This window comes from Vombatus ursinus, unplaced genomic scaffold (assembly GCF_900497805.2).
Source record: "Vombatus ursinus unplaced genomic scaffold, bare-nosed wombat genome assembly UNPS02014832.1, whole genome shotgun sequence".
Lineage (NCBI taxonomy): Eukaryota > Metazoa > Chordata > Mammalia > Diprotodontia > Vombatidae > Vombatus > Vombatus ursinus.
In genome coordinates this window covers 45,612,791-45,684,879 of record NW_020954610.1, presented here as the reverse complement: position 1 = coordinate 45,684,879, position 72,089 = coordinate 45,612,791, and the positions used below count along the sequence as shown (strand labels likewise).

Genomic DNA, 72,089 nt, shown 5'->3' with positions numbered 1-72,089 from the left:
GTATCTACATCACTGAAATGTGCAAGGACAAGTTTATGGTTATGAAATGCTCAGAGAGAAGAGGACTGTGGTTGTCCCAAATATTCTTAGTTCTTAAGAATAAGAACCCAGTAGATTCTTACAAGCATTGTTTTAAATTCTGAATTCCTGACCCCAGAGCCCTAGGATCCTATTGATGGAGGTGGGAGTGGAAATCCTGACTCTCAGTCTCGGATTCTTATCCAGACCCACCCACAACTTCTTCAGGGAGAGCAACCACCTCAGACTTGTGCCCTGTTGCTAAGAAATATTTGACAGTGCTTAAGTCCCAGCAGGCAGCTGAGCTGATTGTGCATTTGACCTGCCTGTGCGTTCCTGGGAAGAAATGGAGAAAACGTGATTCCTCAGTGTATGTTGTCTCAGCAGGTGATTACAATGGTATCCAAAAGCAAAGAGAGCTTCCTTCCACTTACTCAGAGATGCAGACTTTGAATTATGTTGCTGACCCCAAAACCAGAGAAATGTCTTCTCTAAGATGGGAAAAAAATATTTATTTTTTGTAAATTATATAATTCCTTAAAGTTGGATAAAACCAAGTTTTTCTTGGGTATCTTTTTGTAATGAATACACTGGAAACGTGAACATTTGCAAATAATTTGCAGTAAAAAAAAATTCAATTTTTTGTTTTGAAATGATTGTCCCCATTTCTTAAAAGCTCCAGCAATAATCCCATACACATCCTTAAATCATGTTAAGGTGTTAATGTGCCTTGTATTGGTTCACATGAACTGGAACTGTCATGAATAGGATACTGGGAGGAAGCAGGGAGTGGGGAAAGCAATTGAGGATGAAAAGAAGGCAGCTGATGGACAGGTGGAAAGGACACAAAATGATCGGTTAATTTCAGTTAACTTGTACCATTGTACCCAGGCTGCTGATGGTCTGGCCTTTGGGTTGTGAAGCTTTGATTTGAAAATGCCAAATTTGGGATTACATATTTGAAGTATTATAAAAACCAGAACATGGCCCTGGATAGCCTAAAATGTGGTTCAAATGTTGAACAGTCATTGTGAACTTCTCCTGGCATTGAGCCAGGAGAAATCTCAGGATCTAGGGGAAAGTTGAATCAGCGTTGTGAGGATGAGACAGAATGTATCATTAAGTCCTGGTTCCGAATGCTACAACCATGGAAATTAGAGCCTGTGAGGACAGAAGGAAAACTGCAGATGTTCACTTGTCTAGATAAGTGCTTCGATTTATTGTGTAAGTGCTTATCATAGAGCCTGGCACATAGTAGATGCTTAATAAATGTTTATTGACTGGCTGTAAGAGCTCCTAAATGCTCCAGCAGCTAGATAGCACAGTAGGTGGAATGTTGGACCTGGAATCAAGAAGACCTGAGTTCAGATCCTGTCTCACATACTAACTGTAAGACCCTGGGCAAGTCATTTAACTTCTGTCTGCCTCAGTTTTCTAAAAAATGGAAATAATAATAGCACTCACCTCCCAGGGTTGTTGTGAGGGTGAAATGAGATAGCATTTGTAAGAGTTTAATCATAAACCTCAAAGCACTATATAAATGCTAGCTATTATCATTATTATTATTATTAGTGCAAGAGGTACATAACAGTACTTTCTTATCCAGACATATCCACAACTTCCTTGTGCCCTATTGCTAAGAAATGTTTGACAGTGTTTAACTTCCAGCAGGTAGCTGAGCTGATTGTGCATTTGGCAGTGCTATGTGTTCCTGGAAAGAAATGGAGAAAACATGATTTCTCATTATATATTGTTTCAGATGAAGATTACATTGATATCCAAAAGCAAAGCAAGCTTTCTTTCAATTACTTAGAGATGCAGACTTTGAATTATGTTTCTGACTCCAAAACCTGAGAAGTATCTTCTCTAAGATGGGGAAAAAATATTTATTTTTTGAGAGATACAGTTTGAGCAAAGGATACTCAAGGTGTGCAAGAGAAATACTAGGAACCAAGCTTACATTTTGAGCTTTCTGGGTTTTACAAGTTCATTTTTTCAGTAAACAAGTATTCTTTCACTGAACACCTGCTTTATATCCAACCCTATACTGGGCACTGTGGAGGAAATGCAAAAGGAGATATCACAACCCTGTTATCAAACGACTCACAGTCTAGCTGTGGGGACAAGGTCTTTTCATGTGAAGAGTAAAATGATGCAAGTTAACATTGCAGAATAGATCACTAAGCAAAATATGGTTAAGCGCCATGCAAGTGAGACAAATGGCCTTTCCCATTGTTAACTTGGGTTTTCTTTATGTTGACAGAAGGAAAACAGCTTATTCTGGAGGGAAATTCTATTCTGGACATGGAGTTCCATTGGCTTCTTTCCCTGTAGGGCCATGGTTTGAATCCATTAGCACCACCGTGAACAGGGTTGCCCAGCTCTGGAGCATGGCCCTGCACACGTCTGGCCTGACGCTGCTAGTTAGCAGCTTCAGTCAAAAGCTTTGTCTGAGAGAAGCTCTTGGCATCTTCTAAGTGGCCCCTGAGAAGTTCGCCAAAAGCACAGTTAACTGCTTTCTTTTTATTCCTACTCTTAGCAGACAATTTGTATGTATCTCAGAAGAAAGATAAGGGAATATTGCTAGACCCGGACGCCTATTTTCCAAAATGACATTGCTTACTTAAATGGGTAGGAGTGAGATGAGTCAGGGTATTATGACTCTCACAAACCCTATAGACCGAAAAAACAAAATGGCCTGGGAGGCCTAGAATACAACTCCTTCCCCGCCCAGGGAGACCCATTTCTTTTCTTTTCTTTTCTTTTCTTATCTCTTTTTTATTAATTTATTTTGATTTGTCAACAATTATTTCCATAAACTTTTGAGTTTTAAGATTTTCTCCCCCTTCCTCCCCAAGACTGCACACAATCTGATATAGGCTATACATACACATTCCTGTTAAACATATTTTCACATTTGTGACGTTGTGAGGAAGAATTAGAACCAATAGGAGGAAACACCAGAAAGAGACAACAAAACAAAACAGAAGAAAAAAAAATAGCAAGTAGTAGGCTTCGATCTGCATTCAAACTCCATAGTTCTTTTCTTTGGATTTTTCTTTTTTTTGGAGACCCATTTCTTAAAGGAAAGAAAGCTTCAGTGTTACTGTGATGAATTCAGTTATGAATACTGAGAGGTCAGAAATGGCCTGAGAAATACAAAATGGAGCCAATCCCCATATTAGTTTAGCAAAATGAGATAATGGTAGGTGAGATTGCAGAGGGTCTGAAGGGTATTCCTGTGAGAAAACAGCAAGGAGTCCAGTGTTGCTGGATCATAGATTGGGGGCGGGGGGGTGAGGGGAGAAGTGTAAGAAGCTTGGAAAGGTAGGAAGAGACCAAGTTATGAAGGCCTTTAAAAGTCATTTTAAAAAAAGATTTTACATTTGATCCTGAAGATAATAGGATGCCACTGCCGTTTATTAAGTAAAGGAGATGACATGGCCAGATCTGCACCTTGGGAAGATCAATTTGATAGCAGAATGGGAAGTGGACTGAAGTGAGGAGACACATGAGGCAGGCAGGAAGATCAACTGGAAAGCTATTGCAATAGTTCAAGTATGAGATGATGAAGGCCTGTGTCAAATTGTTGGTGGTGTCAGAGGAGAGAAGGGGACATAGGTGAAGAATATTAAGAAGGTAAAATTGAAAGGACTTGGCAATAGATTGGATATAGTGAGAGAGTGAGGAGTTAAGGATGATAACTTGATTATAAGCCTGGGTGACTAGAAAGATGGCAGTGTTCTTGAGTAATGGGAACATTAGGAAGAGGGTGGTGGTGGTGTTAAAGTGAATAAGTTCAGTCTTGGACGTACTGAATTTAAAATGTCTATGTATATCTGATCTGAGATATCCAGTAGACAGATTTGAGGTTGGAGGTCAGGAGAGAGGTGGGGGTTGGATTAAGTAGATCTGGGAATCATCAATAACTGAATCCATGGAAACTGATGAGATCATCAAGGGGAATAATATAAAAGGAGAAGAGAAAAGAGTCCAGAAAGTTGAGATCATTGGTAACTTTGGAGAGAACAGTTTTGGTTGAATGATGAGGTCAGAGGTCTATAGAAATAGGAGAATGAGAGAGAGAAAAAGGAAGTGGAGGAACCTATTATATAGACAACCTTTCCAAGGAGTTCAGCCATAAAATGAGGAAAGATATGAGATGATAGCAAGGATGGCCATATCAATGGAAGGATTTTTGAGGATGGGAGAGACATGAATGTTTATAGGCAACAGGGACATAACCAGTAGATGGGAAGGGACTAGTGATAGGGATGATAGAGGGGGCATCTTCTGTTGGAGAAGATGGGATGGAATGGGATTTTCTTTTACAAATTTTTTTTAACATTTTCATTTAAAGTTTTGAGTTCCAAATGCTCTCCCTCCTTCCCTTCCCCTCTCCCTGAGACAGTAAGCAATCAGATATAGGTTATATGTGTGCAATTTTGTAAAACATTTCCATATTAGTCATTTTGTACAAGAAGACTTGAAAAAAAACTGAAAGAAAGTGAAAAACAGTAAGCTTCAGTCTGTATTCAAACAGTATCAGTTCTTTCTCTGGAGGCAGATAGTATGCTTCATCATTAGTCCTTTGGGATTGCCTTGGGTTATTGTACTTCTGAGAATAGCTAAGTCATTCATAGTTCTTCATCGAATGATATTGCCGTGACTGTGTACAACGTTCTCTGGGTTCTGCATGTAGGAATGGGATTACTTTTGCACGTTGAGGAATTAGTTTTGATACGGAGAAAGGCCCCCTCTTCATGTGAGACAAGGGTGAAAGGGGGGATAATGGCAGAAGAAGTCTGGGTGAAATGAGGTGAGAATGAGCTCCAAAGAGGGAGCTCTTGGCAAATGGCCTCACTTTCTGTGATGAAATAGGAGGCAAGGTTCTCACCTAATAGAGAGAGTGGAGGGGAAACCATTGAGGGACTTGATGAGGGATGAAAGGGCTTGGAGAAGGCATTGTATGAGTGAGATAATGAATCAGTTACAGAGATGGGAAAAAGGATTTTCTTGCCTCAGTTAGAACCCGTTTGAGCTTGTGTTGTTAAATTGTAGTGGACTCAGCATAGTTTTGTTTTTTTGTTTTTTCCTCCAGCTTCCTGCAGCAGCACATGAAAAGGAACAAAGGCATTGGAGGAGGATGGGAGTATGCTAAGGCTAGGCAGGACAAGATCAATGATAGGATTAGGGGGCAAGGGACTGGAGAGAGGGGGATTATGTAAAGTTAAAGTGATTCACCATGGTGTCAAGATGGAGAAGAGGCAAGAATGTAACCAATGTATGGACAGTGGCCAGGAAAAGAGGATGAAGAACAGAGTCAAGGATTATAAGGACAAGGAAAAGATAGAATGACAGAAGACTATTATTAGATAAGGGAATTTTAGAATTCATAAATATGGAAATGGAATGCTTTTGGGTAATGGCATGCCATTTATGATTAAGGGTATAACTCTTTAGCAGAGATGAAGTGCGGAATAGGTCTTGAGAAATAGGTAGGTTGAGGAACTAGTAAGTTAAAGTTTTGTAGTATGAGGAAATGAATAGGAGAGGAGAGAAAGACTAAGCCAAGGGCTCAATTTATTAAGGGAGGGTACTAGACCAGAGGGGTCAAACATGAGGCCCTATGGTGCAGGTAGCCTACAATACCCCCCAGATTAAAATGTAATTGGGAAATTTTAACAAAGTAAAAATACAGCAAAACATAGATAATGGTACATTTTAAAACTAAGTCAATTTGCAGCCTACAGGGATCCTTAATGTACTGATTAATGGCCCCCTTTTCAATTAGAGATTGACACACCTGGCCTAAAGGTCAGGAGATGAGAGCTACCAGAATCTGGATTGAATGAATCTCAAAGAGAGAGTTTGTAGCCCTTTCAGAAAGCATCCCCTTGAGTGAGGGGGATAGGAATAAGAGAGTGGGCACAAGGCATGAGAAGTGTACAGTGGCATCTAGGATTTTAGTATTATTGGGAGGGGTAGGGTAAGGTAAGTAAGTTAACCTTTGAGGAATGAGCTCAGGGAGATTATCTCATCCCCAGGGGGCCAGACAGTTGGTGTGGAGTTGGAGCAAGGTGAAGAGTATTCAGCAGATGAAAGAGGAGATCTGGGCAAGGACCCTCTTTCCAGGGGCAAGGGAGATGTGCTCATCTTAACCAAAGGGCTACATCTTATAGCACAGAAGCTGTAAGCAAACCTCTGGTGGTTAGAGAGAACTACATGAGGTTGAGAATCCCACTTTACATAACGCAGGCTTTCTCCTACGTAAGGGGAGTAGTGGGGTGGGGTGAATAATTATACCTCACCTTTAATGTAGTAGATTATAATATAATTTTAGATAAATTATCAGATTAAGGATTTCAGAGTACTTAGATTCAAATACTTGATCCACTAATTATTACCTGTGTCCCTTTGGTCAAGTTGCCAGAATCCTCTGGGTCTTTGTAGTAATAATAATATTATTATTATTAACTAATAATAACTAATATTTCTATGAGGCAGCTAGGTGGCTCAGTGGATAGAGTGCCAGGCCTGGAGTTAGGAAGACTTATCTTCCTGAGTCCAAGTCTGGCCTCAGACACTAACTGTGTGACCCTGGGCAAGTCACTTAACCCTGTTTGCCTCTGTTTCCTCATCTGTAAAATGAGCTGGAGAAGGAAATGGAAAACCACTCCAGTACCTTTGCCAAGAAAACCCCAAATGGGGTCATGAAGACTCAGATGTGACTGAAAAATAAAACATTTTTATAGTGCTTACTATGTTCCAGGCACAGTGCTAAGTTCTTTACAATTATTATCTCATTTGATCCTCACAACAACCCTGGCAGGTGGGCAGGTACTGTTATTATGCCCCTTTTACAGATGAGGAAACTGAGGCAAACAGAGGTTAAGTGACTTGCTCAAGAACACACAGCTAGTAAGGGTCTGAGGCTGGATTTGAACTAAGGTTTTCCTGACTCCATGCCTGGTGTTCTTAGTGCCACCTAGCTGTTCTGTAAGTGTAGCATACCAGGGATGTTTAATCTCTGCCTTAACTTTAAAGGATTTCTAAAGAAGACTGACATTGCTATTTGCTCCTAGAAAACTCATGTAGCAGATTCAATTACTCATAGACTGGGTCAATCAATTAGCCAACATTTATTAAGCACCCATTTATTAAGCCAGGTCCTGTGCTAGGCACTGGATCACTCACTTCAACCCACCACCACTCACTTGTGAGTAGAACTTGCCAGGTAAACAGTTTTGGTGATTTTGTTTCATTGAATCTTTTCCAGAATATATTGCAAAGCTAAACACTGGATTATCTTTCCCACCTCTCCCTTTCCTTGGTTCTGATCATTGAGAGCTGATGGAATATTTGTAATGGAAATAATAGGGAGCCTCCCCCCTGCCCTCCTCCCACGTGAAAAGACCAATTATCCAATTACTGAACTGCTCTCCTCCATGAAAGCACTCGTTTGAGAACATGTTGGTAGATAAAGCAAACACATACTCCTTTTCTGAGGTTTGGTTAGTCAGGGCAGGAAACTTTATTTTCTTAAATCTTCTAGGATAGAAGTATAAACTGAAACACAATTTATGAATTTTCTAATTGGGTGGTCAGAGGTCTACTATTAATAGGAAAGAATGGAGCTTGGTCTTTAGCCACAAGCTATAAACTGAAACAAGCTTTGGCAGAGAGGAACCTGAGGAAGGAGCTGTACTTACTTCTGATAGGTATTCAGGGAACTTGGGAGGACCTAATGTACTTGTTTATCTTCTAGGAAGACAGGCTTCTTTTGGGGAGGTAATGGGGACTTAGCTTGGGTTTCTCGTATGGTGAGTTCCAAGAAGAAATTCTCTCCGGAGGGAGTTGTGTCTCTAAGGCACAATCAACTGTATGCCAGCATTCCGGTAGGCACTTTCAGAACGTGGTCATAGTGGAGCCTGGAGGAGTCACAGTTTTTCTGAGTTAAAGTTAAAAATCCCTGACTCAATTCAATAGACACTTATTAAGTGCCTACTATGTAAACTGAGGGGTTAGACACCAGAGCTATAAAGAGGAGGGGATATAACTTATGTAAAACAGGAAGACCCAAGATCAAAAACCATCCCTTACACTTACTAAGGAAGTCACCATTGTTGTTATTCAGTCATTGAGTCCTATCCAACTTTTTGTGACCCCATGGACCATAGCATGCTAGGCCCTTCTATCCTTCACTATCTCTCAAAGTCTGTCCAAGTTGATGTTCGTTGTTTCAGTGACACTGTCTATCCATCTCGTCCTCTGCCATCCCCTTTTCCTTTTGCTTTCAATCTTTCCCTACGTCAGAGTCTTTTCCAAAGAGTCAAAGCTCATATAATGTAGCACGTATATAATGCTTTAAGGTTTGCAAAGCACTTTACCAATATCTCATAGCAACTTAAGGTTTGCAAAGTCCTCCATAAACAAAGTCTCATTGGAACCTCTCTCAGCCTCAATTTCCAAATGAAGATAATACCACCCGTAGTACAAACTTTATAGGGTTTTGAAGCGCAAATAAGATTATGTAAAGCCTTTTGTTCTTATTAGGCTAGGTAAAAGCAAAGGGGAATTAATTTTTATTTTCAGGCTGGCCTGGTTCATTTTATAGATTGCCCTATGATTATATATTATAAATTCAAACAAAAAGTAAGCACCTCGAGGGCAAAGGTTATGTGTCTCCTTCCTCATTAGTCTTTTCTGTTCACCCGTAGGACCTACTAAGGAGGTCTACACACAGGATGCTCAGACAATGCAGTTGCCTTTTGGGAGATGAGTGAATTCTGTTACTTCAAGGCCTGCTGTGCCCATATTATGTGTTTCAGAGGAAGGACTGGCAAGAATTCAGTTCAGGCCAAGCTTATAGCTATGGTTCTAGAATAGAGTTTATTAAAATGCAATGGGCCTCTCCAATAACTTTGAACAAATGTTGGAGGGCAGGGAAGGAGAGAGGATCTTTCAACAGGGGTCATCTTCTGCAATCTATCACTGCGTGCAGTCTGTGAATGATGATTAACTCTGTTCAGTTTGTAAACAGGCCCTTTGCATCTGTCCGAAGCTCATTCTGAGGATTCCCTGTGGCTATGGATATGGAGTCAGGAACAGGATTTCAGATTTTGGAGCAGGTCCTTAGACAGACACAGGAGCTTTGGGCCTACGTTGTAAGCAAGCAGAAGGGACCTACCTTGTGACTGAGGGTGGTCATTAAACACCCCTTTATCTGTCTTCCACCCACTGCAAACACACTCACATATTTTTCTTTATCAGAAGAATTTCAGATTTCAAAACTGTCAAAGACCAAGAATGTGGCCAAATTATTTCTGTATTTATTAATGGTCTTTTCTTCAATCAATCAGACATTTATTGAGCACTTGCAGCATGCTGGCCACTGGGAGTTACAAAGATGAAAAATGAAACAGTCTAGGAGCTTTCATTCTCTTGGGAGAGACAGCATGTAAATATAGACAGTATATATGAAATTGTGTACATAGGTAGTTTGGGTGGAGAAGGACACTAACAGCTGGAAGGGATCAGGAAAAGCTTTCTTTTGAAGGTGACCTAAGCTGAGTTTTGAAGAGAATGAGGGATTCTAAGAGGTGGGGTGTAGGAGGAGAGACAGGAGATGGAGTGATGTATGTGAGGATCAGCAAGAAGGCCAGTCTAGCTTTCACCTGTGGCATAGTTAGAAGGAGCTCTCCACTGGATGTCAGGAGACCTGGGTTCTAATTCTGGTTCTCCATCAGTTTGTATGCTCCTTAAGGACAAGGGTTGTCTTTTACCTCTTTTTGTGTCCCCAGCACAGTGCCTGGCACATAGTAGGTGCTTAATAAATGTTTATTGATTGATTGCTCCAGCCACTTACTATTTGACCTGGGACCAAATCACTTGACCCCTCTAAACCTCAATTGCCTTATCTTTAAAATGGGGATGAATTCCATACTTATCTCAAAGCAAAAGGCTAGACCAGATGAGCTTTTGAGATTCCTTCCAAATCTTTTGTGCCAGTGGTACTGAGACTCCAGGGTTATCTAGCTTGGGCCTAAATTCATGCTTTTCATACCCAATACCCTGGGTATGAAACAATAACCTGTTTCCCACCCCCAAACAGCTTAATGGCTCCTCCTCCTCTACCTGTCTGTACTACAGGTTTGTTTTTTTCTTTTTTCTTATCAAGGTTAAGCGACTTGCCCAGGGTCACACAGCTTGTAAGTATCAAGTGTCTGAGGTCAGACTTGAACTCAGGTCCTCCTGACTCCAAGGCTGGAGCTCTATCTACTGTGCCACCTAGCCGCCTCATGCACTACAGGTTTTCTCTTTGATCTGAGTACTCCTGTTGAAGCTGGCCAGGCAGATCTGAGAATGAAGGTCCTGAGATGGACTGACTCCATCATTACTCAGATTTCCTCATTAGAGTGCTCATTGAAGACATCAATTTAATTCAATAAACATTTATTAAGCACTTAGTAAGTGTCAGATCAAGGCTAATTCTCACAGGGAGCTAGGAAACAAGATTGAGTCCTTGGAATAGAAATGGAAAAAAAAAAGGCAAATCTACTCAATTCTATAAAGCAAAGAGATCAGGCCTTTCCTTCTTTCTCTCCCTCTCCCACCACCTGCATAAAGCCTGATTTCCTAATAACGTCTATTGACATTGGGCAGCTAAATGGTGCAAGAGGATCAAGTCAGGAAGACAAATTTAAATCCTGCTTCAGACACTCTAGCTAGCTGGGTGTCCCTGGGCAAATCACACAGCCTCACTTTCCTCCTTTGTAAAATGGGGATAATAATAGCTCCTACCTCACAGGATTGTTGCAGGGATCAAATGAGATAATGTATGTAAAGTGCTTTGCAAACCTTAAAGGGCTATATAAATGCTAGCTATTATTAACATCCTCCCTCTCTCCTCCTCAGCTAGTCTGGGGATGATGTTTATTTTGCACCTAAATCCATACTTGCTAGATGTTTACTTCTGTTGAACTGGACCTTCCCTTTGTAGCTTGATGATAGACAGTAGACCAGTGGTTAAGGGATGATTGCCCTGGCCCTGTCCTGCCAACAATTCCGACCTGGAGGGAATTATGGGAGGTTAGCAACGTTTCTGCTGGTGGTCTGGCCTTCAAGGAAGATAGAAGGTGTGCAGGGACTGGAACCCTAAATAAAATCTCTTTGGAAAAGAAGTCACCTTAGTCAGCATATTGAGGCCGAAAATGAAGACCTAGGGAAAGCCTGTCTTCTGGAGCAGGAGTTTCCAGGGCTGTGTTAGGAGCCTTCACTTAGTAGCTGGGTGGATTTGTCTGATTTGATAGAATGAGTGCAAGCTCTGGCCAGTAACCTCAACACTCAGTCTTTCCATGGAAGAGGGCCAAGGGTTGCTGATCCCATTATTAGGAAAGCATCCAAGGAGGTCTGGAAAGAAGGTATGACAAGAAAGAGAAGAGGAAGGAGAAATTCCATGGAACTCATTCCTTGAGCTTAGGCCTGCCTACCAGTAGGGAAGATGCTTTTCTCTAAGGGCTCTCCAAAGGTTAAAGACACCTCCCTAATGTTAGAGGTAAGAATAGGGACTATGGGACATATGTGTAGGTCGATACACAGAATTTCAAAGTGCAACAGAATTTCACAGTGCACAGGTACCTCGGGTCATCTAGTCCAATCTAGAAAACAACAATAGTGAAATATGCCCAACAAAGTTGGTATCTGACCTCTTCTTTAAAACCTCCAGTTTTAAAGTCTCCAGATTCCATGGGGAATCCATGACCTTATCAAAATGGTTCATTCCACTTTTATTTTCTTACTCCAGACTCTTACACTTTCCCATACAGTGATGATGGGATGAGACATATGAGTGGATTTTCCACAGTTCTACTTTTCAGAAGACCAGAACACTCCATGGGGTTCACCTTGGGTGGTCACAAACTTTCAGATTATAAACTTTTTGTTTTGATACCCTGATTAGTCACCAAACTTGGGCAGATTCTAAATTCTGTGCTTAGTATCTAACCAGAGAAAGCATGGGTTAACTCTCTGGAGGTCCCCATGTCTCATTCTCCCCAGGTCTGTTGGAGAACATTGCCTAGTACAGTCACCTGGCCCAAGAAAAGTAAGTGATTGCCACCAGGACAAATTACATCCCAATTTAGGGGACTGAGAGCTTCTAACTTGACCCAGCTCCTGACTGTCTGGACTTTGCCACCTTCTTCCCAGCTCCACCTCAGCAGTCTTTACCCAATAGCATCCTCTGATTGGAACTTCCCTGTAAGGAAGTACCCACTCCAGCCATTCTCACTTCTAACCTGCTCAGCTTCTGCCCACTGCGGGACCATCGTCCTCTCCCTCCTTTTCAGCTCCCTTTTATGTATTGTTTTTCTTCATTAGAAGTTCAATTCCTTAAGGGCAAGGAGTGTCTTCCTTTGAGACAGTAGCAGATACAGTCAGGAAGATGAGTTCAAATTCAGCCTCAGACACTTTTTGGTTGTGTGACTCTGGGCAAATCACTTAATCTCTGTGTGCCTCAGTTTCCTCATCTATAAAATGGGGATAATAATAGTACTTACTTCCTAGGGTTGTTGTGAGGATCACAAATGAAAATATTTGTAAAGTGCCTTGCACATAATAGGCACTATGTAAATGCTGGCTATTACTATTATTAAATAAGATAATATTTGTAAACCTCAAAGTGCCTTGTAAATGCTAACTATTATTATTTTTCTTTATTTGTATTCCCAAATATTAATAAATGCTTTATCTAATCTAATCTAGAAGCATGTTCTTAGGACCTTCCACAAATACAATCTGAGACTGGATTTGGATTCTAGTCTTCCTAACTCCAGGAATGGCAATGTATCTATTACTCCACCAAGTTGAGAAGTGGCAAAAACGAGCCCACTCTCTCCCTAGTGACTTTCATTCAGGTTATGTTTAGATAGAAATGCTATTTAAACAAAAAAAAAAAAAAAATCTCTGACCCTGGATGATCTAGTCAATTCCCAAGTAATTTAACTGTAGGAAACTTGACCCACCATCAGTAGGGCAGGTGCAGTGACTCGTGTTTTCATTAATGGGAATGATGTGTACTGAACCATAAATACTTTTTCATCCTTGGTGTCCCAGGACATGTATTTGTAAGACTGTCTAATGTAAAAGCCTGTGTGGTCTTTGGCCACAGAACAGAGTTAAGGCTCCCACACAGTGATGGGCCCCACAACTTGACCTCTTTAGCACTGGGTTCCAGCTAGCTGATGGTCTAAACTGACTTTTTAAAAATAATATTTTTATTGATTTTTTTTTTGGTTTTTAGATCACTTTCATGTCTGAAAATATATTTTCCTCCTCTCCTATGCACTGAACCATCCTTTGTAAAAAATATTTTGGTTGGTTGTCTTTTGTTCTTGAAGAGGACCAAAATGACATCACTATGTTAGGGGTCAAGGTACAGTCTGTCTGACTGTAGCCGATCAGATTGGAGCATGGAGGGCTCTACCACAAGTCTGGCACAAAAAATATTTTTTAAAAAGGGGAAAAAAGCAGTTCAGCAAAACAAATCAAAGCATCAACTGTCTGACAGTATGTACATTATTAGTAATAATAGCTAGCATTTATAGAGTGCTTTGAGGTTAGCAAAGTTCTTTGTATATCTTATCTCATTTGATCTTCACTACAACCCTGAGGTAGATACCCATTTTACGGATGAGGAAACTGAAACTGAGAAAGGTTGAGTGACTTACCCAGAGTTAAATGGCTAGGAAGTATCTGAGGCAGGGTTCCAACTCAGAAACTTCCTGACTCCAAGCCTTGCACTTGGATTGTTTATTATCCACTATATGACACCTACTTATAAGTCCCCACCTTTTTAAAGAGACAGAGTTGCCTTTTCTCAACTCTCTTAAGGACTTTTAAGGACTTAACTTGCACGTGATGGCATAGGTAAACTGAGTCTTGTAAAATCCTCTCATTTGCCGTGTTGATTCTCGTGTGAACCCAGAAAACCACAGTCATCCTCAGCTTTTTTTTTTCCCCTTGGAGTGGGATGGGGAGGGAAGATGTTATACTTGTTTCTATATTTTTGGTGTCAGGTATTGGATTCCTTCATATGCTCCACCCCCAACCCGTTCTTTGATGCCTGGGTCTAGGAAGCCACACACTTCTTCCAACCTCTAGAAGCAGCTATGAGCACAGGAAAGGGTTTAGTTGACTAAAGGAAGAACTGTCATCTTGCCTAGTCAACCAGGAATTCAGCCTTTGTCTCCAGGTAGGTCTGGGAGGAACCAAGCGAAGAATTTGTTGGCTTCAAATAAAATAATTGCCATCTGCTAAAGATCAAAGGAAAATAGATATAGAGCTAAAAGGGACCTTAGAGGCCGTATAGTCAGATTTCCTCTTTTTACAGATGAGGAAACAATCCCAGAGAGGTGAAGAGACTTCTGCTTAAATAGTAAGTGGAAGAGGAGAGATTTAAATGTTTCATTCAGGATAGGATAAGTTATGCTCTTAAGGTATGCCCTCAGGTTTGCCTCCCTTTTTCAGCAACTACATTTAAATCTAGCCTCTCAGTCCTCCACCATTACCTGTGAGACCTTGGGCAATTCATTTCCCTTTTCTAGGCCTTGGTGTTCCCATTTGTAAAATGAAGGGATTGGAAGAGCTGATCCAGCTCCAATATTTTCTGGTTCTTTTCTTCAGTTGAAGTCCTGAGCATTTGATTTTCACACCTTTCAGATAAGCTGGCATGTTTGGTTTGCCTGCACTTGGCTACCTGAGACAGAGGAGGTCTTCTGAATACCTGGTAGAATCACTGGGATGCAGAAATCCACAGTCTTTAGGTGGAGATGAGGCTGCCTAAGCACAGCAAAGAACACAACTGTGAAGGCAAGGCTATTCTCCAGAAGTTCCAAAATGGTCTCTAGTCACCTATGTGACCCAAAAGGGGAAGTTTTTGATTAGTCCTGTGGTGGGTGTTTTTTTTCCCCATGCGTCTGCACTAGCTTAATACATATAGACCCTTTAAGTAGCTAGTCCCAAGTGGAGGCTATTGGTAATAACTAGGTGAATGTAGTCAGTGCATTTGTACTGGACACAGCAAATTTGGGGGATTGAAGAACCCCCGTGTTTTCCATATTTAAGAAAACCTGCACCAACACTGGAATCAATCTCATTTCATCTCTCCTGGGACTGTGGGAGACAGAAGGCAGTGGAAGCAGATCTTGGGAATTTTGTTCCAGATCTGAGTAACTAAACTCACTAGTGGTAAAGATGAGATAAAGGTTTACATGCCTTTTGTCCCAATAAAAGCCCTTCAAGAGGGACCACCTATGCAGGGAAGATGCTGACTCTGTGACCCATTCAAGGAGGGAGAAGTGTGGGCTTTGTGCCACATGGGCTGACTCAGGGCACACTCCCAACAAATGAAAACATTAATTAATAACACTTATAATTTCTACTGTATCAGTTTTACAATTTAATTGATGTTATACTGTATTAATTTTTATAGTTGACATAGTATCTGCTTAAAGCCACCTTTCTATGGCCTTGAGTTAAGCTCAGGAATTTAGCTTTCCCTCTAACTTAGTTTAATAGTATAATTAAAAGAAAGGTTGCTATTGCTTATACCACTAGACCCTGTTTGATTTCTTTAAGCCCCAACAAGTTAACTTGGTGGCATCCCCCAAAAGATGTCATCTATCCTTGTACAATTAGGGGAGATTTTATCTCCTCCAAGGGGACAGCAAGTCTGGTAGTTTTGATCTCCTAGCAAAGATTATAAGAGGCAGATTTAGGTCCCATAAAACAGTGAATATTCCTTAATTGTCAGACAAGCATGTGATAACCTCACCTGAATGCCAGCCTGCTTTTTTTTTCAGCATAGCCAATTGTAATCTTCCACAACTGCTGAGACCCCCTTTTTTCTAGTGTGTCAATAAAGAAGGTCCCCCCTTCTCACTGGGGTCACTGGCTTTACTGAGGTGGCCAGTCTGATCTACTTTGTTACTGTTAATGTCACTGTTAATAAACTGATCTTGCTTGAAGTATGTACCTCAGTCTAACTTTATTGAATTTACTTGGGATACCATTTAGTTCCCATAGTGGAGCTAGAAGCAGCTCTTTCCTTTTTCCCAAAATCTTCTTAGTTTTCCCTCAGCAGTGTGTATATGTGGATGTCCCTCTCCTTCCCCCAAACAACTTCATGACTTATCCCCTTGGGGTCAGTCCAAGGACAGAGGAAAGACAGGTTAGAGCTAACCACTGTGGCCTTTCAAATCCACCTACAGCAGGGCCTGAAAAGAGAGGGGCATAACAGTTTGGGTTCATTAAAAAGAAACAATTTGCAGGAAGGTGCACACATAGTTAGGACACTATAGGAAAAAGCAGAAGAGTGATTGATAAAGTTGGACAAAGTCTGACTCAGGAGGGGAAACTAAAGAAACAAAACAAAACAAAAATGCCACCTCTACTGTCTTTCTTGATTCTTCATGTTGGAAATTTGTGTTTGAGTGTGTACCTTTCATATTTTGAGAACTTGGCACAAAGCACTTGGGGTTAGATGAACTGAGTTCAAATTCTGCCATTGCTGTTTGACCTTACGTTAGCTTCTTTATTTTTGTGGACCTGTTTCTTCAGATATAAAATGAGGGGACTGATCTAGATGATCTTTGAGGTCATCTAGTTCTGATATTGTATGAGTCTATGTATCTGCCATCTTAATCCAAGTTCAGTTTTTTTGTCTCTGAAGTGATGACATGGAAGTGTGTCATCTATCAGGCTGAGGGCATTTATATTGCTTCTTGTCCTTTTGGAATGTGATTCTCACACCTTTCAGGACACTTTCAGGACAGACTGGCGCTGTCTGTCCACACTTGGCTACCTGAGACAGGGGATCCTTTGAGTACTTGCAATATAGAAACTACAATCCCCGGGCTGAGGTGACGATGTCTGAACACAGCAAAGAACATAACTGTGAAATCAGATTTGTTCCCCTCTTCAGAATGATTTCTAGTCACAGTTAGGTGGCTCAGTGGATAAGAGTGCTGGGCTTGGAGCCAGGAAGACCAAGGTTCAAATCAAACCTTAGACACATACTGCCCTGTAACCTTGAGCAATTCACTTAACACTAATTGCCTCAGTTTTCTCATTTGTAAAATGAGCTGGGAAAGGAAATGGCAAACCAGTATCTTTGCCAAGAAAACCCCAAATGGGGTCAAGAAGAGTTGGACACGGATGAACAACAAAAAAATATGTTGTATGAGTTTATGTATCTGCCATCATAATCCAAGTTCAGCTTTTTTGTCTCTTAAGTAACAATGATGCCATGGGAGTATGACATGTCAGACTTGGGGCATTTATATTGCTTCTTGTCCTTTTGGAATGTGCATGTGATTATCTAACACCTTCCAGGACACTTTCAGGACAGACTTGCATTGTCTGTGCACACACACTTGGTGATCCCGGGCAAGTCATGTAACATGTCTGCCCAGTGTCTTCATCTGTAAAATGGAAATAATAATAGCACCGTTTCCCAGGATCGTTGTGAGATTAACATATGATATTCGTAAAGCGCTTTGCAAACCATATGATTATTATTTTGGCTACAATCAAATGAGTTGTGAAAGAAAACAGGAACTGAAGATAACAAGGTTGGAATTAACTACAATCTTTACAGAGGGACGGGGCTGGGGGGAGGTGGTGGGGTGGGGGATCAGAGAAATCTAAATTTTAAAATGTAGACGCCAAGGCCAATTTCGGACTGATCAGAAAAGGAAATCAAATCACCATATTCCATTCTCCCCAGAGCATTTTGCAACTAGCTGGCGAGAAAAAGGGAAGGGTCTGGAGGGGAGGGCCGGGAGAGAGTGGAAATGAATCTGAGGGGGTGGGGGGAAGAGGAGGGTAAGGGTGGAGCTAGAGGAGAATGGTGATGTCATGGGCGAGAGGAAGGGACGGCGGGGACTCAGGGTAAAAATTAATCTGAGGGTGCAGGAGGAGAGGAAGGGCGGGGCGGGGCTAGAATAGGAATGGACCGTAAGGGGGCGTGGCCAGAAGGAGAAATGACCGTGAGGAGGCGGGGCGAGATGAGGGGAGGGCGGGGCTAGAGTTTCCGTGGATTGAGGGGGCGGGACTAAAGGATAGAAAAGAAGGAGAAGACTGAGCGAGAGGAAAGAGGCTGTCCTGACGCAAAGAACTGGGCCTGACCCATGGCGCGCCTGTTTCTAAATTCCAGCAAATTTCGCCATTTAGGTTATTTTTCTCGAGAGTTTCCACTCTCTAAGCGCATTTGCATCTCTAACCTTCCCCTCCTCTGTTTTCGTACAGTCCGAATCGCGAGAAAGCGTGACGCCGAATGTTCAGGCGGAGCCTTGGACGCCTCTGAGAAGAGTCAGTCTTTTGCCACGGGGCCTCAGCCACCGCCAAAATTCAAAAGAAACGGTAAGTGCGGCCTCCGGGGCTGGCGGGAACCTGTGAGTCTGTCCGCCCTTCTCGGGGCGTTCTTGGTTCTCTTGAGTCAGACCGTTTGTCCCGGGGTCGGTTCGGGGCTCACCTTCCAGCCCCGCCCACCACGCGCTGCCAGGTACCGGTGGCCCAGGGACGGGAGGGAGGCCTGGTCCGGCAGGGCTGGAGGCGAGGCGGGAGTGTGTTTGTGTTTGTGTGTGTGCGCGCGAGTGGGTGTAGATGTCCGGAACTTAGCGGAGCGGGGTGAGAGTGTGGACGGCTGGATGTCAGGGATCTGGGGGGTGAGAGCTTGCGTGTGCGTGTGTGTGTGCGCGTGCGTGAGATCCCAGAAGGCGGGGAGAGAGTGTGTACGCGTGTGGGTGCAGATGTCATGAACATAGACGGTAGGAGTGTGGGCGTATTTGTGGGAAGAGATGTGGAGACTCAGAGGGGTAGAGAATGTGTATAGGTTTAGATGTTAGGGACTCGGTGCAGTGCCTGCTGGCACATAGTAGGCGTTTAATAAATGCATCTTGAGAGGGAAAATGAATATATGTTGGTAGACATAAATATGTTTGTGTGTGTGTGTGTGTGGTGTGTGTGAGATCCCAGAAGGCGGGGAGAGAGTGTGTACGCGTGTGGGTGCAGATGTCATGAACATAGACGGTAGGAATGTGGGTGTATATGTAGGAGGAGATGTGGAGGCTCAGAGTAGTAGAGAATATGTATAGGTTTAGATGTTAGGGACTCGGCGCAGTGCCTGCTGGCACATAGTAGGCATTTAACAAATGCATCTTGAGGGGGAGAATGAATCCGTGTTGGTAGACATAAATGTGTGTGTGTGTGATCACTGAAGACGGGGAGAGAGTGTGTATGCGTGTGGGTGCGGATGTCATGAACATACACGGTAGGAGTGTGGGTATATTTGTAGGTGGAGAAGTGGAGACTCAGAGGGTAGAGAATGTGTATAGGTTTAGATGTTAGGGACTCGGCACAGTGCCTGCTGGCACAGAGTAGGCATTTAATAAATGCATCTTGAGAGGGAAAATGAATACATGTTGGTAGACATAAATGTGTGTGTGTGTATGTGAGAGAGAGAGAGAGCACATATTGATGATGTAGTTGTCAAGAATCCATTCATAAAGTGGCAGAAGTTGAACTGTGAGGATTTATTTTGTTTTAAAGGAAATCTCTCCCTTGCTGAGGAGACAGACTTAGACTCATTGTCCGAGCTAGGAAGGGACCACAAAGATTGTCTAGTGCCTAGACCTTAGTCCGACTCCTCTAGTTTTTACAGGTGACAATAACTGAGACCCAGAGCGGGGAAGTGACTTGGTCATGGCTGTAAAGCAACTATGTGGCAGAGCCTGGAAGCTAGACCTTCTGTCTCACCTAGACCCTGTGCTCTTTGCAGTAATTTTTCTTGAATAAACTGGTATTTTGGAGAGAGCATTAGATTTGGAGTCAAGACTTGATTTCCAGTTCTGGCTCTGTTTTTTCCTACATTTGTCAACTCCGGGAAGTCACTGAGGTGTATAAGGTGTGTGACGTACACTGCTATGAGAGAACATAGGAAAACAAACAGCTGAGTGGACTAAATTTAATCCCACAAAATTATAGAGGTTGATGTCAGTCCTTTAGATAGGTTGGTGTTTCAACTGTGTGATGACATTCTCAGCTTTAGACTTTTACTTCTTTGCTTGACTCATTTACTTTCTTTGTGCTGTTTCTGATCCACAGAACTGATTGGTGACCCATTTGGTCTCTTCCGGAGGTTCGCTGCCCTCTTTCAAGACAGTAGTGAAAATGCATATCAAGTCCATTATTCTTGAGGGATTTAAATCCTATGCCCAAAGGACAGAAGTCAATGGCTTTGATCCCCTATTTAATGCCATCACAGGCTTAAATGGTAGTGGTAAATCTAACATATTGGATTCCATCTGCTTCTTGCTGGGTATCTCCAACCTATCTCAGGTAAAGTAGAAGTACTTGACCATCACTTGGGGGACAGTCAAGTTTGGATTGTTATGTGGCATGCTATCACTGTCCCCACCCTTTTTTGTATTTTTATATTACATTTGCATATTTTTCCTTAAAAACCTTGTCTTCGAGGGGAGGTATGACTGCCTGTGAGCTTGGTTGAAGTAGTTCATTGTACTTGGAGTCAGGAAAATGTAGGTTCTAATTTTGCTTCAGACATTGTGTGACCCAGGGTAAGACGCTTAAGCTCTGATCCTCAATTTCCTCACACTGTAAAACAGATATCAGAATGTGTTTCTGAGTGTTTATGAGGATCTAATAATATTATACATGTGAAAACTTTGAAGCAATATATACATCAGCTATTATTACTGCAATATCCTCCTAATTGGTCTTCAAGCCTCAAGATTTTACTTTCTCTAATCCATCCTCCACATAGCCAGAATGATAATCTTCCTTAAGTGCAAGTCTGAACATATTCTCCTACTCATTATTACTTCCGGTAGCTTTCTTGTTACTTCTGGGATCAAATATAAAGTCTGCCTTTTAGTTTTAAAGCCCTTGAAAACCTTTTCCCAATCTACTTTTTCAACCTTCTTAGACATTACTCTATCTACTTTATGTACTCTGTTCCAATCATACTGGCATTCCTGCTCTTCCTTGCACATGGGACAGCCTTTCTCCTGCTCCTGCGTCTTTGCACTGGTGATTCTTTATCCTTGGATTGCACTCATCTCACTTCCTTCAAAACTTTGCTTCAGAACTCTGCTAGAATAATGAGAAGCTCTTCTGATCCCCTAGCTGCTGGTGTTTCCCACTCCCTTAATATTTACCTTGTATTTTGTATATATTTGTTATGTGCATGTTGTCTCAGTCAGTAGAACATAAGTTGCTTTAGAGTAGTGACTTCTATTTTTTGTCTTTGTATCCCTAGTATTTAGCTTATTGTCTGGAATGTAGTAGACAATAAATGTTTGTTGATTGTTTATTACTACTAATATTTTTCATCTCTCATCTTTCTTTGATGGGTAGAACTATTCACATAGAAACTGTGCTGGGACAAGTTGATATCCTAGTAGTATTTTTTTACGCTTAATGTTCTATGAATTGTTGAACAAATGATAACTTCTCTTCATATATTAGTATTTGTACTTATAGTTAATTCACAGTGTACAAATAGGTTTTCTTATTGGAATTGAAATCTGACTTTTTTCCCCCATCAATGCAATGAGTTCTTTGTACTTTTAATTTTTTACCTCTTACTTTAGGTTCGTGCCTCTAATTTGCAAGATTTGGTATATAAAAATGGGCAGGCTGGGATTACGAAAGCTACAGTGTCGATCACTTTTGATAATTCTGACAAAAAACAGAGCCCTTTGGGATTTGAGGCCCATGATGAAATTACTGTTACAAGACAGGTGAGTCTTTACTTTTCTGGATATCTAAGAACTTTTGTCTTCCTAAGAAGAATTGAAGAGTAATATTGTTATATCTGTAGAGGCAAACCCTTTTGTAACAAAGTTATCAGTTATAAGAGCAAGTGCTTAAATTGTTGTAGTACTTCATTGTGAAGAAGTTTCAATTAAAATATAATTCAGTCAAGTCGTCTTAGGTCATAACTTGGTCAAATATAAGTGTCTGGTATCTTTCCCTTGTGATTGGGGTACATTAAAGAGGGCCCTGGCCAGCTAAAGGGAGAAGAGTTGGCTACTTGAGAGGGTACAGGGAGTGTTCATAAGGATAAGAAGGAAGGTAAGGATAGAGGAATAATTTGAAGAAAGAGGAGGCTGGGGACAAAATATAAACTTAATAGAGTTAGAATTTTTGAATTGTAGACTTTTAGAGCTGGAAAAAATGTTAGAGGTCATGTGTTCCAGATTTGGGGTCTTCCAGTCTCTTCTTTTTTTCATTATAATGTGATGCCTGCCCAGCTTTGTCTAGGCTTGGCCCTCTTGCTCTTCAGCTGTGTGTGGAGAGACAGAAGCTCTGCATTGAGATCTTTCTGTCTTGCAGCTACAAATGTTTGCCTCAAATTGGGGTGCTGGCTTGGGAACCAGGGGACTCTGGTTTTAGTCCTTGCTTTATTAATTAACTTCATGACCTTAGGTAAATCACTTCTCTGAGTGTTGGTTTACTTATCAACAAAATTGAAGTGTTGAACTAGAAGATTTCTAAACTCCCTAGTGGTTCTGAAAGTCTGATTCCAATTTGTCATGCCCTACTTGACTGTGCTTCTGTTTTATTTTCAGGTGGTTATTGGTGGCCGAAATAGATACTTAATCAATGGTGTAAATGCAAATAACACCAGAGTTCAAGATCTCTTCTGTTCTGTTGGACTTAATGTTAATAACCCTCACTTTCTCATTATGCAGGTATCTATGGTTTTATATTTGCTTTACGTAATTGTGATATATGGATTATTGTGAGTTAGTGTATGATGTAGCATTGTTTTTCCTTCTGAGTCTTCAACTTTGGTACTGATTTTGCCTGATCACCCATCCCCCCCCTTTCTTTTTTGGTGAAATAAGTCTATTTGCCTGCTTAAAAATTTTCATTTGGAATATAAACTAATTCTTTACATTGCAAGAGCTTCCAGATGGAGGTGGCTACTTGTGTTGGTACTTGATATACCCCCCTCTCTATCCCCAGATAAAGTGATTGAATTTTTGAGGTTGCCTGATATTGTATCTTGACACATTTAGATGTTTCCTAAAGAGTAAAAATATTCCTTACTGATATCTGGATTAATTGAGGTATTGCTGATAATATTGAATTTCTAAGCTATTTCTTATATGTTAATTTACATTTTTTCCTTAAGTATTTAGGTGGGTATTTTTTGGAAAGAATTATACGTAAGAAAAATAATTATCAATGCAGACATTTATGTTTATACATATATTTACATATATTTTTACTTCATTTATATTTTTCAGTGTATCCGCTGCCTACCAGAGAGCCATCCTTTATAACCAATAATAACAGAGTTAAAAAAAAAAAACAAACCAGTTAACTCATACTTACCAACATCACAGAAAAGTCTAACATTTGCAGTATTCTATAACCATAGTCTCACACTTCTGCACAGAATGGGGAAATGCCTTTTGTCTCTTCTTTGGGTCCAACTTTGGTCATTTTAATTTTACAGTATTGGGTTTCTATTCTTTCTGTTTATGTTATTGTAGACATACATATTGTTTTCCTGGTTTTGCTTACTTTGCATTAGTTCGTAGAAGTCTTTCCATACTTCTCTAACTCATGCTCAGTTGTATTCATGTATCACATCTTGTTTAGCTATTCCTCAGTTGATAGCCATGTACTTTGTTTCCATTTCCTTACTTCTACAAAAAATATTGCTTTGAATATTGAATATTTTGGTGTAGATGGAATCTTTCTATTTGACTTCCTTTTGGTATATGCCTAACTGGAATATTTCTATTGCAGTAATTACTTTGGAAACTGACTTAAACTCATCACTAAGAATATAACTAGATATGGGACAAGTTACCTTGGTTACTAAAGGAATTACTAATACAAAGCAGTTTTTGCCTATGAAAGAATCTCGTGGGCTTGTCTCTGAGGATAGTACTAGGACATGGTTCAAGCGTACTTTAAAAGAATTTTAAGTTTTTTTATTCTGAATTTTACAGACACTAACAAATATGAACTTTTTTATATAAAGAACAGAAAAAGAATCGTATGTAAAACTATGAATACCTATTATGTATAGCTTATTTTAAAATAAAAATAAAATAAAATAAAATCATGCAATATATAATAAAGTATGTAATAGAAAGTATAAAATTCAGCATGTTCAAAATATAATATATTAGATATCTAAATATCTAGTATTGACTTGAAATTTTATGATGCTAGCTTAGGTTGACTTCTCTTGGTTGCCAATAGGCATGACACTTTTGTAACATTGGGATAGAAAGCTAACATGATCTTAGACTACGTTAAGGGGGTTTGATATCTAGAAGGAAATGATAGTTTAGGGCTCTGTCTTGGTCAGACCATAGCTAGACTACTGTGTTCAGTCCTGGATTCCACATTTTATAAAGGATGTTAACAATCTGGAGAAGATCCAGAGATCATGTTATAAGAGAGTTGGCTGAAGGAGCTAGGCTTTTTTGATCTGGAGAAGAGAAGACTTAGGGGCAACATGATAGCTGTCTTCAACTGTCTGAAAGACTCTTAAGTGAAAGAGAGATTAGACTTGTTCTGCTTGGTTTCAGAAAACAAAAGTAGGAAAGAGTAGAAGTTGCATAGAGACAGATGTCAGCTTGATGTCAGGAAAATCTTCCAAACAGAAATATGAAAAAATGAAGTGGACAGCTTCAGGAGGGTTTCCCTTCACTGGAGGCTAGGTGGCTGTCGCTGAGATTGTCCAGAAGATTACCAGTTAGGTACAGGTTGGAACAACTCATGTCTTATATTTCTTCCAACTCTGGAAATCTGTGATCCAGCATTCTCTCATCAAAATTTACCAGTACTGTGTTTCAGTCCTTCAAGCTGTTAGTACACATCAGGAACTAATCTGAAAAACTGATATTTGGAGACAGGTCTTATGTTCATATAATACTAATATAATATTAATTAATAGCTTTGTGATCTTAGATTTGGGCTTCAGTATCCTCATGTAAAATAAAGAATTTAAGTTAGTTGATTTTCAGTTCTGGGTCCAAACCCTATGATCTTAATTCAAGAGATATTAAAGTGTTTCTGATTATGCAAGGCATTGTGTTCAGCAGGAGTTTACTATCCAAAAGAATCTCAATTTTCTTAGGTACATAATGATGATGAGTTCATAGCATCATATGATTTTAGAACTGCAAGGGAACTTAGGAATCATTTATTCTGATGGTTTTATTTTATGTCGGGGGAAACCAAGATCCAGATAAGTCAGGACTTGTCTAAGATTACACAAGTAGTAAGTGGAAGATCCTAGATTTAAAGTCAGATCTTCTCCCTTCAAATCCAGTGCTTTCTACTATACTAACTACCCTGCCTCTAAAGAATAACCAGTATCCCTTTCAATTAAAATTTTCTGTAATTCTAGTTAAAGTGAATACTGAATTTTAAAAATACCAGGAGACCATTATTCTTTGTCTTAAAGTCTAATAAAAATAAGTCTCTTTATCTACCTGAAGGTGATGGAAAGGACTTCCCAAAAGACTTGTTTATTTCTGGGAGTTGAGGCAGCTAGTAAACAAAAAAAAATTATACGACTTCTTCCATTTTACATGTATTGTTTTTCTATGGCGGTATGCCTTGAACATATTTTTCCATTTTTTGTCAGGGTCGAATTACCAAAGTGTTGAATATGAAGCCTCCAGAGGTAAGAGCGTCATATAAACTATAACAGTGGTTTGTGACATTAATTATACCTTAAGTTTCTTAGTTTATATTTTGGGAAATATCATATTGGGTCATTTTGAATGATCTGTAGGTAACTGGTTTCTCTTTACAGTATTTGTTTCCATTCCATATGGTAACATAATTTTGACAACATACAAGAATGTTTGCAATTGTAGTTCTAAATAGAGAGCTTCAGTTACTACTTTTTTCTCTGAATAACTAATAAAATAAATGGGATGATGATACGATTTTGTCTGAATGTAGTTCAAACATCTGCTGGCACAGTGAGTAGAGCATTGGGCCAGGAATCAGAAAGACCTGAGTTTAAATATGGCCTCAGACTTTTGTGACCCTGGGTAAGTCACTTAACTTCTGTCTGTCTTAGTTTCCTCAACTGTAAAATGGGAATAATAATAGCATTTACTTTGTAAGGTTGTTGTAAGAATCAAATGAGATAATACTTGTAAAAATGCTTAGCACAGTGCCTGGCACATTGGAGGAGCTATATAAATGCTTATTCTTTTCCTTTATTCCCTTTATTTTGATTGTTTAGCAAGTGGGAGAACCTCTTCTATCTTTCAGCTGAAGACTACCATTCTCTCTGAAATAATATTTTAGCTTTCAGTGAAGGAAGTAATCCCTATAACTCAGAGTCAGGGATTGAAGGGATTAATATGTTTGTAATAGCACTGTAATTATTACATTTTAACCTTGCCATATCTAATGTCCTAGAAATACTTTCTAACGTTTGCATAGTTATCCATTTATAACTTGAGTTCTTATGACAATATTTCTTTAATAATATATTTATTTTTAGTTTTCAACATTCACTTCTGTAAGATTTTGAGTTTTAAATTTTCTCCTCTTCCATCTTCTCCCCACCCCCCTAAGATGACTGCAATCTGATATAGGCTCTACTTATACATATATTAAACATATAGCAATATTTCTTAAAGTGTTATTTGTTTGCCTCAGAACTTTCCCTCTTCATAGGGGAGGAGTAAGAATTATTTGGGGAAGATTTGGTATAGTTATACAGGCTTTTCAATTAGAGTAGCTTGGTGGTAAGCCTTTTCAGAACAATTTGTCTATATTTATAAAGAAGATCAAAGATTGTACCTCTGTTTACTGCTAAAACTATTTATTGGGAGCACTGTGATGTGCTGAGTAGAGTACTGGGCTTAACATCAAGAACAGAAGCTTAAGAGAGTGGGGCATTTGAAAAGAAGGGAAGAAACCAAAGAAATATAGCTATGCTTTGAGTTTGGAATTTAACCATTCCCTAGAAGACAGATCTACATTTATAAACACATATATGCTCTAGACCAGGCTGCATCCTAGTGGTCTTTTGCTCTGGTAACTAGATGTCATTGGGAAATGTTTAACAAAATAGATAAAATGTAATATAGCATAATGTTAATTTGTAGTTTTCTAAGTCAATATGCAGCTGTTGGCATCTGTTTCTATTTGAGTTTGACACTACTGCTCTAGGCAATAAATGTGGCTTGGTTGAGGCTTACCCAAAGCTTTTTGCAGGTTCATTTTCCTCTCATTGCTCTTCGTTGTTTATGTGGGGATTTAAAAAAAAAATTGAAAATATTTTGGGTTGTACTGTTGATAATGTTCTTACAGTGAGGGTCTTCATTTCTGTTCAAGGCAAAAAGAGTTGTCTATGCTTTGTGATTATATTGAGATAATCACAGAATTTTAAATTCTTAAATATTTATGTAAAACATTGTCATTCCAGATTTTATCCATGATTGAAGAAGCAGCTGGAACCAGGATGTATGAATGCAAAAAAATTGCTGCCCAGAAAACCATAGAAAAAAAGGAGGCTAAGCTGAAAGAAATTCAGACGGTAGTTAATGTTTTATTAGATAATTAATATTAGGCAACTATTAAGATTCTGTGTTTAGAGTTCTTATGCTGTAGAGGTGGAGACACTGGTGTGGGTTTAGATGTGATATTTTCTCTTTTGCCTAAAAGTATTTGCTTTTTTCTTTTTATGTTTACCGTAATGAAGTTGTACTTCTTCATTTTACAGATACTGACAGAAGAGATTACTCCAACACTTCACAAATTAAAAGAGGTATGTTTTAAATATATAGAATGATAATTAAGGGATTAATTTAAGGGCAAGTGACAAGAGGTTCATAGGAGAAGTGACTTGGCTATTATCATGCAAGTGTTTAGTAGCAGAAGCAGAATTTAGACATGGGACCTCCGACTCCAAATCAGCATTCTTTCCACTTCACACACTTATTACTACAGTCAAGGATGGAATTTTTTGGCAGCCATATCACTTTGTTGACTCACATTGAACTTGTAATCCACTTATATTCCCGAGGATTTTTCATGTTACTTGCTCTCTCCCTACAACTATATTCTATATTTGTACAATTGCCTTTTTTAACCCTAGTGTAGGAGTTTGATTGTCATTATCAAATTTCACTTTGTAAGATTCAGTTTGTTTTTCCTGTCTTTTTATTATTAAGTAAAATACGTGGCAATATGCTCTTTCTCTAACTGTACAATAAGTCAGTTGGAGGTAAGTAAAAATGTTGTATTGATAAAGCTAATGGTCTATTTTGTATGTGTGTCTTATTAGAAAAAGAAGTTTAACATAGGTTATTGGATGATTTGACTTTAGCCTTAGGATCTCTACATGTTACAATATTAATTTTGTAATATATTTTCCCACATATTAATTCCAACTAACTGATAATGCCTTTTGTTAGTCAAAATGAAAAAATGTGATTAATTTACAAATGCTATAACATTGTGTATAAAAGCTAGTTTTCATTTAACATTGTCTTTTGAGGTTCTTTCCATCTATAAAACTGTATAATTCTATGATCTGTTCTAATTCAATTTTTCACCTGTGACATTCAGTAAAAAAATTATGCTATGAAATTAAAACCTTGAGTTGTGACTTGTCTATGTATATATGTATAGGTATGCTTGTGATTTTAAATGGCAGGGGGAGAGTTTGGGAGCTTCAAAATAGATTCCTTTCGAATTTCAAATTTTTTTTCTTATTGGTAACTTTTTCAGGAAAGATCTTCCTACTTGGAGTACCAAAAAGTAATGCGAGAAATAGAACATTTGAGTCGGCTGTACATTGCTTATCAGTTTATGCTAGCTGAAGATACCAAAGTACGTTCAGCTGATGAGTTAAAAGAAATGCAAGCCCTAACTATCAAACTTCAAGAAGAAGTAGCTGAGAATGATAAACATATTAAGGAACTTAGCCGTGAAATAGAAGAGTTGGAAAAAAGAAAAGAAAAGGTAAGAAAGCTTCAGTGTGAATGTTAGGTAACTTATAAGGTGAAAAATTAATTGCCTTGCAGAGTGACATCATGGGATATCTCTTCTAGAGCCATTGAAAATGTCTTACTGCCTAACCATTTTCTTTAAAGAGGCACAGTATAATAGCTTTTAAAAATTATTTACACCCTTACAAAGTTGTCATATGAATAGAAGATTGCAACATAGTTGTAGATTTTGAGAAACTTGATTGAGGTGAGATGCATTTTATTGTAGGAAATTGGTAATGTCCTTCAGTCTTTGGAAGATGTGCTTGCAGAGGCTCAGAGAGTCAATATGAAGTCTCAAAGTGCTCTAGATCTCAAGAAGAAAAATCTGGAAAGTGAAGAAAAAAAACGCAAAGAATTAGAAAAAAGTATGGCAGAGGTAAGCAAAATTATTTTACATAATAAAACACAAGGTATTCTAGTGGATTGTTCTCAGCAGTATTAACTTTTGTAATATGGCATTTTTCCAATGTTATAGTCTAATGATTACTAATTCTGTCGTAACACTAAATTCTCTAGGGTTTCTTAAGGGTTCTTAACCCATGGTCCGTGAACTTGACTTAAAATTTTTTTGATAATTATATTTCAGTATAAATGGCTTAGGAAGCTATTTTGTAATGCCATGCATTTTATTCTATTCATTTACAAATATTTTTCTGAGAAGGGCTTCCATAAACTTCACTAGATTGCCAAAGGCCTCTGGGACCCAAAAAAGGTTAGAATGCCTGTTTAAGAGCTACAAAACATAGAAGCAGAATTACTGGTGTTATAAATTTCACATTCATTTCAACAAGAATTTATTAAATGCTTGCCACATGTGAAGCACTGTTCTAGATACTAGGGGTACAAAGGAATGAAAAATAGTCCCTGCCTATAAGGAACTTATATTCTATGATATCTATATTTTTTCCAAACAATAATTGAGACATTTTCTTTGACATAGAGATTTTGAAGTTCTCAGTTGTAAGTACCTATCTGGTCTGGCTTTAAAAAAAAAATCACAAATGAATTGCTGCATCTGACTTTATTTCTTTCATATTAATTAGGCTAAAAGTTCTGATCACCATTAAAAAAGGTGAGAGATTCTTCAAGTGCTGGAGCCTTGCATATCAATAGATATGTCAGAGTTTTAAATTACTATGACAATGCTAGTCCTTAAACTATATGGAGACTTTTATTAATAACGCTATCATTCTTCTCCTTGTGGGATACCTCATCATTATTTAATATTGTATTTGCAATAGCAAGCTTAAAAATATAGCAGTTACTGAGTTAGGCAAAATGTGGGACCCAGGACTTTGTGATTAAAACCATGATCTTGAAATTCCTTCCCTCACCATCATAGCATTTTGAAATTGTTATGGAATCACTGATCTGTGATGTTTAGATTAAACTCTGTGTGTGTGTGTGTGTGTGTGTGTGTGTGTGTGTGTGTGTGTGTGTGTGTGTTCGTGTTCAGAGAGGGCTGATTTTGAATAAAGGTTGTGGTTTCAAAGCCTGGCTGTGTCATTGACTGTTTCATTGATCTTAGGCAAATATCTTAACCTCTCTGTGTCTCAGCTCCCTCACGTAAAATGAGAGGGTTGATGGAGAGAATCTACAAGGTGTTTTCCAATTTTGCATTTATAAATCTTTAAATATAAGTTGACCAGCCGCTGGTGACTTTGTTTACTTGTTTTGTTTTTGTCTCTATGCCTTATGAAATTAAGGAAATAGTTATGATCCATATTGATGGAGAGAGAATATATACCAAATATATGGATTATATGTGTAAAGGAGAGGAAATGAATCCCTGTCCTTTAAACTATGGGGCTAGATGCTGATATGGGAAACATTGCTTCCCAAGTGAAAGAAATTAATTTCCTTGTTAATTATTTTTCCACAAAGGATTCTAAAACTTTGGCAGCAAAGGAAAAAGAGGTAAAGAAAATAGCAGATGGACTGACTTCTCTTCAAGAAGCAAGTACTGAAGATACAGCTGCCCTGGCAGCCGCACAGCAGCATTTCAATGCTGTGTCTGCAGGCCTGTCCAGTAATGAGGATGGGGAAGAAGCAACTCTTGCTGTACAGATGATGAACTGCAAGAATGACATAAGCAAAGCTCAGACTGAAGCCAAGCAGGTAAAATCAGAAGTTAAACAATTTGTAATTACAACTTAAGAATGTGATCAAATGTTAAGGGTCGAACTAGGTGACCTCTGAGGTCCCTTCCAACTCTGAGTTTCTGTGGCAGGACTTTGAAGGTTGATAAGCACCTTGGTGCAATAGAATGAATATTGGACTAGGGTTTGGAAGACTTGGGCTCTGGCCCCATTTGTGTGGTCTGATACAAGTCCTTTAACTCTGTCGATAATAACATCATTCTTCTAGTTTCCAGCCAGATTCGTAGCCTTAGTTATCTTTGATTCATTCTATTTTAAACCATTTTTTCCTCACTCCCTCTCCCATTTCTACTTGATCACTTCATCTTATTTTCTTTTTTGGGGTATCTTTTGAATTCTACCCTTACCAAATTTGTGAGGCAGCTTGTTGAAATAAAATATAATGTATATTAAATGGTTTGCAGATTGTAAAACACACAGTAAAATGGCAACTACTATTATTTTTGTTAATATTGTTATTATTTGGACCACTGAACTTAGTCAGTAGACTTGAGCTTTGATTCTAGCTCCAGTGTTTATTAGCTTGAGTGATCATGGGCCACTGAAAGCTGGCTGGTCCCAGTTTGCTCTTTAAAATGAAGATAATAAGACTTGGACTATTTACTTCAGTCACTGAGGAAAGTTATTTGTAAATTTTAAATAAGAATGTGAGCTATTTATGTTTCCACGCTTGCCACATATCACTTTACATTTGGACAAGTATAATAACCCCCCTTTCTGAACTGTCCCCTTTCCAGTTTATCATGTAGATTTCTGCCATGTAATTTTGTGGAAAGCACTATTGTCTTTATCATTTCTTTGCTTCAGAATCTATAATGTTTTCTGCCATCTGTTGTATCAAATTAATTTTTCTCAGTGTGATATTCTCCGTTCACAGTGAACTGGTTGTATTTTATATATACAACCTTGTTTCTCACTACTTTGTAAATAACTCCTGTGTATGGCTAAGCAGAGTTCCTGGTTGATCCCTTTGGAAATGGAGGAAGCTAGAACTTTGAACTTGGAGGTTCTTCCTTTTCTGAACTCAACCAATAACCAGGCTTTGCAATACCTATTCAAGCTCTATTGCTAGTTAGAATCTTAGAAATATTTGCCATGTGTGTTTCATGTAATTGCTGGAAATTGATTCATGATAAACATGAATTTGGCTTACATCCTGAGTAGCCTTTAAAGGGAAAAATATAAGGAAATAGCTCTGCTGTTTGAAAAAATGTTCATCTATGATAAGTAGATGATAAGATGATAAGAGTTGGAAGAGACCTCTTACCCTGTGGAATTACTGGGAGCTGTTTTGAGTAATCTGTTTTTTCTAAATTTGCTGCTCTTTCACGTTTAGTACTACTCTGGTTTTGTCCCATTTTTCAATCTAGGCTCAGATGAAGTTGAAACACGCCCAGCAAGAACTAAAGACCAAACAAGCTGAAGTTAAAAAGATGGATGGTGGTTACAAAAAAGACCAAGAGGCCTTCGAAACCGTGAAGAAACTTAAAGAGAAGCTGGAAACAGAAATGAAAATGCTAAACTATCAAGGTTTGTGTTAATTGTTTATGTTGTGTCAGAATATTTGGCGAATTGCTAAGAAGGGAGCTGTAGGGGAAATGAGATCCTGAGAAAAACATTGATTAAACTTTTGTTTACCATTCTGTTGTCAAGTTTTGGCATTTAATATTAAATATTCTTTTTTATGAGGATTTTTAACATATCAAAAGTTAAAAAATTATTTGTTTTAAAAATATGCTTTTTGGGTGTCTTTTTTCTTTATATCACAGTCTTTCCTGGGTGGGAAAAAAACCCTTTCCTACCTGCAGATTGAACCCTTTCTTATGACAATAAAAACTTCCTAATTAATCAAAAACATTCCATACAGAGACCATGTTTGACAGAGACCATACAGAGACCAAACTCCATACAGAGACCATGTTTGACAAGGCATATAACATTCTGCCTGAGTAGTCCCCTGGCTCTGCCATGAGGAGGGAAGTATGTTTCATTATCTCTCCTCCTGGGACAACCCTGGTTTTTAAACTTATTTAAAGCTGAGTTTCCTAAATGGTCTTTTCATTTTGTTAATGAAAACTTGAATTTGATTATTCTTATTTCATTCTGCAATGTTAAAAGTTTTTCTGAATTCCTCAATATTCATAATTTCTCTTTGTATTCCATTATCTATGTATATCATGATTTCTATTCTTTCAAAGAATAGAAATAATAAATTTAAATAATGCTCTGTACAATTTGAATACTACAGACTCTTCTTCCTGCTTCACTCCCCTTCTGAAGTCACTCCTTGATTTTGAACTATCTCACATCCTTCAGGGTTGTACTGAGCATTATTGGACTGTTAATTCTTATTGGTGATATTTTACTGGGAGGGGTAAAATTTTGCTTAGGTTTAAAATTGAGCACTGTGTCCATGGAGGAGAAAAGTGAAATATACATATCTCCTTTTCCAAAACCAGTATTTTTTATTTGGCAAAGATGATTTAAATATTATCTATGCTTTTTCATTTAATACTTTTTTGCAAGAGATTTATTCTTGGCTTTTATTTAGTATTTAATATTTTGCTTAAATTAGATCACTAAGAATTTTAGAGGGAATTGTTTCTTTTTGGGGCTTTCATTTTTTAAAAAAATTAAGTTTAATAGTTCAGTTGAGTTATGTTTTACTGTTTAGAAAACAAGGAGGAATGTCTGTTGGAACAGCGTCGGCTGCTTTCTCAAGATGTCAGCAGGCTGAAAAAAACATGTGAAACCTTGTTTGCCAAGTTTCCCAGTCTTCGATTTGAATACAAGTAAGCGATCATTAACTTTATTCACATACATCTTAAAATAAAGAAAATACAGATGACTAAGGCTAAATACAAATAAAGCAACAAGTGTTCATTAGGCACTTATAGTAGGGATCTACATCACTAAGATAATTTAAAAAAATTTTTATTTTCAGTTCCAAATTTTCTTCCTCCACCTCCTCATCCTTTGAGAAGACGAGAAATACAATACCCATTTTACATGTAAAGTAATGCAAAATTCACACTAGTCATGTTGCAGAAATAAGGAAAAGAAAAGTAAAGAGGAAAAAATGCTTCTGTCTGCACTTAGAGTCCATCAGTTCTCTTTCTGGAGGTGGATAGCATTTTTCATTATGAGTCCTTTGGAATTGTTGCTGGTCATCCTGTTGGTCAGAGCTGCTAAGTCTTTCTCAATTGATTGTCATGACAATATTGCTATTAGTGTATACTTCTTCTGGTTCTGTTCATCTCACTTTGCATCAGTGTACATAAGTCTTCCCAGGTTTTTTTTGAAACCATTCCCTTTATCATTTCTTTTATAGCATAATAGTATTCCTTCATAATCATATATCACAACTTGTTTAGCCATTCCCCAATTGATGGGCATCTTGTCAATTTCCAGTTCTTTGCTACCACAAAAAGAACTGCTATAAATATTTTTGTATAGACCTACTAGTGGTATTGCTGGGTCAAAGGGCATGCCTAGTTTTATAGCCCATGAAAGAAGTTATTATTTTGTTATTATATTAACATCCAATTATTAAATTAGGATCAAGATTTTATTTCCTGTTTCCTCATTCAGGGACCAGTCCCTGTAGGTTCAGTCAGTCAATCTCTGAGGGACATGGCTAATAGAGGAGATTGTCCTTATCCTTGGGGTACTTGATCTTGGGTAGGACCTCACCCAACTAGGAGATCTCACTTCTGTTTAGAGTGTAAACAGAATCTAATTTAGGTCAATTCTTGCCCTCAGGAAACAAGCCCATGTCCTTGTACTTCTCCAAAGGAGTGTAGGGTGACCCAGCTCATGAAGCAGAAAACCAACCAGAGTGGTCTGGGTAGAGATGGATTCCTCTTTCCAGATTGTTGAAAGTGGCTGAGTCTCATGATCAAGCCGTTCTCAGTAGGAGGAGCTGAACACTTAGCTCACCTCCTCATTTAAAGGTCCACCAAGCAGGGTTGATTTCTCCTGTTGGGGGCATTTCCTTTAAAAAAATATTTAAGGGGGCAACTAGGTGGTGCAGTGGATAGAGCACCAGCCCTGGAGTCAGGAGGACCTAAATTTAAATCTGGCCTCAGTCACATAACACTTACTATCTGTGTGACCCTGGGCAAGTCACTCAACCCCAATTGCCTCACCAAAAAAAATATATTTAAGGCATTCAGTGTCTCCATTAGGTGTCTCTTTGGTTACTGAGAGAAACCCCTGACCATCAATTTATTTATTATTAGCTAGCCTAATTAATAAGTTGATTTTTAATTACCCAGAAACTCTTTCTCTTGGGTTTTTCATTCTTCACACCCTTTGGGCATAAGTCCAAATGATTCAAACTGCGTACGTTTTTCAACCCAACAATACTACTACTAGATGTGTACTATAAAGAGATCAACAAAAAAGGAAAAGGACCAAGGTGATTTTGAAAATAGCATCATTTCTTACAGTTGGCATTTTTTCTTTAAGATGTATCTAACATAACAAGTGACAACAGAGGTAAAAATTTTAACTCTGATGTGACAATATGTTTAATAGTAATGTATATGTATAGCCTATATCAGATTGCACGCTGTCTTGGAGAGGGAGGAAGGGCAGGGAGGGGGAAAAATTTAAAACTCAAAAGCTTATGGAAGTGATGGTTGATAAATCAAAATAAATTAATTAAAAAAAAATTTTAACTGTTAATTGCATGATTCCTGAACAGCATTCTTAATTCTTATTAAACATGACTTTAAGTTTTTTAGATTAAATTTAGATCATCTTTAATTTGCTTACAATAATATTAAATCTAGGTATGTAAAGCATTTATTAAGCACTTAACTCTGTTCCAGGCACTGCGTTATGTGCTTGAAATACTAATACAAACCAACAAGATAGTCTTCACCTTCAAATGGCTATCATTCTTCCCCCCCCTCTTCCTACCCCCTCTTGGGGTGGGGGGAATGAAAGAAATAAAGGAAATACAAAACTTTTGTAACAAACTCTTGTAGCAAAACAAATTCTTATATTGGCCATGTCCAAAACTGTTATGTCTCATTTTGAGTCCATCACCTCATTTCAGGAGACAGTTAATATATTTTTCACCAGGTATATTCTGGAATCATGGTTGGTCATTGTGTTAATCAGAATTCTTAATTCTTTCAAAGTCTCTCTGAAACTTTACTTTTCATTGTTTCTTATGACACAATAGTATTCTGTTACAAACCCATACACCAAAATTTATTGAGCCATTTCCCAATTGATTGGCATCCCCTTAGTTTCCGGTTCTTTGGCACCACAAGAAGAGCTGCCATAAACATTTTTGTATATCTGGGTAGTTTTCCCCTTTCTTTTGACCTTGTTTTGGGTGTAGGCCTAATAGTGGTATTGCTAATTCAAATACATCAGAGTTTAGTAACTTTTTGGGCATAGTAAGGAGTGCATAGTCTAATGAGGGGAGACAAAAAGGGACCAGGTGGGATGCTGTAGAAATAGCCAAGAAAGGAGCATGGATGTCTGGTTTTGGGCAGGATAAAGCAAAAGCCCACTTATTAGATCTAAGGACCTAGAGATGGAGCTCCCAGTTAGATGAGGACAGATGAGAATTCAAGCTGCCTGATGAAGACAATGGCCTCACTGTATATGACATTTTGTCACATAGGTTATTCGCACTGAAAAGTATATTTTGATGTATTAAAGTTAGCTAGGATGAGTTTAGCCGATTATGAAATTGTGGTTTGCATTTGCAAATATTGTGAATCTTCTGCTTTTGTTTTAAGTTGGGTGTATGTATCAGGGAAACTTGATTAGGAGGTGGATAATATGTATTTTATCAAATGTACTGTATCAAATGTAGTAGTATCTCTCTAGGATTAATTTTTGTTATCTTTTTGCCAAAGGGATCCAGAGAAGAATTGGAATCGAAATCATGTAAAAGGCCTCGTGGCTTCTCTGTTTAATGTAAAAAACGCCTCAACAACAAAAGCTCTAGAAATTGTGGCTGGTGGACGACTCTATAGTGTTGTAGTAGACACAGAGGTAAGTTGGTAGCCTTTTTTTCATGTTATATGTGTTCTTTTCATCTTTACATTTTGTTTGATAAAAATGTAAGGTTGAAGAAGTTCCCTCACATTACCTGTTAGGAGAGTAAGAGACTTCTTGGATTTGTGGAACACTCTTTAAGATGTGTTATGTTGGGGCAGCTAGGTGGTGCAGTGGCTAGAGCACCAGCCCTGGAGTCAGGAGGACCTGAGTTCAAATCTGGCCTCAAATACATGATATTCACTAGTTGTGTGACCATGGGCAAGTCACTTAACCCCAGTTGCCTCACACACTAAAAAAAAAAGATGTGTTATGTTGTTCACAGAATCACATAATTTCTAGATTTGGAAGGGGCCTCGGTGACCATCTAGTCCAAAGGCTGTCCTTGAAGGGCATCTCCATTCTATAACATACCTACTGCATTCTCTGTTGAAGATAATGTGTGGGAGCCTAATGCTTCCTGAAGCAGCTCATTCCACTTTTCAGTTTTTTCCTTATGTCAAGTCTTATTTTCCTCTTTGAAACTTCAACACACTGCTCTTAGGTCTGCCCTCTGGGAACATAGCAAGTCTAGTCTTTCTTCCATTATAACTGTCATCAGTGGCTCTGTTACTTCCCTTTACCCTGTCTGTTCCCAAGTCTAATCATCAGGCTAAACATCCATGAAATAATAGATGATTTAATATACCAAGTGGAATCCCAGTGAGTAGGGAAAAAATATCTAAAACATAAGGTAGCATACTTATTAAGCATGATTTAGACTAGGAGGCATAGTAAATCTTAGCACTTCCATTTTATATCTTTTAACATCTCTGTATTTTGTTTGAGACATATTAATTCAAAAGGTAGAACCACCAAGCATATGTGTACATGGTTGTTGTAATAAACAAAATGTTAGAAGTATAGAAATGTGTTGTCTTCCTTCTAATAGGAGGTATTTTAACTTTCGTATACATATATAAATTGTAAATTGGAAAAGATAATTTATAATATTATTTTGTAGCACATCCTATTTATTTTTATTATGTAATATAAATGAAATCTCTAGAACTGTTTTTTTATAATGACACATATACCTGAATTTGGTGTTGATGCTCTGCTTCAGAAAGCAAGTTATTTTTAGTATTGAACAGACCGTTGACTATCAACAGAGTTTTCCTGTTAGTTTGATGGTGTTAGAAGCATTCTGTAAGGTTAATACAACTTATTTTTGTTCCTCTCTACTGCAAGATTAAAAGTAAAAATCAAACACACGTTATAACTTTAAAAAAAACAAACCAGTGGAGAGTTTTGGTTTTGAATGGAAAAAACCAGTATTATAAGAACATTAATGTCTCCTGATGGTATAAAAGGTATCCATTTCCTTAACTTTTGGTTACTGCTTTATGTACCTTTAAAACATTTTGCTTAAAAAAAAAAAGCACATTTGTATCAACATGCATAATCTATATTATATAGATTATGAGGAAGCTCAGACAACTGCTTCTTGGAAACATCATAAAGCTCATAGTTCCGCCATATCTTTAGAGATAGCATTCATTTTCTCCTTTTGAATTTTTTATGTACCTTGAATTTTTTTTTTCCTAACATGCAATGTTTATTTTAGATTACAGGTAAAAAAATACTAGAAAAAGGTGAACTAAAGCGTAGGCATACTATAATCCCACTCAACAAAATTTCATCCAGGTGTATTGGAAAGGAAACTCTGAATATAGCTAAAAATCTGGTAAGTTTCTTGTGTGTGTTTCATATGCATTTTCATTTTATGACCCCTTTTTAGAGAAGCAGTTGGCATACCGATTAGAGTGTGGGACTTTATTTCAGGAAGACTTGATTTCAAATTCTGCCTTTTTAAATAGTATTTTAAAAATATTTTGCAAACCTGGAAGTGCTATGTAAGTGTCAGCTACTATCATTATGTTATTTAGAGAATAACTGTATGGATTTGTGCTACCTTGGAACTTGAATTATGAAAACACATAAACACAGTCTCTTAATTTAGGACATTTACTTAAGTTTCAAGGAAATTGAGGCATCTAGCTTCTTTTTAATTAACACCTAAAATTAATAAATAAATGCTTGTTATTATTTACTATGAATGTTTAGCTATATTAATGAAATTTGCATGCCCCTTTGACGGCTCAGTATGGCTTTGATATGGCATAAAATGCTGTAAGAAGTCTTATCGAGGGTAGTAATGATTAGTTTTTTGTTTGATTGTGAGATGTACGGTTTCATTGTTCAGTCTTCTTGCCTAGACCATCCTAGGCATGCAGTCATATATGTTTAAAGACTTAATGCATGTTCAGAAACCTTAGATTTATTTTTTACTTAAAATTTTTTAAAATTACTTTTTTAATTAGCAAGCATTTATTTTCTCTCCCCACATTATTTCTGCACTTCTCCCATTCAAATAAAACCCATGTAAAAATAGTTATAGTCACAATGAACAGTGGATATGAGTAGCCCAACAAAATGCATAGTCTCCCTGGGGTGGTAGGTAACACCAAGAAAAAAGGAAGGAGGGGAGCTAAGGTTAGAAAATTATGTGCAATTGGCATAATCAGTATCAAAGAAGTGTCAGAATATAAGAATTAATGAGCCCTAGGTCAGGCACACAGGTGAGTCCAGGCAGGATAGGGCAGTACACACACACACACCAAAAAAAAAAAAATAGTTATAGTCAATTAAAACAAATTCCTACATGGATCATGTCCAGAAAAATATATCTCATTCTGCATCTTGAGTCAATCATCTTTCTGTCAGGAGGTGGGTAACATGAGTGAGTATGTATGTGTATCTTTCTCCTAAATGTTAGTGCCCTCCCTCTGAGATTATCTCCGCTCTATCCTGTCTGTATCTTATTTGTTCATTGTGATTTACATGTTGTTTCCCCTATTAGACTATGACTGTGGCCTGACAAGTCTTCTTCTTGGCAGGTTGGTGCTGATAATGTGCATCTGGCCCTTTCCCTGATTGAGTATGAACCTGAGCTTCAGAAAGCAATGGAATTTGTCTTTGGAACAACATTGGTCTGTGATACTCTCGACAATGCTAAGAAAGTTGCTTTTGACAAAAGGATAATGACTAAAACAGTCACTCTGGATGGTGATGTGTTTGATCCTAGTGGAACACTGAGTGGCGGTAAGGGCAGCTGTGTTGGGTACTTTTATTTGAACACATGCCCATCTTTTCCTTGGTAATGTAATAACAAATCTTTGTGTTGTAATAGGAGTACTTTGTTAATATAGCATATTGAAATATTTGAAATTATATTTGAAAACTTCATAACTTGTCATTGTAGTATGTTAATCTTGGTAACAGTTCTGAGTAGACAGGACACCTGTTAGTCTCCATTTCACATATAAGGAAATTCTGGCACAGAGGGAACTAAGTGAGCTCTCATTGTTAATGATGGTAATGGAACCTAGGTTTCTTGATTCTCATTCCGTTACTTATTTCACTAGACCTCACTACTCTGTAAAACTTGGAGATTGTAAAAATGTGTCAGTTGTCAAGATTCTTTGATTTCATTAGTGTAGAAATTCCCTTGTTGACCACATTTGTAACTTTTCTGTAACTTGGTAGCTAAGACTTTTGCTTCTGGTTACACATGAGTTAGTTAATGTCAGAAGTTAGAATTTGATCTAGATTTTCCTGACTCCAAGGCTAGCACTCTGGACCCATAAGGCAAAAGCAGATATCGGCATTTCAGATAGCAGGAAGAGCTCTGAGTACTGCTCAGTTCCTCAGTATGATGTAGCTCCTCAAGGCAGATATGTAATCTAGGCTCACTCTTAAAATTTATTTTATATAAGATTGTGAAATTCATAGCCAGGATTTCACTGAAAAAGTATTAGTAGATCCTTCTAGAAAACTCATTCCAAGAGAGTTCCTCTTTATAGATTGCCCCACTTTGAACGCTTGCAGATGCTACACTTGATGTCTTTAGGGTCAGGTGAGATGGAATAGTCTAGTACATAATGGAGTTAGGATGTTTGATATTAATTCATTAAAAAGTATTTTTATTGTGAAATTGAAGATAAAGCCATATGTGAAAAAAAAAACCAATTTCCAGTTTTTCTTATTGCCTGTGTGATCTTGATGAATCATTTAACCTCTCCAGTCCTCAATTTCCTTATTTTTAAAATGGGGGCAGGGTAGACTAGATCAGTGATCTCCAAACTTTTTTGATCATTCACTGCTGTCAGAAAAAGATTTTGAGCACCCAAATATGTATATTATTTACATTATATGCATGTCCTATTATACTAATGATTATATACATTTTAAAGTTTCATAAAAATAGGAATTTTAAAAGAAAAAGAAAATAATAAAATATTTCAAAAATATTAATGGTAGAAAATCCACTTTTAGTAACATATTACTAATAATGATATTTTAATGGGAGCAATATGATTGAGTATGCCTTATTATTTTTGAAAATTTTGGTTTAGCACTTGTGATATAGCAATTTGAAAGTTTCCTTTTAAATTCAGTCTATTTTGGTACTTGATTTTCATGGTAGTCATAGCTGAAAAATTACTTTACCAAGATTCCCTAGATCCCAGTAGAACAAGTGCAAGCACTTTCCAAATCATGATACTCATTTTTCAATCCCATGATACAAAAGTATTGGTTTAAATTAGGCTGTTTTCCCTGATGGAAATTGTCAGTTGTTCTTACAAGTGGCTCAGTAGGGGTTTTCTTTTTTTTTTCTTTTTCTTTTTTTTTTGCTAGGCAGTGGGGTTAAGTGACTTGCCCAGGGTCACACAGCTGGTGAGTGTTTTGTGTCTGAGGCTGGATTTGAACTCAGGTCCTCCTGAGTCCAGGGCCGGCACTCTATCCTCTGTGCCACCTAGCTATCCCAAAAGGGGTTTTATTTTTAACAAATAGGTTCAAAACCTACTGAAATACCTTATTTGGAAGACCTAAAAATGAGTTAGAAAATTCTGTTTCCAAGCCTAAGTATGTAGACATTAGAGTTTTTATAAGTGACAACACATTATGTTTACCTGGAGAGTAGATTAATTATCCAGGAGGAGAGGGTGGTTTACAGTGTCAGATATTCTACAGAGGTCAAGAAGAATAGAGATTGAGAAAAGACTTTTAGATCTTGCAGTTAAGAGATAATTGACTTCAATGAGAGCAGTTTCAGTTGAGTGAGTGGTCAATGATAAGGAGAAGGTCAAATCCCTCGGAGATTAGAAAGATGAGAATTATAAAAATTTGGAGGAGTTATTTTTCTGGGAAAGAGTATATAATTAGCTCTGTGCAGGTCTGACTCATCTGTGTCTCCTTAACCTGTGATACCTTGTTTCCCTTAAAATGAAAAGAAGGTGAGGTGGGGTTGGTTGCATAAACTTTGGGGTTTTCCCAATAGCACCTTCATAACTTCTGTGGATTTACACAGTAATGGGGGAGACCCTGTGTAGTAGTGTTGGAGAGAAACCCCAAGACTGGCTATTGTGGGGAGGAAGGGGTTTGGCTCATCTTCATTGTTGACCCCTGGGGGTCATGCTGTGGTCTTCTTGGGGTCATGTCATTGGGGTTATGCTACTGCTATTTAGGAATGTAGCTTCCCATTGTGGAATCCACTGGAGTGGGAGGACCAGAGGACTTTCTTGGCTCTAAATTTTGATCTGTGATTTTATATGCATGTTTGTAGATAACTCAGTGCCCAGCTCACCTTTTCTCTCTATCTGTAACAGGTGCACGGCCCCAGACTGCATCTGTTTTGACCCAGGCTCAAGAACTCAAAAATATTCAAGAGGAGCTAAAAGTCAAGGAGAGTGAACACCAAGCTATAGAAAGGGAATTAGCAGGTCTGAAAAACACTGCTGAAAAGTAAGGTTTCTGTTAATTCAAATAGCATTTTTTTTCCCTTTAGAGATTTGAATGGTAGACAAAATCCTTATGGACTCAGTCAACTGGGAAAATTCATATTCTTTTTGACTCTGAATATTGAATAATTATCAAAAGGGATAGCTATGAGAAGAAAGTATAGTCTAGCTCATAAAGAGCACTTGACAGGGAGCCGTATGAAAGAGAGCAGAATTTGGAGTCAGGGTCAGAGTTCCAACCTTGGCTTTGTTGCTTCTGGCCTGGGTGGTGCTAGAAAGTCACCTGACCTCCATGAGCCTCATTTGGGTCCTTTCAAAAATGAGATTAGGGGACTAGCTGACTGTAATGTCCTTTCGAACTCTAAATCTATGGTGCTTAGGCTAGAGGTCAAAAGAAAGACCATATTAATTATCAGCTATGTGACCAAACTATCCTTGGTGAGCTTCTGTTTGACAGATTTGGCAGTTAAGAAATAATTGCTAACTTGGATGAGAGTAGTGTCATTTGAGCGAATTGTCAAGGATAAGGAGGAGGTCGAATACTTAGGAGACAGGAAGGATAGTAGTACTCTGGAAAAAAATAAGAAAGTTCAGAAGAAGGGTAATTTTGGTGGGAAAGATAATGTAATGAAATCCATGCAGGTTGTAACCCATCTGTGTCTCCTTAACCTGTGATACTCATTTTGTCTCGCTCAGAATGAAAGGGGGGTTGGGGTGAGGCAGGGTCATCTTTAATGGTCTGTAGTGTGGGGTTAGTACCTGCTCTACTGATAATAACAAATGATGAAAAGCATATAATGAAAGCACCCGGATTCTCAATATTAACTGTTACCTAGAATCATGAAGTCAATATTATTTATTTTCAACATGTCTCAACACAGGGGTAATAACTTTCTCTGACTACTTTCAGCTTTTCCTATGTTGATTCCATGTGACACTTCATAAGAGATTTTACCAGGACTGTTTTCCTAGGTTGCTATTATGTTACTGGAGAGCAAAAAAGCATTAGAAACTCATACTTTAGATATTGCCAAATGTGAATACATATTTTATACTTAGAAATGTTTGTGTTTATTAACATAGATTATTCATTACAAAATCCTTCTCAATGAGAATAGTGAGGCAGTATTTTCTGTGATAAATAGATATGCCTTGACATGTCTGACTTGACACATTTGTATATTTGAATTTGTTTGGAAAGTTAATTATATTCTTGGTGTGGTAGTGGCAAACACTTGTAGTCTCTGTTGCTTAGGAAGTTGAGATTGGTGAGTCTTTTGAGTTTCAGGAGTTCTGAGTTTCAGTAAGGCTAAAGCTGATGGAGTATGTACACTAAATCTTTTTTGTTGGGAGGGGGATTTTGTTTTCATTTTGTTTTCCTATTTTAAATTCGTGCATTTTACATTTTTAAGAAAATGTTTTTTAGTCAGGAAATTTCTACTATTTTGTAATAAGGCTGATAATAATACTAATAACTAACATTTCTATGTTATATGCCAGTCATTATGCTAAGTGCTTTACAATTATTAAATCATTTGATCCTCACAACAGCCTTGGGAGGTAGTTGTTATTACTATCCCCATTTTACAAATGAGGAAACTGAGACAAACAGAGACTAAGTGACTTGTGCTGGGTCACACGATAAGTATCTGAGGTCATATTTGAACTCAGGTCTTCCTAACTCCAGGCCTGACACTCTACTGTGGTGGTTAGTTAGCGCCTATAAGATCATGAGCTTTTGTAGAATATGCTGATAAATCAGAGTTCAGAATTACTGATGTCTCAGAAATGTGAGTTTGTATTTCAAGTGTTTCACACAGCCAAGAGATCTTTACCCACACATTTTCAAGCTTATTTTAGATCATTTGATTTGGATGCACTTGTTAAACCCCAAAATGATTATTGATCACTTACTACAAGTGGAAATCTTTTAAGGTATCGTCAACTAAAACAGCAATGGGAAATCAAGTCAGAGGAGACAGAATTGTTGCACACTAAGCTTCAGCACAGTGCATACCACAAACAGCAAGAAGAACTGGATGCTCTCAGGAAAACAATTGGTAAGATGAGATTTTATGTGTGTTACTTTGTTTCTGTTGATGTTCCTTCCCTGTTCAAGTTGTTCAGTTATTTCAGTCATGGCCATCTCTTTGTCACTCCATTTGGGGTTTTCTTGGCAGTATGCTGGAGTGATTTGCCATTTCTTTCTCCAGCTCATTTTCCAGATGAGAAAACTGAGGCAAACAGAGTGATTTGCCCAGGGTCACACAGCTAGTAAGTGTCTGAGGCCAGATTTGAACTCGTGTCTTCTCCTAACTCTAGACCAGGTGCTCTATCCAGTGCACCATCTAGCTTTCCCTTGAGTTTATATAAAACAAATGAGATTTTCTTCAAAATTTAAAAGATGCAGTTTTAATCTACAGGGCCAGCAATGTTAATAATAATTAATTTTAAATATTCAGTTAATTTTCGGAAGCCAAAATTTGGTCTCATGATTATCTCTCCCTTGTCTGAACATGCTGTGTTAACTTTTAGATTGAATTTAGGTGTGCTTGGTAGTGTATTCATATGTTTCAAATCTTTTCTTGGGTGCAAATACTACACAATTATATAATATCCTTCCTTCTCTCCCATTCCCACCACCCTTCTATTAATTTTGAGCTGAGGTAGAGATAAATCATGCCAACAAGGGTTATATGGACAGTCCAGACCCAGGCCTATTTGAAATTTTTATCCCTCTTTACTTTTGAGTTTGTAAGCTCCTTGAGGGCAGGAACCATTTTCACTTTGTGTTTGTATCTGCAGAGCCTAGCGCATTGTCTTGCCCGTAGTTGGTGCTTGATAAATGCTTGTTGAATTGAGTGAGCTCACCCAGAATCGAAGCTGACACATTGATCTGAGATCAAAGGTCTAGATTCTTGACCTTTCCCTTGCATGTTGTTTTATCTAGAGCACTCTGTCTCTAGTGAATAAATAGATGTGTATCCTCATTTTAAAGCCAGGGGAAGAAAATCTGCTGCTCTCTGTCTCAGCTGTTTTAAAAGACACATCTGCAGCCTCCCTGGTGGTGTTTAGGGGGGGAAGATAAGAATATATAGGGGAGAATATTTTTTAACCACCTTCAACCTTGTCCTCCTCTACAAAGTTCTACTCTATGTCTTGTGCTATGGAGCTGGCCCCTGGTGCCTGAAGCCTCTATCAGCATAGTACAAGTTTGACGGGCCCAACTAAGCTGAAAAAGCTTCTAGTCCAATGTTGGGCTGGTGATAGATCCTGTCTGAGGATGAGCTTTGTGAAATTCAGAGCAGCTTTCTATCAGATTTCTTTACTTCCTCCCTCCCTCCCTCCCTCTCTCCCTCTCTCCCTCCCTCCTTCCTTCCTTCCTTCCTTCCTCACAGCAACTCATAGAAAAATCTACTAAGTTTTTGAGGGGCTGGAATCTACATTGATGGAAGGAGTTGTCACACTGATCAAATCATTCATCATTCAAGGTTGAGATGAAGGGAAATACATTCATGTTAATCAGTCAACAAGCATTTATTTAGTACTTCTTCTTATGTGTCAGGCTGTGTCAAGTGATGATGATGCAAAGAAAGGCAAAAACATGGTTCCTGCTGTCATTGAGCTCTCGTGCTAATGTGTGAGGGAAGGCACTAGCAATGAAAGAGACTAAGAAGTGCCTCCTGCAGATGGTGGGATTTAAGCTGAGTCTAGAAGGAAACCAGAGAAACCAAGAGGTGGAGGCAAGGAAGAAGACCCTCTAGGCATGAGGGGACAATTAGGGAAAAGTCATGAAGCTGAAGAGGGTTGCTTTCAGGGATCAGTAAATATACCAGTATAGCTGGATAGGTCATAGAGTATATAGAGGGGAGGAGAAAAGCATAAGAAGACTGGAAAAGTAGGAAAGGGCCAGGATTTGAAGGGCTTTTAATAATAACTATCATAACAACTAACATTACATAACACTTTAAGCTTTGAAAACTTGCTTTACAAATATTATCTCATTTGATCCTTGCTACAACCCTGGGAGGTAGGTACTATTATTATCCTCATTTTATAAATGAGGAAACTAAGGCAGACTGTGGTTAAGTGATTTGCTCAGGGTCAAACAACTAGTAAGTGACTCAGGTGGGATTTGTACTCAAGTCTTCATGATTCCTGGTCCAACACTCTTAACTACTGCTCCAACTAGCAGCCAAATGGAATATTTTATATTTGATCCTGGAGGTAATAGGAAGCCACTGGAGTTATAGGGGTGACTTGTTCAGACCTACATTTTAGGAAAAGTACTGGTAGCTGAGTGGAGGATTCATTGGAGTGTGTGTGTGTGTGTGTGTGTATGTATGTGTATATGTTTTAATCCAAGCTCAAACTGGAAAGAAGACAGCTGTGTTTGAGAAAAGTGCTCAGTAAATGCTAAGTGGTAAAACGTTGTTTGGTTCATTTGTCTCATCAGGCTACCTCTTGCCTGAGATAGTTTAGAAACTGCATTCTATTCAGAGAAAAAGTCCCAAGAAACCTATTGGAAAATATACTTTTGCACAGTACAAATATTGCACTTCCTCCTTCCCAACACTTTTCTCAAAGAGAGCTGTCTTTTTTCCAGTTTAAAGTGATAAGATTCTCAGTTGTAGAGCTTGTTTTGACTAGGCAAGAAAATGTTTGAGCTTCCCTCCTTAATCTCATTGTATTTTCTGAATCATTTCCATCTTGTAGAATTCTAAGGGTTGGTGGCATTTTCTAGGTCTGACCCTAATGAATTCCATTTGACTTAAGAGACATGAGGCATGAGAAGAATCTCTCTACTTTTTATTCACCCTGGCATACATACCCCCTTTACCCTGCACTCTGCGTTTGGTCTCTTCTCCTCTCAATCCCTTGTTGCCTAAGTGCACAAAAAGACAAAGTATTTGAAACAATTGTTTATAGATAATTTGAAATTATAATTTTACTAACCTTCAGATATTTCATGTGTATGTTTTATATGTAGAGATTCTTAACCAGTTAGGAAGGACCAGTGTATTGCACTGGAAAAAATAATGCCAGTCTTCCCATCTTGAGGCTGGATATTTGAGCTTTTCCTATTCTCATCTTGAACATTTAAAACTGTTATAAACTAATGTATTAAATGGTTGTCTTTAGAATTGTTAGTCACTATTCTCTACTCTTGATTTAGAGGAAAGTGAGGAAACCCTAAAAAATACACAGGATACCCAAAAAAAGGCTGAAGAAAAATATGCAGTATTGGAGAATAAAATGAAAAATGCAGAAGCTGAGCGAGAAAGAGAACTAAAAGATGCCCAGAAGAAACTTGATTGTGCTAAAAAAAAGGCAGATGCTTCTAGCAGGAAGATGAAAGAAAAGCAGCAGGTAATGAATGTTTGATTTTTAATAGCCATTATTGAAAAGGAAACACATTTGTTAAAAGTATGTGATGGGTTAGAAAGTAGAGGGTAGATAGATTTGTTTCTTTCAGTTTTGAAGTTTTTTTATTCTTTAGTTTCCATTAACATGTTAAACCTAAAAGTAGGTATCCTCAGAAGTAAGCATCACACCGATCCGTAGAAATGCCCTATTTTCTGAAAGTTATGGTAGTATGTACTACATAATTATACATAAAGCTTGCATGCTGAAAGTGTGTTGCAAGTCTTACAGGAAACAAACTGCCCTTGTTAGCAACTTGTTTAGGAACAGGCTGAGGTTTAGATGATGGAGTGGAACTCACTTGATTGTGCTAAAGAATCAAGAAATAAATTATATTTGTTGGACACATGCATGTTCAGGGCATTGTGCTAGAGGCTATGGGAGTTAGGAAGATATGTATACCGTAGAACCTGCCTTCCGGAGCTTACATTCTGATCAGAAAAAATTTAACGTTGCCAGTTCAAGAGTAAGGTGATAAGCTAACCATCATGATGCCACATGGCAGAATATGATTAGTTACAAAGTGATGTTATGAACTTTGAGGTGGGTGAGCTCATTTAGCATCAGTGGTTTGATATGCTTTCATGGTGGGCTCCAAAGATATAATAATGATAATGGGGAGTCAAGAAAATTTTAAAGATGGAAATGATTAAGGAGGGGAAAAAGTATGTTGAGATGTAAGGAACAGATATTACTTAGGAGTATGTGTACCTTGTGACTATTTGAGAAGTATCTTGTGCTTTGGTTCTCTCATCTCATTAGTGTGGGTATTCCATCCAACTGTGAAGATTACAACTCTATCACTCCTGCAGTTCTTGCTCATGTCTTTGTTTAACACGATTCATGATTCATCTAGTTGCTCTAGTGGTCTTTTGGCTCTTTTAATATTTAGGAGTTGCTAGAGTAGCACTTGGACTATCCCTCTGTTTTCTCTCATTTTTGGTTATATGCTATAGCATGTTTACACTTGTCTTTCTGTTATGCTTGGGGTCAAAATGCAATTTAAATCTGGGAATGTGATTTTTTTTCATCATTCATAGTCATATAGCTCACTGGAATTTTTTTTTTTTTTTTTGCTTTTTGGTGAGGCAATGGGGGTTAAATGGCTTGCCCAGGGTCACACAGTTAATAAGTGTCAAGTGTCTGAGGCCAGATTTGAACTCAGGTCCTCCTGACTCCAAGGCCAGAGCTCTGTGTACTGTGCCACCTAGCTGCCCCCTGGAAAATATTATTGAAAAGATGTTTTTTTAAGCATGAAACACCTTCATGTTGTTGAAAGCACTGTGCAGTTTCCCAAATTTGATCCAGCCTGGTCTCCAGTTCTAGATTGAGCTCATTATCTGTTGTCACTGCCTCCAAGATTAACTCAGTTCATCCAACTTCATATTGTCATTTGGACAATTTGAGTTTTTCGTCTACTTTATTTTTACAGTATGAATGATAAATAGGTTGATTTCCCTGGAAAGATTTGAGATTTATTGGAAGAGTACCTGTAGTGTTTCAAGGCTTGATGTATTTAATGTGTTAGTTGAGAACACTTGGAGAACCTTGCCATTGATAGAGAATCCTTAGGGTTGTACTCTGAATAGTTGTAATGATCTACAATGTTTTAGTGTATGAGGACCTCATTTTAATGTAAAAAAAACAATTTGAAGACCACATGATAATTTTAGAAAATTATCTGTGGAAGTCTACCTATTCTTTTCTCATGTTGGTTTTTTTTTTTTTTTTTTTTGGGCAGTTGGGGTTAAGTGACTTGCCCAGGGTCACACAGCTAGTACGTGTCAAGTGTTTGATCTGAGGTCGAATTTGAACTTGGGTCCTCCTAACTTCAGGGCCGGTGCTCTATTCACTGTGCCAGCTAGCTGCCCCTTCTTATGTTTTTCATAAAGGAGAATCTCATTGTATACGTAGACCATTGTCAGTTTTATGGTGATAAGGAAGGAGTCACATGAGTTTACAGTGAATGTCTTTTCAGTTGCTTTTTTTGGGGTAAAATTTGCTGTGTTCTTCTCCAATCCAGGCCGCTCTCCCTCAGGGCTTCTGGGAGTTCCAAAATTAAGTGGATTTACTCTCTTAGGAACTGGGAGCATGCTTTCTGGAGGTCTGATCTAGAGAGTGCTGTTCCAGGTGGGGATCATTGGGACAGGGACAGGGCACTTGGCCAGATAGCTGATGGGATGTAAACACTAGATGGGATGTGAATGGGATGTGAAAAAAAGGAAGTTGGAAGAAGAATTGTGGTAAAGGATATTATCCCTGAAAGGCAGGATCAGAAAAGAAGATAGTTGGTCATATTGTCAGAGAAAGGGGTACCTGCTGGATTGCCTAGCAGTTTCTTTCTTTTTTCCTTCCTTCCTTTCCTGTATAAATGTAGAGTCCTGCACAACATATTTCCATATTAGTCATTTTGTGAAAGAAATACAGACCAAAAAAAATTTTAAAAAAAGTTTTCAAAAGAAAGTATGCTTTGATCTGCATTCAAACTCCATCAGTTCTTTCTCTGGAAGCAGATAATATTTTTCATTATAAGTCCTTCACACTTGTCTTGGATCATTGTATTTCTGAGAATACCCAAGTCATTCATAGTTAATCATTGTACGATATTGCTGTTACTATGTACAGTGTTCTCCTGGTTCACTTTGCATCAGTTTATTGAAGTCTTTCCAGGTTTTTCTGAAAGCATCCTTCTCATCATTTCTTACAGCACACACTAGTATTCCATCACAATTGTATACCACAACTTATTCAGCCATTCCCTGATTGATTGCCCGACAGTTTCAATGGCATTTTTGTAATGTCTGGGAAATTCTGGAAAGCCCCCTGCACCTTTGTGTGTCTTTGTGGCAGATGCAGGGGAAGACTCAGACAAGAGGTGTATATGTGGGTATGTGTTGTTGGAGAGAATGCTCACCAGTGACATCTCAGGTCACTTAAGGATTGGAGAATTTTTTTAACAAATTTTTTTGATGCCTTTTTCTTCCTTATATCATTGCTTCTGAGGTAAGTACCCTTTCCCTCATAGAACCCACCCTGGAATTAAAGAAATGCAGCTAACACCATTGGCATGTGTGTGACAGACAAGGTGCCATTCATTGCCATTGTTGCCATTGTCTCTGGGCTGAGAATAGGATAGTCACCCACTTTCTGTCTTCTGAAGGTGAGATGATGGCAGTGTAGATTTTTCAGTGTGGTTTTCCTTACCTTCTCATGCCATTGTTTGGATTCTTTTCTTCTTTCGGTTTATTTTTCCACTCACTTTCTCTCCTTTGCATGGGAAGCTGCCTTGGGATCTTTCACTTTTCTCTTTTGTGATGTTTTGGAAATGTGTGTACTTCAGTCTGGTGATACTTTTGACCATAATGACTCTATGTAGCTAAGGGATTGAGTTTTGCTAGTGGAGGTATTTGGATTCTTTGGACCCGTTATGACTGCTTTGTGTTGGTTAAATTTCTCTAAAAAATTGTTGAAAGATTATAGATACAAAACTGGAAGGGACATTAAAGACATTTAGTCTAACCTTATTTTATGGATGCTGCAAATGAGGCCCAGATTGGTTAAGGGACTAGCTTGAGGTTGCACAGGTAATAATTAGCATTTCCCATTTTAAAATTCAGTTTCTTTGACCCTAAATCCAGTGCCTTTTTCTCTCTAGCATACTGTCTCTGTAGTCACTGTCTTTACTTCTTTTTCCATCTGCATAAATGACAATGTAGGTAGTATGTCTGTATTGCTCCCTTGTTCATACTACTCTTTCATCCTGATCCAAACTGAGTTTTAAAAGATTTGCCAACAATTTAACTTTTTTTCTTTTTCTTCCTGCATAACTAATCTGAATACCTCTTTTACATAGCTTGATTTTGTACATAAACTGAAGCACAAGTATTATCTACTGGAACACATGTGGTTCTTGAAAAAGAAGAAAACTGAGATCTTAAATACTAACTTTTCTTGAGATTGTGTGTAATCTTGGTCAAGAATTTAGCTCCACTGCACATATCTTGTTTTATATGTAAAGTAGAAAGATAGAATATCTTTCCTTTGTGGCAGAAATGTTGAGAGAAAAAAGGAGATCATTTTAAAAAACATGTATCCTTAATTTATTTTCTGTCTTCCCTTATCCTCCCAAAGAAGCATTCACTTTAGTACATTAACACAATATTTTGCCGTGAATTAGTAACTAGCTTGAATTGTATGTACATAAAGGTCATACTGATTTTTATATTGTACTTAAGGTACCACTCACTACCTCTCTAAATCTGTATGTAACCTTTTTTTTTTAATAGGAAGTTGAAGCTATCAATCTAGAGCTAGAAGAACTCAAGAGAGAGCAAGGTACCTACAAACAACAATTTGAGGCTGTGAATGAAGCCATCAAATCTTATGAAGAACAAATTGGTGTCATGGCATCTGAGGTGGCTAAGAATAAGGTATGTTTGATTCATTCAGCAAACATTAAGCTCTTGCCCTGAAGTGTACTTGACTAGTTATGAGGAGAGATAAAGAAATGAGCAAGATTTGGTGCTTACCCTTAAGGAGTTTATAATCTAGGAAGTAGGCATGATAAAATATGCGTACAGATAACATAACATATAATACAAGAGAAGCACAAATACTAAGAATTCAGGTGAGTGTGATCCCTTCTGTTCTGAAGGGTCAGAGATAGCTTTAGAGAAGAAGTAGCATTTGCCTTGGGCCTTGAAAGAGGGGTAGGATTTCATCATGTAGAAATTACGGGTGGGGAATGTACCAAATACATAGGGAATGGACTCCAGAATGTGGAAGATCAGAAACAGTTTGGAGAATGGGGATTAATTTGGATTGACTGGAGCATATAAAGTATATTAATGATTGAATTGGAGAAGTCGTAAAGGCTAATAATAGTGTAATAGTTGTTTATGAAGTGACATGAGAATGGCTAAAATTAGCTTAGATGTGATTATCAATTGCTGTCTTATGGCTAGTTTCAATTTCTTCCCAGTCACTTAGTCTTTGATGAGAATTTTAGAGAAGATGATAGGTTATTGATCAGGAAAGATTTTTAGTATATTGTCTCTAAATACTAACCTACTGTTTCTTAGTTAACTTTACTAGGCAAATAAGTAAATCCAGGTAAACAGTAAAGGAATGAGTTTTTGTTCTTAAATTTTAAATAAGTTTAAGTATTTGTACCATTTGCTTAATATTCTCCACCATCCCGCAGATAATTAAAAAAAAGAACATAGTCATTTCTTTATTTTTAGGGTCCATATGTCACCCTAAAACTCTGGGAAAAAATTTAAGACCTACTTTGGAGAAGTTGTTTTATGCAGATGAAAAACAAATACCCCCAAACAGGTTTAGTTAGTGGGCTAATATCAAAAATTAAAGTTGATGTATCAGTTTGTCTTATTATCATTTGCTTTGTTTAAATTATGAACAAGTGAAAAAGTCTCTGGATCTAAGAAATTTCTTCCAGATAAGGTCTGAGTATGAGTTTAATTGTGTAAAAAAATAGCACAATACTAGGAATATGTGTTCACTTCTGGAATTCTTGCAGTGATAGTTTAGTTTCATGGACATCTGTATTTTTTTTTTTTTTTAAACTGGGTTAAAAAAGTCAACAGTTTATTTTAGTAGATGTTGTCTGACAGGAATCAGTGAAGAAAGCCCAAGAAGAGCTGACCAAGCAAAAAGAAGTGATTGCAACCCAAGATAATATAATTAAAGCTAAATATACAGAAGTGGCAAAACACAAGGAGCAAAATAATAATTCCCAGCTTAAAATTAAAGAGGTAGATCACAATATCAGCAAACACAAGCAGGAGGCTGAAGATGCGGCCTCAAAGGTATGTTCATTTTTCTGTTTATTTTTGATAGTCACATGGTTTACTCTGCCTAAAGCTCTTCTCCTTAGTCTACTTTTGAAGTTTAGTTCAGTTTCACATTTTACTCAGGGTAACAACCGTTTAACTGAGCTATAAATCTTTCCTCAGCTGCTTGAGTAATTTAAAATATATTGTTAAATATTTTTTACAAATTATTTTTTCTAATTGTGGTACTGACAAACATGTTTTTGTTATAAGAAGTATAACCAATTGGTTTAACATTGATATTTTAATTTTTAAGTTAATAAAAAACACTTAATTGGGAAATATTGGTCAGTAGCCTTAGTCCTGTACTGATCAATAGCACATCTTAAAATGAATACCTTGTGTCTTTGTACATATTAAGTACTTAAATATTTTTTGATTTTGTTAAAGATTTGTGTGTAACCACACACATCTACATAAGAAGATAATTAAATTAGTGAGTCAGTTCGGTGTAGGAGATAAAGAACTGGCCAAGGATACAGGAAGACCTGGGTGCAAGTGTCCCATCTGGCACATCCTGGCTGTGTGATCCTGGGCAGGTCACTTAACTTCTTAGTGTCCTAGGCAACTCACTGAGACTTTTAAGTGACAGAGAAGGTGCCTCCTTGCATTGATAGAGAAAGTTTCCTCATTTTGGGAGTTCCTTATCTCAGTGAAAATGCAGGTCTAGTTCTTATCTCTAAATAAGAGTAGAGGAAAAAAACAACACAGGTCCACATACCTCTATGTTCTCTGTGTTCTCCTAGATGTGTTCCTTTAGTATATATTCAACCTGAAAAGCAATCTTAAAATTTTTTCCAATTACTTTTTGAAAAAACATGAAGAAATGGAAATGTAGAGCATTTAAGTGACTTGCCAAAGGTAAAACAGTGGTCTTCTGAAATTTTTTTCAGGTCATTTTCTTTTCATTTCCTGTCATTTTATCTATCCCACCAAGGAAAATCATAGTTGAAATACTTTTAATTCTGCTGTGGATAATATTTTTCAAAAAATGAATAATTGTGTGGCATTTCCGTAGGCTCTGACTTATTCCAGAAAGCAATCTGCAGGGACTCTCATTCTGCTAAAAGTAGTCTTACAAATACTTAACTTGCTGTGATATGTGAAAGCAGTTGCTTTCCAGAATAAATCTAGATCACTATCTTCCTCCAAATCTTATTTACTAAATAACTTTGTATTTTAAAATATATTCTATTCATATCTTTGGTTTTTTTAAATTATTCACATTTACCAGTTTATCCCTTATAACAAAAAATAGAAAAAAAGCCAGTTCAGCAAAACTAACCAATATATGAAAAAAAATTTGGCATGTGCAGCGTTCTACACTTATTGTTTGTTCCCTACTTCTGCAAAGAAGTGAGGAGGTGCCATTTCATCATCTCTTTTCAGGTACCGGGTTTAGTCATTAACATTGTCGTCCTTTCTGCTTACTTTGATATAATCATTGTATATATTCTTTTTCTAATTCCGCTTACTTCATCTTGCCTTAGTTTATATATTGTTTCATACTCTTTTCTATCAATCATATTCATTGTTTCTTATATCAGTAATATTCTATGTGCCTCATTTTGTTTAGTCATTTCCCAATCAATGGACATCTACTTCCTCCCTCCCTCCCAATTCTTTATGATTATAAAAAAGTTTGGTGCAAATATTTTTTTCCTACATAGAGGTAGAATCTCTGGGTCATAGAACATAGTAATTTTATTTGCTTGCATTACTCTATAATAAAGAGTCTCTGAATATCTAAGATATCAGTTGCTATTTATAGATCCTTTTATAGTAATTCTTTATCTCCAGGTATCCAAAATGATGAAAAATTACCAATGGATAAATTCAGAGAAACACCTCTTTGGCCAGCCTGATACTGCTTATGATTTTAAAACTAATAATCCAAAGGAAGCAGGTCAGAGGCTACAAAAATTAGAAGAGAAGAAGGAGAAACTGGGAAGAAATGTCAACATGAGAGCTATGAACATGCTGACAGAGGCAGAGGAGCGGGTAAATATCTTTGATCTTAACATTTAATTACCTGAACAAGGAAAGCTGCCTGTTACCTGGGGAGTATCACGTGGCCCTTGAGTGAGTGGAATGCTTGCCACTTCTATCTCTATGCTAAAAACTCTGTGTGTGTGTGTGTGTGTGTGTGTCTGTCTGTCTGTCTGTCTGTATGTGTAGAAAGAGACAGAGTGTGCGTCTAGACGTCCTGTTCAGATGTCTTAACATGAATGATGCTTTCTCATGGTGATTATAAAATTGGCCTCAGCCATCTTGAAAATCTTCTAGGAGTCTTACAAAATCTTGTAGTTACTTAGCTTTCTGAGCTTAGTCTTCTCCATCTCAGAAGACAGAAAGTCACATATCTGAGTCTTACCATCAAAGAAAAACTTGATGCTAATATGGGAGTAAGTGATCATGTGCTTGCTAGTGTAGGGAATATAAGCACTGGGATATGTAGGCTAGACTTTAGGGAAGGAGACCTCTATTAAATTCAGAGGAAAAAGATGATCCTATGGCTAGCTATTTTAAAAAGGGAATGAAGTTCTGGTGATGAGAGAGTCTAAAAAACTGAAACTGCTATAATTTAAAATTCCTTGAACACTTCAGTATTTGTATTGTTATATGACTATCAGATAATACGGATGACATAGTCTTTCCTTGATAGGAGGTCACATTTAATTTCTACCCTTGTTTTTGGTTTTTGCAATAAGCCTTCAGGAAGGTTAGCATGTTTGGGAATGGAATTAGCTTCCAGTAAATAATTCAAACTTTAAGCACATGTTAGAAAGTGAGGGGAAGCCTTAATGATTTTTTGATGCATGTGTAAATATGGTGAGATGCCAGTACTTAATATATGATAGTGCTACCAAAACATACTGACTGTTACTTTGCCAATTCCTTTTTTTCCCTATTAGTATAATGACTTGATGAAGAAGAAAAGAATTGTAGAAAATGACAAATCCAAAATTCTTGCAACCATTGAAGACCTCGACCAGAAGAAAAACCAGGCCCTAAAAATTGCTTGGCAAAAGGTATTTTGATTCTGCTTATGTTATATAGATGTGAAAAGGATACAAAATATTCTCATGTGCCCATGCTAATGGGATGCTAAAGGGATCAGTGACAGAAATAATTTGAGACTGTATGATGACAGCCTCCGATATTCTCATACATGGCTATCTCTTTGGACCTAGACAGGTGTTGATATGTCCCTCTACTATTGTCTCTCGTAGTCTCTTTGTTGATTCTAATCAGGTTATGCTGTTTCCCCACTTTTGGTTGACTAGCTCTCTCTTTAATTATTTTTTACTTCCTACCTTACCTCTTCTATCCACATGCTCTCCTCCCACATCTTTCTCATAGCTGCAGACATGTAACCAAAATTGCATAGAAGTGATGAAAGGTTGCCCAACTCTTTAGGACTAAGAAGTGTTTAGACTTCTTTTTTAATGTTTGTGGAAGTCTACTGAACTTAATTCTGTGACTATGTGGAGGGAAAGGGATTCTGGGGACGGAAGGGAAGGTGAAGGGAGATATGTTGGAAGGGTTATTCTGATTGATATGGGCAGGTTTGGAGATGGAGGAAAGCTGTGAAGATAATCTGCTGTGATTTTATATATAGTGCTCCAAAACAAATGTGAATCAGAAGACAGGGTTGTTTGGTGAGTAAGATGGTATTATAGAAAGAACATTGACCTAGAAATAAGAAGGTCCAGCTAGTAAGTGGCAATGTGGTCTTAGGAAAATCATTTCACCTCCAATGGCCCTCATTTTATCACTATTAAATGAAGAGTTTGGACCAGATGCTTTTAAAAGTCCCTTAACTTTTTTAATCCTATCATCCACTTGAGAAGCACTGTGGCATAGTGGATAAAAAACTGTCTGGAGTCAGGAAGTCTTGGGTTCAAGTAACTTCTCTGACATATATTAGCTTTATGTTGCTGGGCAAAGCTTTTAACCTCTGAGTACCGCAGAGAACTCTCGAAGGCTGTAAGTTACAGAAGAACCAAGGGGTTAAAGGTTTCAAGAAAAGAAGGCAGTGTGCAGTTGAAATGGTTACACTTAAGGTTGAGATCAGTGTAGAAGAAAGTGAATTCAGCTCAGAAGTAATGGCTTGATAGAGTACTGAAGGGTAAGTAGGTTTAGGAGGGATAAGGGAGAGATGGAATAATATGTTATTTTCACACCCAAGGCTGTCAGAGATTTTGACCATGGAATGGAAGGGAACACAAAATGTTGAAATTCAGAATGTGCCCATCCCTGTGTTTGAGCTGGAGTGGAAGGATAGGTTAGAGGTTTTAAGGAGGTCAAAAAAACCCAAGCAATTGAGGTTATGTCATTTGAAGGAGTATCAAAGTGAATATTGAAGTCCTCTATTTTTTTAGTGAGGCAGTTGGGGTTAAGTGACTTGCCCAAGGTCACACAGCTAGTATGTGTCAAGTGTTTGGTCTGAGGCGGGATTTAAACGTAGGTCCTCCTGACTTCAGGGCCAGTGCTCTATCCACTGCGCCACCTGCCTGCCCCTGAAGTCCTCTATTATAAGGGCAGGAATTGGGAAGGAGGGAAAGACAGTGAACCAGGTACTAAACTTGAGAAAGGAGGAGAATGACCTGGGGGATTGGGAGACAACATTTGCCATGATCTGTACTGGGTGATAAATTAAGGGTCAACTTCATGGGAGGAGAGGTCGTAGAACAATAATGATAGAAAAAGTATGGAAGTGGCAGTAGAGAACAAAGAATATTCTGACTCCTGTACCAGAACCAGTGTGACCTGGGGGAGAGGGCAGGTATGAGAGAAGATGTACCCAGTGCTGGAGAGAATGACCAAGAATGCAATGTGGGGGATGCCATGTCTCTGAATACAAATAGATGGAAAGATTATAAGTGGGAGAGGTCCAAAATGAAGGGAAGTTTGTTAGTTATCAAAGGGAATTCTAGAAGGCATGGTGGAGGAGGTGAACAGAAATGGAGTGGGGCATGGAAAGAATAGGGTTGAGGAGTATGGGAATGAGAGAATAGAGGTTTGGGAGTAGTTTTAGGTAGTCAGTGATTATAAGATAGGGAGAATAGTGGGTGTCATGTGATGATCAGTGATGCAGTGTCAGAAGAAAGGAGGAATATGTGTGTGAGATTTTGGGGGCAGAACTTACTGAACTTGGCAACTGATTGGATGTGGGGGGGGTGGGGAGAGGGAAGAGTGTTAAAAATGACTGGGGTTTCAAGCCTGAGTTACTGGGAGGTTTTTGGTGGTATCAGTTATAGAAATGGAGGTTGAGAAAACAAATGGGATGGGAAAGATGCTGATGGTTTCATTTTTGGACATGTTAAATTTGAGGTGATAATGGGACATCTATGTGGAGATGTCCAGATAGCAGATAGAGATATGGGACTAGAACTCTGGGGAGACATTGGGGGTTAGATATAAAATCATTGATATAGAGATGATAATTGAACTCCTGGAGCTTGTCAAGGCAAATGCCATGTAGATAATCTTCAATGTGATTAGGGTACCTGCATCTGTGTTTACGTAATATCTCTTTTGTGAAGTGAAATGAGGACGATTAATGAACAAGGACATCTTTCCCTAAGCAAGTATGGATTAATTTTCTCTATAACATCTGAAGCTACTAGGAAAGATTTAAATTGTTAAACAGAACTGTCTTCGTTTTTTGTTAGCATCTAACTATGGTCTACTTTAGCAAGACTTGTGCTTATTCTCTCACTTATTGTAGCTAATTTTGGTAAAATCCATGAATACCATGGTAATTTTCTTAGTGAGGGATTTCCAAAAAATACCGATAATGAACCCAACCCCCCCCCCCCCCCAATTGTATTTGCTTTAATTTCTTTATTTTGAAAAAGACAAGGATTTAGAGCTAGAGAATGTATTTACTGTCCTTATTTAATTGGTAGCATATTGTATTGGTTTCACTGAGCTAATTTGGACTAGGTAGAATGTAGCTGCTGAATTTTATTCTGTATGATTTTTAGTAGCTTTTTGGTAAACATTTTACTGCTCTCATATCAAGGTGAACAAGGACTTTGGTTCAATTTTCTCCACTCTCCTGCCGGGTGCTAATGCTATGCTTGCACCACCAGAGGGACAAACTGTTTTGGATGGTCTGGAGTTTAAGGTTGCCTTGGGAAATACCTGGAAAGAAAATCTAACCGAACTTAGTGGAGGACAGAGGTAAGAGTTTTTTCCCTTCTTTTGTAATTTTTTTTTCCATTATAAATTTAACATTCAAATACAGAGAAATCACATGGAATGAAGCCTCAATTAAAACTGCAAAATCTGAACTGTTTACATTTTGATTTTTAAAAAAGAGAAGAAAAGAATTGAAAGGAAACTTTAAAAATAATAACAGTATATTAACTGTATTTACTTCTAAATTCCTTTATGTGTACTTTAGATATTGACATACCAAAATATACTGAGCCAGTGTTTTATAGTAACATTTTCCTTCTTTTCTCCTTTAAAATTTTTTTGTCACATCATAACTTTACATTTGAATGTCATTTTACTTGTCTTTAAATATTCTACCTATAGATTTGTTACATATTAGTTTTAATTTTTTGTAAGTTATATTTAAAATTCCTATATATCTTCCTTAAATTCTGAATATGAATTAAGGTTCTTAGTTTAAAATACTTAATATATTTGATAAAAATAAGAGGAGTGATAGAATTCTTGCTTATTTGTATTAGCTTCTTTTTTTCAGACAGTGGTGTCTCAGCCGTGTGAGAGATAGTGATAGCTAGGCAGAAGTTCATGATCTAAAGGGAAGAGTTAGGAACCAGAGACAATTAGTGGTTCCTACTGTAACTTTCAACTCTCAGAAAGAGGATATGTTGTTGTCCTAGCTGTACCAAAATGAAATCTCTGAAATGGGATTTGACAACCCAGAGCATAAGCAATTTGCATAAAGTAATACATGTTTGAAAGATGGCTCATGGGCCAGTTTTTCCTATCACCACCAGGAACTGTTGATAGCTGAGAGACTTAGTGATCATCGCTCATTCAGTTTTCTTCTCTAAACACCCTGTTCTTTCCCTAGATACTATTAGACCTTAGCATCTTGGTTGCTAGCCCTAATCTATGGAATGAATGAAATTTTTCTCAAGATATAGAGAACCTTAAAAAAATTAGAATCTTAAGGGAGAAGTAAAAATTCAAGAGCTTTATTCCTTTGCATAGAAATTGAGGCTCACTGACAGCTGTTGATGTGAAAAATGAAATATTAGGCCAGATACCTTTCTTTGAAAATGAAGAACAGTTTATAGAAACAAAGTGGAAAACAAGAACTTTAATAATCATTAAACTTTGAAATTTGATATTCCAAGAGATCTTGTTGCTACCACTTTCTACTTTTATCATTTGATATAATGACTGGCCTCCAGCCAGCTCCTCCGTTTGTATAAGTACTTGGAGAAAGGCACGTTTTTTTCAGTATTTGAGTAATTTAAAAGAAATATGATTTAACTATTTTTCTCTTTTTAAAAATAGGTCTTTGGTTGCTTTATCTTTAATATTATCCATGCTTCTCTTCAAACCTGCTCCAATTTATATCCTGGATGAGGTCGATGCGGCCCTTGACCTTTCTCACACCCAGAACATTGGACAAATGCTTCGTACTCATTTCACACATTCCCAGGTGAAACACTGAAATTCACTAAATCTTGAGCAATAAGTTTATGGAGTTTACCTTCCTTCCTTCTTCTTTCCCTCCCTCCCTTCCTTGTTCCCTTCCTTCCTGCCTTCTTTGTTCCCTCCCTTCTTTTCTTTCTCTTTCTGCAAAAAGTCAGGATTAGAATGTAATAAATGTGATTTTATTTAGACACATATTCAGAAGTGTTTCACATATCTCTTTTCTTCTTTTCAGTTTGTTGTTGTGTCCCTGAAGGATGGGATGTTCAATAATGCAAATGTTCTGTTCAAGACCAAATTTGTGGATGGGGTTTCTACAGTGGCCAGATTTACTCAGTGTCAAAATGGAAAGAACGTGTCATCTCAGCAGAAAGGGGACAAGATAAAATCCAAGAGCAGGGGGCCTAAGTGATGAAATATTGATGTCTGGAAGTACATTCATCTGTTCCTTACTTTCTTCTGTCTTTTCAATCTTAATGTTAATACCTTGGAACTTAAAGTTGAGTGTCCTGTCTGAAGTATACTTTTGCTTGTGTGGAACCAGGGAAACCCACGTTCCATTTCTTGTTTATACTTTTCCTTATTTTTATGATTCTTCCCTAAACATTTGAAAAAGTGGAGTGTTCGTAGAATCCATCTGTGGTGCTTTTGTATTATAAATAGAACTAAATAACTTAAATGTCAGTGTTTTAAGGCAACCCGCTTGGCTTCTGACGTGCTCATCTGTTAAATGAGCAGGGCACATCTGCTACTTCAAAAGGCCAATAACTTGTTCTTATTCTAATCACTTGACTTGAGTTTTGTCCTTTAAAAAAGGAAATGTAAGTGTATTTTTATGTTTTGATATCATGTGTACCTCTGTGAATATTTTCTTAGCCAGGATTTTCTCTTTTGGGGATACAAGATATGTTGAGTTTATAGATGCTAAATTCAAGAGCAAACCAGAATCAAGGATAAATAGAAAATATAGACAGTGAAAGGAAAAAAAAGCTGCTAATGTATGTACTGCTGTAAAGTAATTTTTATAAACAAGGAGAAAAGTAGAACAGATTTCTGAAGATTGGAAACAAAGCCTTTTTTATTGTACAGCTATTGTCACTTTTAATGTTTTTTACCTTGTTAATAAACCAAATATGGAAATATGGTTTTCTTAGAATTGAAGTGTGAAAAAATAGGATTTTGATAGTTCTTGGCCTATAGGAGGCAATCTTACTCTGATTTTCTTACCAATATTTATTTTTGTAACAGAAGAAAGAACTGATATTTACTTTTAGCCTCTTGTAATTTTTTATAATCTTTTAAGATTTCTTGGTTATTGGTTTTATTATAAACTTGAACAAAGTATTAAGATTTAAAAACTCATTAAGAATGAAGATATCTAACAAAACAACAGCTTTTCTTTTAAGTGGGAACATTTTGTAGTACATTTAATAGCTTGCCATTCTATCTAGAAAACTTAGGGCAGAGTCAAAGGAGAAGGAAGTAGGAAAGGAAGAAGTGCACAGCACTTGGCAGAGGAAAGCCAGCTAGCTGGAACTACTGTTAGAATCAGAATAGAAGCTTCTTGCTCTGTTCTCACCTGGGGGGAAAGCGAGAGTTAGAGTTCTCACCTTCAAGCCAGTATTTAACTCTGTAAGAAACTCCAATAGTTCCACTTGCTGATAAACTTATTAGCCTGCTTATTATTTATATGTTTCATTTGTTTAGGCAGGTGAAATTAGAAAATAATGGATACAACTAGCTGTAGGATAAGGATCCAGAGTCTACCCTGCTGATATGCCTGAGCAGATTAGGGAAAAACATAAATGAGAAGAGTAAATAGTGTGTCCCAGAAAAAAAAAATTTGAATTGGTTTTGTGATCATTGATAAAATTTTTAGTTTGTGAAAAGAATATATTAATTTGGGATGAAATTCTTTTAGACTTTTCTAGAAAGTTATTTTTTCACATTATTTTGAGCTCAATTCAGTGTAATTCAGAGGTTAAAGTTCCCAACTTTTGATCTTAAGTGTACAGATCATAATAGTTTTTAAAGTGGCTACATAAATGTATCTTACTTATGTAATATGAATCTGTGTGGTTGTATGAGGAAACAGAATGCCTTTATCCTAAAACTAAGTTTATAAACATTAATTTTTCTGGTCCACTTCATGGCAGCTGTACACTCAAAGAGGAAATAGCCAGGCCTCTTCCATTTCTAGTTAGCCTCTCTGAAACTCAGGACACTTATGTGAACAGTTTCTAATTGAAACATTGGGTAGATAGCTCCACGCTGTGTGCTTACCTGATTGGAAGGGCTTTTCATAAATGTGTAAGGACCCTGGATTTTAGGTTTGACTTTTTTCCCCTACCTTCTCTAGACTCTTCCCTCTTCCTCTACTTCTATTTTAATTGCCACATACTATCAATTCTACCTCTGAAATACCTCAAATCCTATCTGTCTTCTATTCTCATCATCCCAATACAGCCCTCATTACAAAGATGCTTGGACTATTACAATAGCTTTAAATTTTTTTTTTTTTGGTGAGGCAATTGGGGTTAAGTGACTTGCCTCGAGTCGCACAGCTAGTAAGTGTTCTGTCTCTGAGGCTAGATTTGAACTCAGGTCCTCCTGTGAGTTTTTTTATTATTCTTAAACTAAATTTTATTTTTTTTTCAATCAGCAAAAATCTGCCTTCTTTCCTTTTTTCCTGTCCACATTGAGAATGAAAGAAAAAAAAAACTATAGTCTAGCAAAACAAATTTTTACATTGCCTATGTCTAAAGTATGTGTGCGTGTATTTGGTGGGTGCTATGTATGTTTGTGTGTGTGTATATGTATATATTATATATGTATATACACTAATAAATGTATGTGTGTACATAAATATATATGTATATTGTATAATGTGTGTGTATATCCATCTATATCTGTCTCATTGTTGGTTTAGAAATATGGATTGCAAACTTCCCTTTGGTCTGATTTCTGCTCTGGTTATTCCTCTGCTTTAGACTATGCTAGAATTTGGAACTGAGATTCCGTTCTGTTCTTGGAACCTGAGCCCTACCACTGCAGCTTGTTTTTGCTTTTTCTTACTTCTTGCTAGCTATATAGCTCAGGACCTGCCACTACTCCTTACCCCAGAATGCCACCCATGGGTGCAGGTACCTTTCTCAGTTTGCCCTGGATCTGTGATGCAGGCCTGGGTGGTAGATGACAAAAGTTGACAGTTGGCATCTTTCTGTACCCCACATGGGTTTTTAGGCTCCTCTGCTCAATCTTGGAAACTCCTCCCACCCTCCCACCCCACTTGTATTGGTGAACTGCCTCTTCCTGTGTCGGAGTGTTTGATGCATTCCTGGGCAGACCCTGCCCCTACTGTCCACATACCTCTCTTTCCGGTTCCATAGGTTGACCTGGGTTGGAAAAATGATGCTAAAATTGTTTTTTTCATTTTCCTGTCAGGATTTGGTCTGATACATTTTCTAGATCTGTTCAGAGGAGTTCTAGGTAGGGGTGTGGGAGGGAAAGAGGGAGTAGTGAGAGCTTGTTCTTTCTGCTACTCTGCCATGGTGGTCTCATCTGAAAACTATCACAATAGCTTTTTAAATATGCTTCCTACTTCTTTCCCCCTCTCCTTCCTACCTTCCAACTGTATATGCTGCAAGATTAATATTTCTTAAGCAAAATCTGTTCTGGTTCTCCAGTAACTTCAGATTACATGCCAAATAAAATTGAAATACTTCAGTCTGGAACCTACATTTATGGTATTATCTCACACAACTCTTTTTTTACTTGTCTAGTCAAACTTTTGCATTTACTCATATTGTTCTCTATAACTGGAATGCTCTTCCCTGCTGCCCCCCTTCTTTGTTGCTAAAATTTCTTGAAGTGTTCTGTGATTCTGTCTCCCCAAGTAAATAACAATCCTTTCTCCAAATAACAGGCTTTTATTAAACACTTTAAATGCTTATTGTATGCTAGGCAGGGGAAACACTGTCCTAGGTGCTGGGAGCTCATAAACTTGACTAATGCTTACACAGTATCCTTTTCTGTATGTGTCCCAATTCCCCCTATGAGATTGTGCACTCTGAAGGCAGGGACATACCATAGCAAATGTATCGTATTCTCCTCAAAGTAGATGTTTAAGCTAGAGGGTAGGACTCTTTTTTTTTTTTCTTCTTTGTGTCTGCAGCAATTAGCAAGGGATTAATAAATGCTTGCTGATTATCTTCATTTAAAAGGAAAAAAAAGCATATTGCACCAATTTGGTTATCCAGCATTTAATTTATATCATTTTTGGTGATTGGGATTGGGGTGTTCTCTTACATACATTAACATATTTTGGACATCTGAACATATATAGATAGCAGTGAGTCTAGGAAGATTTTACATTTAGAAATCTTGTTATATATTCATTTAAACAATAGCTCATATCTTTGAACAAGTGCTAACATCAAAATTACAGTTTTTGATTGTTTCAGAAAACTGGATCAGTGTGTGTTACACTAAATAATTTGAAAGTCAGAAAAGGAATTTTTGACTCTATTCCTGTACTTCTGAGTTTTCTCCCTTCAGACTTGCTTTCATGGTAAAGGTTAAAAGAATCCATCAGGAAAAGGAGAAAAAGGGGTAAGAAAGGGACTTTTTTTCTAAACTTTTTATGACTCAAGTAGCAAACTTTTTACTTTGAAAACTAGGTCATGGGCTAGTATCTGTTGCCTTCTTAATCACTGGAATCACATCAGACAACACCCAACTGGATCTTTCGTGCCTTTTTGCATACCTATATACATCTACCAGTTAGTATTTTGTATTTGCTATTCTTATCACATGCCACTCTTTGAAATCGCTTGACTAATTTCATTTACACTGAGTTTATTGGTCACTGATTTTATTGTTATATTACAGGACCCATACAAAAGGACATGAATGATGATTATTAGTAGCTTTAGTTTTCAGGTTCAGATCAACAAATGATATTTTCATTGAGAGAATGTTTACCTCTAGGCAGGAGTGTGCTGGTAAATGTTTAACTACATTTACAGGGGAAATATGCATAACAGACTTTTAGTTTAATCTGCATTATTAACATTTTTTCCATCACTTTCTTAAGTCTAGGTAATTAACAATACAGTAAATCAAACTCTGGTTTGTAGTGTTTGCTAATTTCTGAGGTGTAAATGGTCACACCAAAAAATTTAATGATCTGTTCTGAGCCATTTGGTTTCAGCATACCACTGTCCATAGGCACACAATGGAGGCAGCTTTTGTTCCTAAGGGAAGGAAAGAAAACACCTCGTGAATTATTTTAGATCAATTTTGACTAGATTCTATGAGACATGAGAATCAATTGAAAGAAAACTTGTTTAGATTGGGGGTGGTGGTGGAGGGGTTGGGTAGGATAGCTATTTTGAAAGGCTATCACTTGGAAGAGATATACTTGATCATGGCCTCAGAGGGCAGAACTGAGTCCATGGATAGAAATTAACAAGGCAAGTTGAAGCTTGTTGTAAGGGAAAATGATTCTAAATGATTAAAGAGATCCAAAAATTGGAATGGGTTGACTTGAAACAATGGTTATTGCATCACTTCCAGCAGAGGCTGAATGACTATTTGATCATTACATAGAAGGTATCCCTGTTCTTGTATATGTTAGACTAAATAGAGTTTAGCTTTTCCAAGTTTAAGACTTTAGCATCATGTCTGAACATGCAACTGTGGCCTGGGTTTGGCCTCCAAGCCAGGCTGATACATGATCACCAGGTGCAACTTGATCACACTTCAACTCCCTACTAAGAATATGTGTGAAGTTTTAGAGAAATCTGAATAAGATCAATAAAGTAAACCTTCAATCTGGTAAACAGTTTGGATATATGTGCATACACATAGATTCCAGGTGAAGGTAAGAAAAGACTTCCTAACAATTAGATTGCTTTGGGAATTAATGGATTTCCTCTTAAGGAAAAAGTAATTCTTTTTCCTCTGGACAAATCTTTATTGAGGATTTTCTAAAATAAAAATTATGTGAGTTTTGGTTCATAAGTGTTTTATCACTATTCATTAGAACAATGACTAGGATTTTTTCCTAAAATTGATTTTTTAAAATCAAGAGTACTAGGTACTTTAGGTTCTTGAAAGTAGCTTCAATGTGACTACACACAGCTTAATTTTTTAAAATTAAATTTTATTTTTTTTTTAGTTAACCAAAATGCACCTCTTGTCCCTCCTGTCCCTCCTCCTACATCAGAAAAAGAAAGAAAGAAAAAGCCTCTAGCAAAGAAGTAGTCAAGCAAAACAAATTCTGGCATTGACCATGTCTAAAAAATATGTACATATCTCAATCTGAACTTGAGTTCATTACAACTCTCAGGAGGTGGGTAGTGCCTTTCATCCTCAGTCCTCTGGAATTATTGTTGGTTATTGTGTTGATCAGAGTTCTTAAGTCTTTCAAAGTTATTTGTTTTTACATTGTTATTGTACAAATTGTTCTGATTTTGCTCACTTCATTCTGCATCAGTTTATATAGGTCTTTGTAGGTTCTGAAGTCATCCTCTTCATCATCTCTTAAAGTACAACAGACCTCTACTACATTTCAATTCCATAATTGGTACCATCATTCCCTAATTGATGGACACCCCCTCAGTTTCCAGTTCTTTGCCACCACAAAAAGAGCTGTGTGCATTTTTTTTCTAACCTAATGCTCTATCCATTATACTACCAGCTGCCTCTAGTAATTAGCGTAATTTCAATTGCTTTCCAGGATGTTAGAACCAATTCACAGCTCTTCCAACAGTGTATTATTAGTCTACCTATCTTTCTACAAAGATGTGTGGTAGAATGGATAGGATAGCGAATATGAAGTCAGAGGACCTGGGTTTGAAACCTGCCTCTGCCTGTGTGATATTGATCCTTTTTTTTTTTTTTAAATTTATAAAATGAGAGTGTTGAACTTGATGGCTTCTAAGGTCCCATCCAACTCTAAATCTAAGTTCTTGTGATTCCTCCATCTTTGACTGTCTTTATCACTTAGTGTCCAAGGCAATTACATTGAAATGTAAGCAGTCATCCTGCCTCAGACACTTAATAGCTGTGTGACCCTGGGCAAGTCACTAAAGCCTGATTGCCTCCTCTCTATCCCCCTGGAAAAAAAAAAGAAATGTAAACAGTCAATAACAGAAAATAGAAGGGAAAGAGACCACAGGATGTAGAAATGATGACAGCAGAGGTGTGATTTGCTGTCAGAATTTTACATCCAAGAAAATGCTCTGGGACTGGGGATTGAAGGGAAAGGTTTGGACTGTTAGCATTTGTACCACACAGTTCCAAGATTCTATCTAGAAAGTACAGTTAACCATGCTTAGTAGATGCTTCCTTCCCTTTTTCAGCCTGACCAAATGTGTGGGAGAAGGAAGGGAGGGAGGGGACCAGCTGGAAGCAGGATAAACACTGTCATTTTATTTTTTCTGAACTAATTTATATTGTCTCTAATTGGAAGTTGCTCATTACTCCAAAAGATCACAGATGTCGAAAAAGTTTAAAAAAAAATACCTTGATGCAAATAAGAAATAGCCTGTGGACTGTAGAACTTGCCTGTGTGTATCTAGAGGACTAGGAATTCCACTTAAGGCACTGATAAGGTTGAGGTTTCCCCTTTTTATCTGTGACCAGAGACTCTGATCCCTCAATCAATAGATCAATAAACATTTATAAAGCACCTACTATATACCAGGCATCGTGCTAAGAGTTAGTAATACGAAAAGAACAAAGGACAGGCCTTGCCCTCAAGGAGCTAACAAGTGGTATTTTAATGTGGCATCTGACAAGTTATTTTGGTGAAATCATGTCCAATCATTTGTCATCTTGTCACCTTGACAACATCTCTTGTATTGGATCCCCTTCTCTCCACTCACATACCTTCCACCCTGATTCAGGGACTCATCACCTGAACTATTATAATAGCCTCCTAATGGGTCTCCCTGTCTTGAGTCTCTCCTCATTCCCAGTTCATCCTTCACTGACCTGCCAAAATGATCTTCCTAAAGGTCCTGGTCTGACCAGGTCATCCCCCTCCTCCCTATTACTCCCTATGGCTCCCTATTACTTTGAGGACCAAATATAAAGTCTTCAATTTGGTATTGAAAGCCCTTTACGACCTGACTCCTTCCTACTATTGTAGTCTTCTTATACTTTATTCTCCTTTACACAATCTATGATCCAATTACATGTACCTACTTTTTTCTTTTTCTGCACAGAACAGCCTTTTTTTTCTGACTATACCTTTTCACTGGCTGCTCCCAATGTTTGGAAGGCCTCCCTCTACCCCTATTCTGACTTCCTTCAGGATTCAGTTCAAATTCCACATTCTGTAGGTGGCTTTTCAATGGTTCCTCTCCCACCCATCCCCTAGTAACTTCACTCTGAGATCACCTTCCATCTACTCTTTATGTATCTTGTATATAATATTTACATGTCTCCCCCATGAGAATGTGCTCTCCTTTAAGGGCTGGGACCAAGATTTTTTTTTTTTTTTTTGGTATCCTCAATGCTTAGTATCATATATAGTAAGTGCTTAATAAATTCTTGTTAACTGAGTCATCACTCTGAATCAATAAACATTTATTGAATAAGTATTATGTGCTAGGCACTGTCCCAAACACTGGATATGCAAAAAGAGGCAAATGACAATCCCTGTCTTCAAGGATTTTACCTTTTAAAAATTATTTAAGAAATTAATTTTTATTGACATCCTTTGTATTTATATCACTACACTTTTTACTGTAACTATGTTTCACCCCTTCCCTAATCTTATCCCTTCAATATTTTCTGCTACCTTTAGAAGCAGGAACAGCATTAGAGCTGAATATCAACCCTCATGTTTGTATGCTGTGATAGTTTCAAGATGGGGCTGGCTTCCCCTTTTAGTAATATCTGCTTGTGTGCATTGGAAACTTCCCCCAAGGAGGAAAAGTCTTATATGAACAAAAATATTTTTACATTTAATTTTTATTTTTCTCAATTACATGTAAACAAAATTTTTTAACATTCTTATTTTAAAATTTTGAGTTTTATATTCTCTCTCCTTTTTCCCCTCCCCCCTCTTTTAGAAGGCAAGCATTTTGATATGGATTATACATGAGTCATGCAAAACATTTTCATGTTAGCCATGTTGCAAAAGAAAACAGGCAAACCCCTTCCCCCAAGAATAATAAAGAAAGTTTAAAAAAATATGCTTCAATCTGTATTGACTCCATCACTTCTTTTCTGGAAGTGTATATAGCATTTTTCATCATAAATCCTTTGAAATTATATAAACAAAAATATTGATAGCAGCTCTTTTCGTAGTGGCGAAGGACTAGAAACTAAAGGGGTACCCATCAAATTGGGAATGGCTGAACAAAGTGTAATATATGAATCCAGTAGAATAGAGTGTGCTTTCAGAAGTGAGGAAGAAAGTGGTGTCAGAGAAATCTGGGAGGACTTCTATGAACTGATGCAGAGTGAAGTAAACAGTATCAGAACAATTTGAACTATAACAACAACTTGTAAAAACAATTTTGAAAGACTTAAGATCTCTGATCAATGCAATGATCAACCACGATTCCAGAGGACTCCTGATGAGAAGTACAACCTACCTCCTAACAGAGAGGTGATGGACTCATATGTGAAATAAAAGACATTTTTGGACAAAGCCAACATAAGAATTTGTTTTACTTTACTATATGCATATTTGTTACAAGAGATCTTCTCTAATGCAGGGGTAGGAGTAATGTGGGAGGGAGGGAAAAATGCTTAAAAGTGGGAAAAAATTTGATTTAAAGATCCATTTTCAAAGAGAAAGTTACCCCTCTTTTATAATACAGAAGAAGAAAATTCAGCAACACTAGCCAATATACTATACCCATAGTTTTCCACCTTTACAAAGAAGGTTTGGGAGATGTCAGAGCATTTCTATAATTTCTTTTTTTTTCCCCTTTGGTGAGGAAATTGGGGTTAAGTGACTTGCCCAGGGTCACACGGCTAGTGAGTATCATGTGTCTGAGGCCAGATTTGAACTCA

General features: G+C 37.6%; 2 protein-coding genes across 6 annotated transcripts in view; both read left to right on the top strand.

Moving 5' to 3' along the window:
• Window positions 1–671, top strand: part of ABCC1 (ATP binding cassette subfamily C member 1) — a 138,693-nt gene extending 138,022 nt beyond the window's left edge. For all 4 annotated transcript variants that reach the window (XM_027839204.1, XM_027839205.1, XM_027839203.1 and 1 more), the window contains one exon: window positions 1–671. This exon is cut by the window's left edge and continues 1,124 nt beyond it. The gene's annotated coding sequence lies outside the window, so the exon portion shown is untranslated.
• A 17,522-nt stretch (window positions 672–18,193) lies between these two features.
• SMC2 (structural maintenance of chromosomes 2) lies at window positions 18,194–63,191 on the top strand. Of its 2 annotated transcripts, none has more exons than XM_027839613.1 (25): window positions 18,194–18,441; window positions 20,185–20,418; window positions 21,693–21,842; window positions 22,674–22,796; window positions 25,724–25,762; window positions 27,530–27,640; window positions 27,827–27,871; window positions 28,837–29,070; window positions 29,326–29,475; window positions 30,984–31,217; window positions 32,629–32,788; window positions 33,933–34,050; window positions 37,141–37,279; window positions 38,889–39,008; window positions 40,222–40,426; window positions 42,994–43,129; window positions 45,061–45,185; window positions 48,302–48,495; window positions 52,836–52,979; window positions 54,183–54,377; window positions 56,202–56,402; window positions 57,317–57,433; window positions 60,433–60,593; window positions 61,911–62,058; window positions 62,287–63,191. In XM_027839613.1, exons 2-25 carry the CDS (start codon window positions 20,251–20,253, stop codon window positions 62,461–62,463), a joined length of 3,594 nt encoding a protein of 1,197 aa, XP_027695414.1. In that variant the 5' UTR covers window positions 18,194–18,441; window positions 20,185–20,250; the 3' UTR covers window positions 62,464–63,191. The 2 variants fall into 2 exon arrangements, with proteins under 2 accessions (XP_027695414.1, XP_027695413.1); XM_027839612.1 differs by lacking the exon at window positions 18,194–18,441 and adding an exon at window positions 18,459–18,583.
• The last annotated feature ends 8,898 nt before the right edge of the window (window positions 63,192–72,089 follow it).

Bases quoted from the DNA above. Each gene is read 5' to 3' on its own strand.
- SMC2 (XM_027839613.1), top strand. From the start codon at position 20,251: ATGCATATCAAGTCCATTATTCTTGAGGGATTTAAATCCTATGCCCAA. The intron at 20,419-21,692 runs GTAAAGTAGAAG...CTCTTACTTTAG, and splicing joins GTATCTCCAACCTATCTCAG to GTTCGTGCCTCTAATTTGCA. The intron at 31,218-32,628 runs GTAAAATCAGAA...TTTTCAATCTAG, and splicing joins CTCAGACTGAAGCCAAGCAG to GCTCAGATGAAGTTGAAACA.